The 72,089-nt window shown below is 47.1% G+C and overlaps 2 protein-coding genes across 10 annotated transcripts; both read right to left on the reverse strand.

Annotated features, from left to right (window-relative positions):
• Positions 1-24,089: 24,089 nt before the first annotated feature.
• Positions 24,090-46,946, reverse strand: LOC127568683 (interferon-inducible GTPase 5-like). 9 transcript variants are annotated; one of them, XM_052012719.1, is made up of 3 exons: positions 46,822-46,946; positions 44,121-44,233; positions 24,097-27,377 (listed from the first exon to the last, which is right to left on the reverse strand). In XM_052012719.1, exon 3 carries the CDS (start codon positions 27,369-27,371, stop codon positions 26,136-26,138), a length of 1,236 nt encoding a protein of 411 aa, XP_051868679.1. In that variant the 5' UTR covers positions 27,372-27,377; positions 44,121-44,233; positions 46,822-46,946; the 3' UTR covers positions 24,097-26,135. The 9 variants fall into 9 exon arrangements, 8 of the variants coding, with proteins under 8 accessions (XP_051868673.1, XP_051868679.1, XP_051868674.1 ...); XM_052012714.1 differs by lacking the exon at positions 46,822-46,946 and adding an exon at positions 46,206-46,789; XM_052012715.1 differs by lacking the exon at positions 46,822-46,946 and adding an exon at positions 44,512-46,120.
• An 18,763-nt stretch (positions 46,947-65,709) lies between these two features.
• Positions 65,710-66,954, reverse strand: LOC127568035 (T-cell-specific guanine nucleotide triphosphate-binding protein 2-like). Its single transcript, XM_052011284.1, has one exon. The coding sequence runs from the start codon at positions 66,952-66,954 to the stop codon at positions 65,710-65,712; it is 1,245 nt and encodes a 414-aa protein (XP_051867244.1).
• Between the last annotated feature and the right edge of the window lie 5,135 nt (positions 66,955-72,089).

Below are 72,089 nucleotides of genomic sequence, written 5' to 3' on the forward strand. Positions count from 1 at the left end.
GGATGTGTTGGAGTTGTAAGAAAATATTAGGACAGATAAGTCCCCGGGGTCTGACGGAATATTCCCCAGGCTGCTTCGTGAGGCGAGGGAGGAGATGGCTGAACCGTTGGATAGGATCTTTGAGTCCTCGTTGTCAACTGGAAAATACCGGATGATGGAAAGGTGGCGAATTTTGTTCCCTTGTTCAAAAAAGGTAGTAGGGATAGTCCAGGGAATTACAGACCGTTGAGCCTTACCTCTGTGGTGTTAGATGTTAGAAAGGATTCTATGAGATAGGATCTATGAGCATTTGGAGAATCATGCACTGATTAGGGACAGCCAGCATGGCTTTGTGAGGGGAAGATCTTGCCTCACAAGGCTGATAGGGTTCTTTGAGGAGGTGACCAGGAAGATTAATGAAGTTAATGCAGTGGAGGTGGTCTACATGGATTTTAGTAAGGCATTTGACAATGTTCCACATGGTAAGCTTCTTCAGAAGTTCAGAGGTCAAGGGAACCGTGGAAGCCTGACCGCGTGGTTTCAGAATTGGCTTGCCTGTAGAAAGCAGAGGGTTATGGTGGAGGGAGTGCATTCAGATTGGAGGGCCGTGACTGGTGGTGTCCAACAGAGATCGGTTCTGGGACCTCTACTTTTTTGTGGTATTTATTAATGACTTAGATGAGGGGGTGGAAGGCTGGGTTAGCAAGTTTGCAGATGACACAAATATCGGTGGTGTTGAGGGTAGTGTGGAGGGCTGTCGAAGCTTACAAAAGGATATTGATAGGATGCAGAGCTGGGCTGACAAGTGGCAGATGGAGTTCAATCCCGAGAAGTGTGAGGTGGTACATTTTGGAAGGACAAACTCCTAGGCAGAGTACAAGGTAAATAGCAGGATTCTGGGCAGTGTGGATGAGCAGAGGGATCTGGGGGTCATATCATAAGTTGTCCTGTCACACTCATTCCAGAATGAAACTAACGCTGGTCCATCCCCGAATAAGTGGAAAAGTATCCCAGGATACGCCTGCTCTTTGATGGGGGCTGTCACACTCCAATTGACTCAATCCCACCTCCCTCAAATTCAATAGCCCCGACCAATCACCTACCGTGTGTCGTGGGAGGACTCCAGGAAACCCCAAGAATTTCATGCTAGATCAGCAGCCCACACCGGACAAGATTCCACCCATTAAACAGATATAAATTTATCTAAGCTCGGGGCACCGACCAGCAGAGAGAGGGATGTCTACAAGAGAGGAACGAGCACAGTTGGGTTTCTGGTCAATGTTCCTCTCCCACGATGTTGACGATGGGCGTTCCTGGAGCGATGAAGAAGAATTTGTCTATTGGAGATGGTTACTATTTCTCCCTTGTGTGGCGCGACTGGTTGGAAAAATGTGAGATATCCTACGGAAACTTCGAAAATTCATACTGTCTTGACAGAGTAGGCACATGTTGATTTGCTACCTGCCTGTGTAGTTCAGATCGAGGGGTTACCATCTCAAAATACCGAGTTACACATTCAGGGTACAGAGAAGAAGATAATTCTTCATCAAGTGAACAGGGCAAGAGGGCTGTGAAGACTCAGTCACTGAGTGTATTCAGGGCGGAGATCAATGGCTGAAGTCACATCTCACACAATGGAAATGGAAATCCACAATGGCAGTCGATGTGGGATGACGACCATTGATTCACTGGCTGATCATGGCTGGGCTGAGGATTCTGCCCTGAAGAACATTGGAGTTCTGTCCCTGGGATCTATGGTGCTACACCGGGTCCACCCCCATTGACAACCAGGTGGGTCAGGACTGAATAGTTTTCATCTGATTGGTTGGGAACTTTTCTCTGTCTGTTGCATATTATTATTGTTTTGTGCACATGTAATCCAGTGTTGCATCTTTGTGAGGTTGGTGCTTCATGTATATTCGTTGCTGTTGTAAACCTGGCACATACTCCTCACTGACCCAGGGTTGATCACTTGACCTGACAGTGATGGAGAGTGAGGGATACACCGAGCTGTGAGTTTACAGGTTGTGGAGGGAAAGATTTCTGCTGATGCTGATGCTGCACAGTGTCTTGTGCAGGCTGAGGTTTCCCTCTCTGATTCTGCTCGATAACAACACGGTCGTGGTCAGACCCATACACAGCAGATAGATTGGTCAGGATGAGGTTCTTCACCCCTGTTGTGCACATAGTCCTTCCGGACACCCAGAGTCACTCCTGACGCTGAAGTCATGCTTCTAGAGTGTGTATTCTTTGTTTACAGATGTTTAATAGAGTGAGGGATTTCAAATGGAATGAAAGGCTCTGTCCGGTAACGATAGAATTCAGAATATCCAGTTCGCAGTGGGTCGATGATTATGTTACGCGCTACTTGCCTGTATTCCTTCTGTACAGGAAAACCCCTGTATTATTGACCTGGTTGTTCTCCCCCAAGCTCTTATACACAGAGTTGTCTTTTTACGCTGGAGAGGTGGATTCATGCGCTTTAATAGAATTTATCCCTATTCACAAATAATCAGTATTGACAGGGAGGAAGATGTTTTTTGTCTAAACTTTAATCTTGATTCAAAATGCATCAACGTTTCACAGAAAAAAGTCATTAAATTGGACGATGATGAGAAGTTGTGTGTACAATCGTCTGCAGGTTTGGTCACTGTATCGTGAGTTGGACTAAATAATCCAAGAGGATGAATTCAAATCTCAGCAAGGCTGAGGAACAAATTCAGTGATATGAATGCACAGAGATTGAAGACATGATCTGTGTGGGTGATCACTAACATCCGGGGTTGTCAGTAAAACATCTGGGGTTCTCTTCAGCACTGTGTAGATTAGTTCACTGCGTGGTTGATAAATATTCACTTGGATCAGTACAGTTACTCCCGTATGGAGCCCGTCCCAGTTCCGAGAGACCTGCTGTGGATCGCTCCCGGTTCTGGGAGCTCCGCTGAAACCTCGTCTCTGCTGACACGCTGCAAGGAGCCGATTTCTTCCCAGGTACGCAGTTCATGTTGGAGATATAGAGCACCACAACACGGAAACAGGGAGATATAGAACACCACAACACGGAAACAGTCCCTTCGGCCAATCTAGTCCATCATGGCATGGATTTCTGCCCAGTCCCATCTACCTGCACCCTGACCATAACCTTCCATACCTTTCCCATCCATTTACCTCCAGAAACTTCTCTTAATCTTACAACTGAATCCACTACTTCTGCTGGCAGGTCTTTCCACTCTCGCACCACCCTCTGAGTGGAATAGATCCCCCTCAGACTCCCCTTAAATATTTCCCCTTTAACCCTAAACCTATGACCTCCAGTTCTAGTCTCGCCCAACCTGCGGAGAAAAAGCCTGCATGCCTTCACCCTGTCTATACTCTTCATAATTTTGTATACCTCTGTAAGATCTCCCCACATTCTCCAATGGTCCAGGAGATAAAGTCCGACTCCACCACTTGAAGCTATTCAACTTTTCCCTATCACTCAGGTGCTCAAGTGCCGGCAACATCCGTGTCAGTTTTCTCTGCACTCTTTCAAGCTTATTGATATTTCTCCTGTAGGTTAGATGACAGGAACTGCACACAATGCTCTCAGTTTGGCCTCACCAACGTCTCATACAACTCCACCTAACATCCAACTCCTGTACACAATACCATGATTTATGAAGGCCAAAATGCCAAAACCTCTCTTTATGACCCTATCTACCTGCGATGCCACTTTCAAGGAATTATGAATGTATTCCCAGGTGCATTTATTCTACTGCATACCTCAGTGCCCTGCCATTCACTGTGTAAGTCTTACCCCAGCTTGTCCTATTAAAGTGCAACACATCACACTTGTCTGCGTTAAATACCATCTGCCATTTTTCAGCCCATATTCCCAGCTGCTCCAGATCATTTGCAAGCTTTGATAGCCATCCACGCCGTCCACTATGCCCCCAAACTTGGCGCCATCCACATTTTTGCTGATTCAGTTTACCACATTATAATCTAAACCGTTAATATAGATGATTAACAATGGACCCAACACCGATCTCTGTGGCAAACCACTAGTCACAGGTCTACAATCAAAGAGGCAACCATCTACTATGATTCTCTGACTTCTCATGCTAAGCCAACGTTGAATCAAATTGACAACTTCATCCTGAAGGCCAAGCGACTTCACCTTCTGGAGCAGCCTCCCATGCGGGACTTATCAAGACCTTGCTAAAGTCCATGTAGACAGCGTCCACCGCCTTCCCTTCATCAACCTTCCTGGTAACCTCCTCGAAAAACTCTGTAAGATTGGTTAAACATTACCCGCCACGCTCAAAGCCATACTGACTGTCCCTAATCAGGCCCTGTTTATACAAATACGTATCGGTCATATCTCTCAGAATACCTTCCAACAATTTACCCATAACTGACGTCAGGCTCACCAGCCTATATTTTCCCGGGTTTTTCTTAGAACCTTTCTTGAACAACGGAACAATATGAGCTATCCTCCAGTCCTCTAGCACCTCACCCTTTGCCAAGGATATTCTAAATATCCCAGGAGGGCCCGTGCAATTTCTGCAGTCGCCTCCCACAAGGTCCGAGGGGATATTTGGTCAGGCCCTGAGGGTTCGCAAGACAGCAAGCACTCCTCTTCCGTAATCCAGATACGGCCCATGACCTCACTACTCAGTTCTATAGATTCTGTGTGTCTCTTGAGAAAATACAGAGCAAAAAAAAATTAAGATCTCCCCCATCTCTTTTAGCTCTACGAATAGATGACCACGCTGATCTTCAAGAGGACCAATTTTGTCCCTTACTATCCTTTTCATATACCTGTAAAAACGCTTGTGATTCTCTATCGCCTTGTCTGCCAGAGCAGACTCATGTCCTCCTTTCGTGCTCTTGATTTCTCTCTTAAGTATTCCCTTGGTTTTCTGCATCTCCTCAACCGCCTCATTTGATCCCAAGTGCCGATGCCTGATATGCGCCTCCTTCTTTTACTTTGCCAAAGAGATTTTACTTTGAGCCTTCCCTGAGCAACTGTCGTTTACCTGTATTCTAAAAACAGCCGAATATCAGTGAACTCCCTGTAAAGCCCTCCCTCTCTCTCTTTCTGCTTGGCCATATCCTGCAGACCCTGTCCCTGTGTTGGATCTTCCCTGAACACATCTTCCTCTTTGCTGGGACCTCTCCTGCGGAAGACCATTTCTGTGCTGCGATCTCCCCACTAGACCCTTGCTCTGTCTGGGCATTGAGCTTAGATATATATCCCTCTCGTAACCCACTCCATGTGTTGGACCTCCACTGTTGATCTCTCCCTCTTTGCTGGGACCTCTGCTGTAGACCACGCTCTGTGCTGGGCTATTTAATGCAGAAGAATCTCCCTGTGCTAAGATCACTCGCAGTAGCCCTGCTCTGTGCTGGGTTCACCGCTGTAGAACATATGCCTCGGCTGAGACCTCCACAGTAGCTTTCCCTTTGTGCTGCGATATCCTCAGTATTCCACCCTCCATGTGTGCGGGGATCTGCCGTGCAGACCCCTTCGCTGCTGCGACCTGTCCAGTAGCAGAACCGCTCTGTGCTGCCTTCAGTTTCTGTTGACCCCTCTCTCCTCTGGGAGTCTATGACTGTTCTCTCTCTCTCTCTGTCTGTCTCTGTCTGTCTCTGTCTGTCTCTGTCTCTCTCTGTCTCTCTCTGTCTCTCTCTGTCTCTCTGCCTCTCTCTCTCTGTCTCTCTGTGCTGGGACCTTCCCTGCAGATCTCCATCTCTCTGCCGGTCAGTGGCCAAGCTTAGATATATATTAATTTATATCTGGGCAGTGAGTGAAATCTCGTTGACTGGTGCGGGCGCCTGCTGTATTATGAAAGTCTTGGGGTTTCCTGAAATCCTCCAAGGACACACTGTAAGGTGATTGGTCGGGGATATTGAATTTGAGGGCATCGGTGTTCAGAATGTGACAACCCCCATCAAAGACGAGGCCTATCCTTGGATAATTTCCCTCTTATTCGGGGGGGGGGGGGGGGGGGTGCTCATTCCGAGTTAGTTTCATTCCGGATTGAGAGTGACAGGGCAACACTTCTGGACATCTCTATAAACTGCGGTGACACTCTCCAGGAAAATGAACTCTTAGGTAAATTGTTTATATTAACACTGGTTTCGGGGAACTTTACTGAGTAATCCCAAACGTGAAACTGCCGGAATACCTGTGACAACTGGACCTCTCACTGTGTACAGGGTGTACAGGGGTCCCGTCTCCCTATGCTCGGTAACCCAACTGTGGACCATAGAGCAGTGACAGAAGCTTCCTTGACTTTATTGTTCTTATTCCCCGTGCTTGTGCCCGCTGATCTAGTTTCACGTCCCTCAGAGCACCCGCTCTCTGCCACTCAACAGACTGAACTCCTCCAAGGAAAAAAAGATGACTGCAGGAGGAACCCAACTGATGCTCTCTAATTCACGCAACATCCTTGTGAAACACTTCTGCACCCTTTCCACAGCCTCCACGTCCTGCCTGTAATGTGCACTCAGAGCTCAAAATGTGGTCTAAACAAAGTTTTGTACCGCTGTACCATGTCTTCACGGCGTGGGTAAGTAGATGGAACTATGACGTGGTGGCCATTACAGAGACCTGGCTATCACAAAGGCAGGAATGGCTGCTGGATATTCCGGGGTTTATATTTTTCAGAAGGGACAGAAATGGAGGTAAAAGAGGTGGGGGAGTGGCTTTGCTGATCAGGGACATTGTTACAGCTGGAGAAAGGGAGGATGTCCTGGAGGGATCGTCTACTGAGTCAGTGTGGGTCGAAGTCAGAAACAGGAAGACAGCGATCACTCTATTGGAAGTATTCTACAGATCCCAGCTAACAGTACTATAGACACTGAAGAGCAGATAACAATGGCAAGACCACACTTATTGTGTTCTGTTCTGGTGGCCTCACTAGAGGAAGGATGTAGAAGTTTTAACGAGGATACAGAGGAGATTTACCAGGATGTTGCCTGGATTGGCGAGTATGTCTTAAGAGGATAGATTGAGCGAGCTGGGACTTTTCTCTTTGGAGAGAAGGAGAGTGAGAGGTGTACAAGATGATGAAGCATAGATCAAGTGGACAGTCAGACATATTCTCAGGGCAAAAATAGCTAACACAAGGGAGCATAATTTTAAGGTGACTGGAGGAATCTACGGGGAGATCACAGAGGTACGTTGTTTTCCAGAAATTGGTGGGTGCGTGGAACGCACTGCAGGCAGAGGTTGAGGGGGCAGATACATTGGGGACATTAAAGAGACTCTTAGATAGGCACATGGAGATAGAGTAATGGAGGGCTATGTGGGAGTGAAATGTTAGATATATCTTAGAGCAGGATAAACCGTCGGCACAACATCGAAGGCGGAAGGGCCTGTACTGTGCTGTCACGTATGTTCTTAAATCCCGGAACTATCTCCCTCACATCACAGCAGGAACAAGTTTACCAGACGGACTGCAGTGGTTCCAGAAGACAGATCACACCCGACGGAGCACCCGAGGCCGGGTCCGACGCCGAGGCCCACCTTGACTAACCCACATACCTTCTGGGGCAGCTCACTGATCTTCAAGACACTTAAACCTGTGTCGAAGCAACAATGACCTCACAGGACAGCAGAATCCACTCCAGGTCTTCCAAGCTTACCTCCCAGTCCATGTGGATCCACTCCAGGTCTTCCAAGTCTGTTCCCCGGCAATCACTTACCTACCATTCCAGGTGAATCCGCTCCAGGTCTTCAAAGTCCACCAAGGAGGAGATACTTACCATCCAGTCCAGAGCAATCCACTCCAGGTCTTACAGGTCTGACCCAAAACAATAACTCCCCTGGCGGCTCCACTTCAGGACCGAACAGTCGCCGCCGCGTATCTCGGAAACGTGGCAAGAGGGCTGGGCTGCAGGTGAGGCTGAAACAACGTGGTTACAAGACCCCCTCCCCAGCTTACTTCCAGCTAACGTCCAGTCCATTGAGAACAAAGTTGATAAACCAAGGGGAAGACTACCTACCAAAGAGAATTGAGGGACTGTTGTGTACTATGTCTGACTGAAACGTGGCTCACACCTGCCTCACCTGACTCTGCTATTCAACCTGAGGGCTTCTCGGTTCATCGAATGGACTGTACAGCATCCTCAGGCAAAGTTAAAGGTAGAGGGATCTGCTTCTTAATCAATAACCTGTGGTGCTCGGATGTGACGATCCTGGCGAGCTCCTGCTCACCCAGCCTGGAATATCTAACGATGAAGTGTCTACCATTCTATCTGCCAAGGGAATTCGCTTCAGCTCTCCTGATGGCAGTCTACATCCCACCACAGACGGACATGAAGCCTGCACTCAATGAGCTAAACTCCGTGGTCAACAATCTTGAGACAGGATACCCCGAGGCCCTCTTCATCATCGCAGGGGACTTAAAACAGGCCAAGCTCAGGAGTGTGTTACTAAAATACTATCAACACATCTCCTGCTCCACCAAGGGCGCTAACACCCTTGACCATTGCTATACAACCATCAAAGATACCTTCCGAGCCACCCCTCGTCCTCACTTTGGGAAATCAGACCACCAGGCTCTGCTCCTTCTCCCTGCACACAAACAGAAACTGAAACGGGAGGATCCGGTACGGAGAGTCTTGCAGTGCTGGTCTGAGGAAGCAGATGAGCTTCTACGTGACTGCTTTGAGACAGTGGACTGGACCACTTTCTAAGACTCAGCTGCCAGCCTTGATGAGTATGCCACCACCATGACAGACTTTATCAGCAAGTGTGTGGAGCACTGTGTTCCAAAGAGGACAATACAGGTGTTCCCAAACAGAAAGCCATGGATGAACCGGGAGATCCACTCCCTACTGAAGGAGATGACTGCTGGACACAAATCTGGTAGTCCTGATCTGTACAAGAAAGCGAGGTATGAACTTTGTAAAGCTATCAGGGATGCCAAGAGGCAATACCAACTCAAAATAGCATCCCTGACCAGCCGCCAGTGGAAGATGAATTCAGGCTACATAGCTAACAACAGCGCGTCCCTTCCTGATGAACTTAACGCATTCTATGCACGTTTTGAACAAAAAGGAAGTGGATTGTCACCATCCACTCTGACAGCCACCAACGCAGCTGAACGTGTGATCACAGTGGAGGACATAAGATCAGTCTTACGAGGAGTGAACACAAGGAAAGCACCTGGCCCAGATACCCTGGCCGGGTGCTCAAATCTTGTGCTGATCAGCTGGCAGAAGTATTTTCGGACGTATTCAACCTCCCCTTGCTTCAATCTCAAGTTCCCTCCTGTTTTAAGAAGACCACTGCCATCCAAGTACCAAAGAAAAGCAAGGTAACATGCCTCAGTGACTACCAACAAGTGGCTCTGGCATCCAACATCACAAAGTGCTTTGAGAGGTTGGTCATGGCACACATCAACTCCAGCCTACCAGACAACCGGGACCCATTGCAATTCACCTATTGCCGAAACAGGTCTACAGCGGATGCCATCTCCCTGGACCTTCACTCAGCTCTGGAGCATCTGGACAGTAAAGACACTTACGTTGGACTATTGTTTATTGACTACAGCTCTGCCTTCAATACAATAATCCCAAGCAAGCTTGCCACCAAACTCCGACACCAAGAACTCAACATCTCCCTCTGTAACTGGATCCTTGACTTTCTAACAAACAGATCGCAATCAGTGAGGATAGGCTGCAATTCTTACAGCATGATTATTCTCAACACTGGTGCACCTCAAGGCTGCGTCCTCAGCCCTCCCCTCTACTCCCTATACACTCATGACTGTGTGGCCAGATTCTGCTCTAACTGCATCTACAAGTTTGCAGATGATACCACCGTTGTGGGCTGTATCTAAATACCGATGAGTCGGAGTACAGGAAGGAGATAGAGAGCTTAGTTGAATGGTGTCATGACAACAAAATTTCCCTCAAAGTCAACAAAACAAAAGAGCTGGTCATTGACTTCAGGAAAGGGGGCGGTGTACATGCACCTGTCTACATCAATGGTGCTGAGGTCGAGAGGGTTGACAGCTTCAAGTTCCTAGGAGTGAACATCACCAGCAATCTGTCCAGGACAAACCACATAGATGCCATGGCCAAAAAAGCTCACCAGCGGCTCTACTTCCTGAGGAGGCTAAAGAAATTTGGTTTGACCGCTTTGACTCTCACCACCTTTTACTGGTGCACCATAGAAAGCATCTTATCAGGAAGTATCACGGCTTGGTATAGCAACTGCTCTGCCCAAGACTGCAAGAAGATGCAGAGAGTTGTGGACACAGCCCAGCACATCACGGACACCAGCCTCCCCTCCTGGAATCTGTCTTTACCTCTCGTTGTCTTGGTGTAGCAGTCAGCAGAATCAAAGACCCCACCCGCCCGGGACATTCTCTCTTCTCTCCTCTCCCATCGGGTAGGAGCCTGAGGGCAAGTAACACCAGACATAAGGACAGCTTCTATCCCACTGTGATAAGACTATTGAACGGTTCCCTTATACAATGAGATGGACTATGACCTCACGATCTACCTTGTTGTGACCTTGCACCTTATTGCACTGCACTTTCTCTGTAGCTGTGACACTTTACTCTGTACTGTTATTGCTTTTACCTGTACTACATCAATGCACTCTCTACTAACTCAATGTAACTGCACTGTGTAATGAAATGACCTGCACGATCGGTTTGTAAGACAAGCTTTTCACTGTACCGCGGTACAAGTGACAATAATAAACCAATACCAATACCCCACCTCGAACTATTGGAGATGGATAATAAGTGCTGATCGTGCATCCCATTATTATAATATTTTAAAGTATCGTACACACCAACGACTGGGCCGGGAGATATCCGTTTCTCTTTCAGGCTGGGAATCTGGAATCAGGCAGCATAATCTCAGGATAAGGGGCCTGAGATTACACCCTATCCCCACCCCACCTTTCCTAACTTGCACTACTGTGACTCCGCCGGGATGAACCCGCACAGGTTCCCATTGCAAAAGTTGATGAAAAAGACCATTTTTGCCAAGTATGATTTGGGCATTATTGTGACCGGCTGTCAGGTCACGGAGAACGAGGCCAAGGCCTGGCTCAGGCTCTGAAGAAAGTGGGTAAACCCTCTACCTGGTGCGCTCCAAGGTCGACCACGCTGTCATGTCGGCGAGTCGCAGGAAGGGTTACAACCAGGAGGAGACGTTCCAGTGTGTGAGGGAAAACTGCATCTCCTCACTGAAGGCGGCAGGGATATAGGAACCTCGCGTTTTCCTCTGTTCTGCCTTTGACCTGGATCAGTACAACTTCCACAAGTTAAAGGGAACAGTGTGTCCCATCTCTCGGAGACACTGAAGAATCTGTTATTGCTGGCTCTCTCCAACACATCCGAAGCTTCGATAGAGAGTAAACCCAATGCTCTACGGCGGTTCATCCTGTTCGTGGACGTCGGCTCGGGGGTTACTGGTGTAGTCGCTGTGCCGGGTTTGTCCCTGGTCTGTGACCTGGCCCTCACTGGCTCTGGTATGCTGACCATACGGAAGGACCCGGGTCTGGTCGATAGGTCTCTGGGCAAACTGGCTCAGAGAGTGGGGCCAAGTGTGGCGGAGCTGCGGAGAGGTACCGAGCACGTATGGGTGTTCGGCGAGATACCCGGGAGAAGGTGATGTTGTTTCTGCAGAGAAGCAACGTGGCGGTAGCTCTGACAATAGGCAAGCCCGTCCTCGGCATTATCCTTATTCTGGGCTCTGTCTTTGAGGCGACAGCGTACTCTGGGTTGACTCTCCAGATACTGAACAATTTACTGGAAGTAATGATGGAAACAGCTCAAATCATCCTGAAAAATGCCAAGGCACTGCTGGAAAATGCGCAGGTTATTAAGGGCTGTTTATATTCTCATAGAACATAGAAACGTAGAACACTATAGCATAGTGCAGGCCCTTCAGCCCACAATGTTGTGACAACATTTTATCCTGCTCTGAGATCGATCTAACCCTTCCCTCCCACATAACCCCATGTCTCTATCATTCACGTCGCTATTTAAGTGTCTCTCAAATATCCCTAATGTATCTGCCCCCACCACCTCTGCCGGCAGTGCATTCCACGCACCCACCACTCTCTGTGTGGGGGAAAAAAAGTACCTCTGACTTCGCCCCCTGCACATTCCTGCAATCACCTTGAAATTATGCCCCCTGGTGTTAGGCATTTTCGCCCTGGAAAAGCGTTTCTGACTGCCCACTCGTTAACTCTTTATCCCAAGGATTAGCCTTGTACCAAAGTGCATTCTTGTTTCCCTACACTGGAAAGTATTGAGGTCAATCCCTCGCCAGAAATGTTCGTGAATCACTGTTCCAGAGAATATCCTTGTTACACCATCCTGATATTTATTCGTCGGTCTCAAGGACTTTCTGCTTCCCGGCCCAAGCTGAATTCCTTTCTTTCTTTTTCAATCTTTTTATTAGTTTTCAAATTAATACAGATTAATATATCAATATTTATACGTGTAATACAAAGAGATCAGGAGAACAATCATGACTTGGATAATAATAAAGAAAAAGAATTTATGCTTTAAAAAAATCTGTAGATCCAACGATCTGCTAGTGAATGAATATAATAAAAAGGAAAAAAATTATCATAAAATATAAAAGAAAGAAAAAAAATCCCCCCCAAAATAAGAAAAATTATAAACAATATATCAAACCAAACTAAGCTAAAAAAAATTCAAAAACAAACAAAAACAAAACTGGACTAAAATTTCTCAGTAGAAACAGAGCAATATTATGTCGTCAACTCCGTTCCTCCACATTGAGAGGTTATTATAAGGGAATCTATATCATGTGAAAATATTGAATAAATGGATTCCAATCTTCCTCAAATTTAAGCGAAGGATCAACAGCACCACTCCTATTTTTTTCCAAGTTTAAACATGATATAGTTTGAAAGAACCATTGAAAAGTAGTAGGGGGTATTGGATCCTTCCAGTTAAGCCATTAATGTAACAAAGGCAATCATACAGTTAGCGGAGGCAGATAGATGGCCTGAATTCCTGTTAGCCTCCAAGCCGCTAGGTGTTAAGGAATACCCCTGTTAACCCCACCCCATGTCGACGAGTATCCCTGTTATACCCCCGTGTCCGGATGTGTTTGTCCACAGTTGCTGCCTGACTGACTGAACAGTCCCACCACTTCCAGATTTATCTCATATTTCCAGCATCTGCAGCACTTTATTTCAGAATCCCTCACAATTTAATTTTGATTCAGTAATCCTGATGTCGATCTTTAATGCCCTCCTTTCGGAATGTTGGCTTCTGTCTGACAATGCTCTCCTCTGAACTGCTATGTATTTCCATCATTTGATGGTTTCATTTCTGATTTCCAGCACTCGCAACATTGCACTTTTGCAGTTTCAATATTGTGGTCCTGAAATTAGGCTAAAGTGTTGGAATGTTGGTCATTCCCGATCGATCAGTGGGAAATGTTGTCACGGGGTGCAGTGGAGATGTGTTCACTCTGAAACACAAGAAATGGATCTATAATCTCTCAGACAATGAGCACCTCGACCTGACTCTCCTTCCCCTGACCAGGTCTGTCGCTGTCTTTCAAGTGGGACACATGATCTGACACCCCACAATCAGACCATCCACATCCAACCCGCTGTTGACCACCTCTGGTCTGGTGGACCCCGTCCCCTGGCCAGGGTAATCTACAGCAATTGGGCAGCCGTTACATCCTGCCCTCTATTCAGTGCCGGCTACCACAGTAGACAAGCACTTCTTGAAGCTAGGGAGCAGCAGGGTGCCCTCGTATTTTAACGTGTGCCCAAGAGCTCTTCAGGAGAAGGAAGTGACTGTGAGAAATACCCTGTTTGTTGTTAATCACGGTTCCTTCAGGTTGTCAAAGCAAGCTTTATTTGGAGCTTGACTTGTTGGATGGAGCCTAGCACAGGGTAGTTGGGCTGAATGTCCTGTCTACTCCTGATATGTTTGGATATCCCAGCCATACGGTAGTTCTGTGTCTTGCTGCTGGGTGCATTCGTTTATTCATTTCCCGCATGTGTGTACCATTGACAGTGCCAGCATTTATTGCCTTGGACTGAAGGCTCGCTCGGATCAGAGGCCAAAAGATTCCTTCCCAACGGGCAGCCATATGGGTTTTACTAACAAACCAGGATGTTCTTGATCACCCACACCTATCCCGTATTCAATCTCGATACGTTCACAGCACTGAATTTAAGGTCCATATCTCTGATGCGATTTGAATTCATCCTCCTCGATTAGATCATCTAAGTATCGATCCAGTAACCAAACCTGCAGACAATTGTGCACACAACTTTTCATCATAGTCCAATTTAATTATTTTTTCTGTCGCAATTTGATGTACTTTCGAGTCAAGATTAAAGTTCAGACATAATCCAACAGCAGCCTCTCTTTCAATGCTGATTCTTTGTGAATTGTGATGAATTCCATTAATTTACACGCATCCACCTCTTTAGTGTAACGAGACGTCCCTGTGTACAAGGACTTGGGAGGCAAGAGTCACGTCAACAACACAGAGCATTTACTGCGCAATATACGGTAGGAATACAGGCAAGTAACGCATTGCATAGTCATCTGCTAACTGGGAGCTAAGTGTTCCTAATGATATCATTACCATACAGGGTTTTTCATTCCATGGTGAGATACCTCACTGATCGACATCTCTATCCACAGAATACACACTCTGGGAGGTAGGCTTCAGTGTCAGTAGTAACTCAGTCATTTTCCTGAAGGGTTGGGTCCACAGCAGGAGCGATAAACCTCATTCTGACCAATCCATCTGCTGTGGATCGGTCTGTCCATGACAGTGTTGTTATCAGGCTGATATAGAGACTGAAACCAGAGTATCCCCGAGGCGCTGTGGACCAGAAGCAGTAGGAGAAATGTTTCCCTCCACAATCTGTAACCTCACAGCCCAGTGTATCCCTCACTTACTGCGATGCTGTTTTGACTTCCTTTTATCGTCATATGTAGCATGGACACCCGACCACAACTGACGGCTGGTCTAGCGCTATATTTTGCGTTGGTATTGTCTCTTGGCATTCCTGAGAGTCTTTCGAAGTTCGTATCTCGATTTCTTCAACAAGTCAGTGTCATGCGATCTGAACTCCGCTCATTTCCCGGATCATCCATGGTTTTCGATTTAAAAACACCCAGCTTGAACTTATTGGTACACAGTCCTCTGCACACGCTGATAAAGTCCGTGACGGTGGTGACATACTCATCGAGGTGGGCTGCTGATTCGTTGAATATGCACCAATCTACTGACTCAAAGCAGTCGTGTAGAAGCTCATCTATTTTCTCAGACCAGCACTGTATGTTTTTTTTGTGCAGGATCCTCGCGTTTTCATGTAACCATCTTCTAAAAGTTCTTCATTTTCTCACCCGCTACCCCAAAGTACCTACCAATCCCTTCGCCTTGTCTATTGTACTCGGTGCTCTTAAATTTTAGATCTACCTTGTGAAACAGACACTGGCTCTCCACCCGTCCAGTGCCTCCCGCCATTGTACATACTTCTCTCATTTCACCACTCAGCCTCCTTTGCCCCAGGGAAGATAACAGTAACTGCGGTGTTTTTTGAAGATGGCGTACTGTGCAACCACTGTGTGCTGCTGGTGGAGAGAGTGAATGTTTAGGTTGTTGCATGGGGTGCGGATGAACGGGGCTTCTTCATCCTGGATGGTACTAAGCTTCTGAAGAGTCGCTGGAGTCTGACTTGTATCTTGTAAATGGTGGGAAAGCCTTTGGGTATCAGCAGGTGAGTCACTCACCACAGGATACCCAGTCCATGATCTGCTCTTGTAACCATGCTGGTTAAATGGTAGGTCCAGTTGTGTTTCTGGTCAATGTTGCCCGATATTGATGATTGGGCAATTTCCTATGGCAATGAAGAAGAATTTGCCGTTGGAAATGGCTATTATTTCTCCCTTGTGTGGCGCGACTGTTTGGAAAAATGTTTGATGTCCACACGGTAACTTACAACGTTCATGCGGGCTGGACATTGTTGATGCAGGTTGATGAGTTACCTGCCGGTGTAGTTCAGATATAGAGGTCACAATGTCAGAATAAGGAAAAGGCCATTCAGGGTACACAGAAGAAGACAATCCTTCGTCCATTGAAAAGTGAAAATTTGCAATTCCCTGCCCAAGAGAGCTGAGAAGACTCAGTCACTCCTGCTGTGCACACAATCCTTCAGGGCAGCTGCAGCATCTCCTGACACTGAGATCACTGTGCATTGCGATATCGAGCATAGTCAGGTATCTCATTGTGGAATGAAAGACTCTATAAGGTAACGGTAGCATTCGGAACACCCAGCCCAAATGAGTCGATGATTATGTAATGTGTTACTTGCCTGTATTCCTCCTGTGTCCTGTGCAGTAAATCCCCTGTGTTGTTGACCTGGCTCTTGCCTCCAAATCCCTTATACTTTGAGTGCTTTGAGAGGTTGGACATGGCACGCATCAACTCTAGCCTAGCAGACAACCTGGACCCATTGCAATACGCCTATCACCGAAACCAGTCTACAGCTGATGCCATCACCGTGACCCTACACTCAGCTCTGGAGCATCTGGACAGTAAAGGCACCTACGTTGGACTATTGTTTATTGACTACGTATCTGCCTTCAATACAATAATCCCAAGCAAGCTTGTTATCAACCTACGAGACTAGGACTCAACACCTCCCTCTGTAACTGGATCCTTGAGTTTCTAACAAACAGACCGCAGTGAGGATAGGCAGCAATACCTCCGGCACGATTATTTTCAACACTGGTGCCCCACAAGACTGCGTCCTCAGCTCTCTACTCTGCTTCCTATACATTCATGACTGTGTGGCCAGATGCTGCTCTAACTCCATCTACAAGTTTTCGGATGATCCCACCGTTAGGCCGTATCTCAAACAGCGATGAGTTGGAATACAGGAAGGAGATAGAGAGCTTAGTTGAATGGTGTCATGACAAAAACCTTTCCCTCAATGTCAACAAAACAAAAGAGCTGGTCAATAACTTCAGGAAAGGGGGCGGTGTACCTGCACCTGTCTACATCAAAGGTGCTGAGGTCGAGAGGGTTGAGAGCTTCAAGTTCTTGGGAATGAACATCACCAACAGTCTGTCCTGGTCAAATCACGGAGAAGCCACGGCCAATAAAGCTCACCAGCGCCTCAGGAGGCTAAAGAAATTTGGTTTATTCCCTTTGACTCTCACCAACTTTTACAGATGCACCATAGAAAGCATCCTATCTGGATGATTCACGGCTTGGTACCGCAACTGCTCTGCCCAGGACCACAAGAAACTGCAGAGAGTTGTGGACACAACCCAGTCAATTACGGACACCAGCCTCCCCTGCTTGGACTCTTATTTTCAGCTCTCACTGTCTTAGTGAAACAGCCAGCATAATCAAAGACCCCGCCCACCCGGGACATTCTGACTTCTCTGCTCTTCCATCGGGTAGAAGTTACAGAAGCCTGAAGACACATACCACCAGACTTAAGGATGGCTTCTACCCCACTGCGATAAGACTATTGAACAGTTCCCTTTTACATTGAGATGGACTATGATATTACGATCTACCTTGTTGTTACCTCGCACCTTATTGCACTGCACTTTCTCTGTAGCTGTGACACTTTACTCTATACTGTTATTGTTTTTACCTGTACTAAATCAATGCACTCTGTACTGACTCAATGTAACTGCACTGTGTAATGAATTGACCTGTACGATCAGTTTGTAAGACAAGTTTTTCATTTTAGCTCGGTACGTGACAATAATAAACCAATATCAATACCAATCTACAAGTTTCCATCTTGTATACTGGAGAAGAGGATTCTGTAGGTTAAAATAATTCATCCCAGTTCACAAAGAATCAGCACTGACAGGAAGGCAGATGGTGGCTTCTGTCTGAACATTAATCTCGATTCAAAAATGCATCAAAGGTTAACAGAACCATAGAGCCATAGAACCATACAGCACAAAACAGGCCCTTCGGCCCACCATGTTGTGCCGTCCATCAGACCACCCTCACACTACCTAACCCCTTCCTCCCGCATATCCCTCTATCTCACATTCCCCCATATGCCGATCCAACAAGCTCTTGAACCTGTTCAATGTATCTGCCTCCACCACCACCCCATGCAGTGCATTCCATGCACCAACCACTCTCTGGGTGAAACACCTCCCTCTGACATCTCCCCTGAATCTCCCAACCATAACCTTAAAGCCATGACCTCTCGTCTTGAGCATTGGTGCCCTGGAAAGGAGGCGCTGACTGTCTACTCTCAATATTTCATGTACCTCTATCATGTATCCAGTCATCCTCCTCCTTTCCAGTGAATAAAGCCCTAGCACCTTAAGCCTCTCCTCATATTCAATACTCTCCAATCCAGGCAGCATCCTGGTAAATCTCCTCTGCACCCTCTCCAATGCCTCCACATCCTTCCTATAATGAGGCGCCCAGAACTGAACACAATACTCCAAGTGTGGCCTAACTAGAGTTGGCCTAAGCTGCATCATCACCTCGCGGCTCTTAAACTCAATCCCGCGATTTATGAAAGCTAACATCCCATTGGCCTTCTTAACTGCTCTTTCCACCTGTGAGGCAACTTTCAATGAACTGTGAATATGAACCCCCAGATCCCTCTGCTCCTCCACACTGCCAAATACCTTGCCTTTCACGCAGTACTCTGCACTGGAGTTTGTCCTTCCAAAGTGTACCACCTCACACTTCTCCGGATTGAACTTCATCTGCCACTTGTCAGCCCAGCTCTGCATCCTATCAATATCCCTCTGTAAGATCCGACAGCCCTCCACACAATCCACAACACCGCCTATCTTAGTGTCGTCCGCAAACTTACTAACCCAGCCCTCCACCCCCTCATCTAAGTCATCTATAAATATCACAAAAAGTAGAGATCCCAGAACCGATCGCTGTGGGACACCACTAGTCACTGCCTTCCAATCCGAGGGCACTCCTTCCACCACAACCCTCTGCTTTCTACATGCAAGCCAAATCCTAATTCACACAGCCAAGCTTCCTTGGATCTCTTGGCCTCTGACCTTCTGAAGAAGCCTACCATGAGGAACCTTATCAAATGCCTTACTAAAATCCATGTAAACCACATCCACCACACTGCCCTCATCAATCTTCCTGGTCACCTCCTCAAAGAACTCTATCAGGTTTGTGAGGCAAGATCTTCCCTTCACAAAGCCATGCTGGCTGTCCTTAATCAGTCCATGATTCTCAAGGTGTTCATAAATCCTATCCCTTAGAATCCTTTCTAACAGCTTACCCACCACAGCCGTGAGACTCACCGGTCTATAATTCCCTGGCCTATCCCTATTACCTTTTTTGAACAAAAGGACAACATTCCTAACCCTCCAATCCTCCGGCACCACCCCCATAGACAACGAGGACTCAAAGATCCTTACCAGCGGTTCAGCAATCTCCTCCCTAGCCTCTCGAAGCAGCCTGGGGAAAATCCCATCAGGCCCCGGAGATTTATCTGTCTTGATATTATTTAACAACTTCAACACATCCTCTCTCTTGATATCAACAACCTCGAGAACATTACCCCTAACAGCACTCCCCTCCGCTTCATCAAGACCCCTCTCCCTGGTGAATACCGAAGAGAAGTACTCATTGAGAACTTCTCCCACTTCCGCCGCCTCCAGGCAAATTCTCCCACCTTTGTCCTTAATTGGACCTACCTTCACCCTAGCCATCCTCCTGCCCTTCACGTACTTGAAAAAGGCCTTGGGATTTTCCTTAACCCTACTAACCAAAGCCTTTTCATGTCCCCTTCTAGCTCTCCTTAGCCCTTTCTTAAGTTCCTTCCCTGCTACCCTATATTCCTCACGGGCCCTGTCTGAACCTTGCTGCTTATGCCTCACGTATGTTACCTTCTTCTCCCTAACAAGTCGTTCCACTTCTCTCGTCACCCACGGTTCCTTCACCCTGCCATTCCTTCTCTGCCTTACCGGGACATATTTATCCCTAACTTCCTGCATAAGATCCCTGAACATCAACCACATCTCCATGGTACATTTTCCTTCAAAAAGGACATCCTAATTTACACTCCCAAGTTCTCTCCTTAAAGCCTCATAGTTAGCCCTTCCCCAATTGAAAAACCTCTTGTCCTCTCTGCATCTGTCCCTGTCCATGACAGTTTTAAAGGTTATGGAGCAATGGTCACTGTCCCCCAAATGCTCACCCACCAATAGATCCTTCACCTGTCCCGGTTCATTTCCTAAAACTAGATCTAACATGGCATTCCCTCTAGTCGGCCTGTCAACATACTGCGTCATAGTGATAAATTGGACTACTATGAAAATTGGTGCGTACAGTAGTCTGCAAGTTTGGTTACTGCATCGATACTTGGACTATATCAGTCAGGAGGATGAATACAAATCCCAGAAGTGCTGAGGAACTTAATTTCGGTGATCTGAATGCATCGACATTGAAGGCAGGAACGGTGTGGGTGAATATGAACATCTTGGATTGTCAGTCAAACACCTCTGTCTGCCAATTAGGAAGGATACTTTTGGCCTTCTGCATTCTGAACCGAGTGATCCATCGGTCCAAAGAAATAAATGCTGACACAGTCAATGGTCAGACATCCTGGAAATGAATCAAAGAATACACACAGCAGGAGGACACAGAACTACCATATGGCTGGGATATCCAAACACATCATGAATTAACAGGACATTCAGCCCAACTACCCTGTTCTGCTCTCCATTCAACCCGCTCCTAGCTGGAAGTTCATAAATTATGGCGATACGCAGATAGGGTGATGGTCAGAGACTTTTTCACGAAGGTAGAAGTGTCAAAAACTGGAGGGGAAGGCTTTAAGGTGGGTGGAGGAAAGGTTAACCGAGATTTACAAGGCAAGCCTTTTTACACGTGAATCGTTTTTTTTTGCCTGGAAAGAGCTACCAAGTGTGGCAGTGGAAACAGATGCGATAGTGCTCTCTTGGAAAAGCAATTCATCCTCATCTCTGTCATAAATCTCTTCCCCAAATCATGAGGCTATGTCCCCAAGTTCTAGTCTCACCTACCAGTTGAAACAACCTTCCTGCCTCTATCTTATCCATCCCTTTCATAATTGTGTATGTTTCCATAAGATCGCCGCTCATACTTTTGAATTTCAGCGAATATCGTCCTAGACGAATCAATCTCTCCTCAGAGGCTAACCCCTCATCTCCGGAATCAACCTGGTGATCCTCCTCTGCACCACCTCCAAAACCAGTATATCCTTCATCAAGTGAGGAGACCAGATCTGCACACAGTACTCCAGATGCGGCCTCACCAGTACCCTGTCCAGTTGCAGTACAACCTCCCTGCTTTTAAATTCAATCCCTCTAGCAATGAAGATCAAAATTCCATTTGCCTTCTTGATAACATGTTACACCTGCAAACGAACCTTTAAAGATTCATGCACAAACACTCCCAAGTCCCTCTGCACAACAGCATGCTGCAATCTTTCACCATTTAAATAATAATCTGATCTGTTATTTTTCCTTCCAAAGTGGTTAACCTTCCATTTACCAGCATTGTCCCCCATCTGCCAGACCCTTGCCCACTCACTTAAACTATCTATATCTCTCTGCAGACTCTGTGCAATTTGTTTTTCCGCTCAATGTAGTGTCATCAGCAAACTTAGATATGCGGCACTTCATCCCTCTACCAGATCGTTGATGTGTATCGTGAACAGTTGAGAGCCCAGCACAGACCCCTGCGGCAGCCCACTCACCACTGATTGCCAACTTGAAAAACATTCATTTATCCCAACTCTCTGCCTTCCATTGGTTAAACAATCCTCTATCCATGCTAATACATGACCCCCCACTGCATGCATCCTTATCTTACGGATGTCTTTTATGTGGCACCTATTTGAACGTCGTCTGGAAATCCAAGTATACAACATCCACCTGTCCCCTTCTATCTACTGTGTTCATTATATCTTCAAAGAACTCCTGTAAGTTTGTCAAACAGGACCTGCCCTTCCTGGATCCATGCTGTGTCTGACTGATGGAACCATTTCTATCCAGATGTGTCACTATTTCTTCCTTAATGATGGCTTCAAGCATTTTTCCAAGCACTGGCATTAAGCTAACAGGCCTATAGTTACCTGCCTTTTGCCTACATCGTATCTTAAACAGTGGTGTGATATTCGCTGTCCTTCCAATCCACCGGGACCTGACCAGGGAATATTAGTAAATTATCGCAAACGCCTCTAATATAACTTCCAATATTTCTTTCAGTGCCGTGGGATGCATCCCATCAGGACAAGGGGATTGTCTACCTTTATGTCCACTAATTTGCTCGTCACTACCTCTTTAGTGACTGCGATTGTATCGAGGTCCTCATCTCCCATCGCATCCATAACATCTCTCTTTGGCATGTTAGACGTGTCCTCCACCGTGAAGAGCGACACAAAATAGTCATTCAAGGCCTCGGCCATTTCCACATCACCCAATATTGTCCCCCTTCTCATCTTCCAAGGGACCTACGTTCACTTTAGCCACCTGTTTCCACTTTATATAATGTTAAAAAAAACTTTTATTATCTGTTTATATATTTTGTGGTAGTTTACTTTCATAATCTGTCTTCCCTTTGCCTGCTTCCATGACCTGCCCTGTCTGCCAACTCCACCCTCGCTCACCTCCACTGCTTGGCATCACAATCGCCTCAGAACCCTTTCTCTCTTTACAATGGACACCTCAGTCCTGATGCAGGGATTCGACCCTAAACGTCGACAGTTTCTTTCCTCCCACTGATGCTGATCGACCCGCTGAGTTCTTCCAGCAGATTGTTTGTGGCTCATCATCAAATGAAGCAGCCCATGCCTCATGCAGCAAGATGGGGATAACCTTAGGACACGTAACGCACATGGAACAAAGGTGTCAGGAAATGACCTTTTCCAGCAAGCCAGAGTCTAACGCCCGCCTGTAACAGTTCGAGGCATCACCACCACTGCGTGCTGCAGCATCAATATCCCAAGGGTCACCACTGACTAAAGGCATCAAGGGAGAAGGTGTCAGTGCAGGAAGCTGGCAATGAGACTAGCGATCAATCTGGATCTTTCTGAATGGTGGTGTAGAGACAAGAGACTGAGGGATGTCATCCTACTTCTGGTTCTTTTGTCCTTATGCAGCGCATGGCTGGATGTTGACAAGGGCTCGTCCCTCGCAGGCATGGGCTACTTCGTTTTTTGAGGAGTTGTGAATGGAAATAAGTGTCAGCCAACATCCCCACTTCTGACCTTCTGATGGAAGGTAAGTCATTGCTGAAGCAGCTGATGTTGGTTGGGCTGAGGACACTGCCCTGAGGACCAATGGAATGTTGTTCCTAGATCCATGGTGTTACATTTGGTCCAAAGCCATTGACAATCAGGTGTGTCAGGACTGAATAGCTTTCATCTGATTTGTCCTTGCTCTGTCTGTTGCATGTTACTATTGGTTAGTGCAGATGTAATCCTGTCTTGCATCTTTATGAGGTTGGTGCTTCATGTATGTGTATGGCTGTTGCGAACCTGGCACATACACCTCACTGAACCAGTGTTGATCACTTGATCTGACGGTTATGGTCAGTGAGGGAGACACCGGGCTGTGTGGTTACAGATTGTAGAGGGAAACATTTCTGCTGCTGCAGTCTCGTGGAGGATCAGGTTTCAGTCTCTGGATATGCCAGATACCAACACTGTCAAGGACAGAACCATCTACGGCCAATGGATCTGTCAGGATGAGGTTAATCACTCCTGCTGTGGACACAGTCCTTCAGCAGAGCTCTTCTATTACTCCTGACACTGAAGTCCCCCACCAGGAGTGTGTATTCGGTGCACAGAGATATCGAGCAGTGTGAGGTATCTCATCATGTAATGATAGACCCTGTATGGTAAAGATGTATTCAGAGCATCAGCTCCAATTCAGTCGATGACTTTGTAATGTGTTACTTGCCTGTATTCTCCCTATATCCTGTGCAGTAGAGCCTCTGTGTTGTTGACCTGACTCTTGCCTCCCAAGCACAACTTATGTTCAGAGTTGTGGAGATGTGGATTCCTGCAGGCTGAAAGAATTCATCCCTATTCACAAAGAAGCAGAACGGACAAAGGTAGATGTTGGCTTATGGCTGAATTTTATTCTTGATTCAAAAGTGCATCAAAGTCTAACAGAAAAAAAACATTAAATTAAGCTATGATGAAAGATGGTGTGTACAGTGACCTCCAGGTCTGCATACTGGATCGAGACTTGGACAAAATAATCCAGGAGGTTGTTTTCAAATCACAGTAGATAATATATCTTTATTAGTCACATGTACATCGAAAAGCACAGTGAAATACATCTTTTGCGTAGAGTGTTCTGGGAGCAGACCACCGGTGTCGCCAAGTTTCCGGCGCTAACATAGCATGCCCACAACTTCCTAATTCGTGCATCTTTGGAATGTGGGAGGAAACCCACAGAGACACGGGGAAAACGTACAAATGCCTCACAGACAGTGACCGGAATTGAACCTGTGTCGCTGGTGTTCTGATAGTGTTATGCTAACCGCTATACGACCGTGCCTGCACATTTTAGCCCAGTAGGGCTGAGGAATTTAAATTCAGTGAACTGAATGCATTGAGATTGAAGGCAGGTTCAGTGTGGGTGATCATGAACATTCTTGGTTGTCAGTAAAACCCAATTGGCTACCCGTAAGGAAGGAATCTTTTGGCCTTCTGCACTCTGAACGGAGGAGCCAATAGTCCAAGGCAGAAAATGCTGGCACTGTCAGCGGTACACATGCTGGAAATGAGTAAAAGAATGCACACAGCAGTGGGACATGGAACTACCATAGGGCTGGGATATCCACACACATCATGAGTAGACAGGATATTTAACCATACTGCCCTGAGCTGGGCTCCATCCAGCATGTTCCGTTCCAACTAAAGCTTGTTTTGATAACAATTGTGATGAAAAATAAACTGGGTGTTTCCCTCAGTCGCTTCCTTCTCTGGAAGAATTTTGGGCACCACTAAAACACCAGGGCACCCTACTGTTCCTCAGCTTCGATCAATGCTGGTCCACTGTGGTAGCTGACACTGAATGGAGGGCAGGATTTAAGCGTTGCCCAACTGCAGTAATTTGCACCGGACAGGGGTGGCCAACAACGGGTAGGATATGGATGGTCTGAATGTGGGGTTTCAGGTAATGGCGTCACCCTCCAGTGACCCTGTCCTACATGAAAGGCAGTGACAGAGAAACAAAGGTCTGCAGATGCTGGAATCTAGACTAAAAACAAGATGATGCTGGAGGAACTCAGCAGGCCAGGCAGCATCTGTGGAGAAAAGCAGGCGGTCAACGTTTCGGGTCAGGACCCTTCTTCAAGGCAGTGACAGTCCTGGCCAGGGGAAAGACAGTCAGCCCGAGGGTGGCCATTGCTGAGAAATTACAGCTCCATCCAATTGTGTTTCAGAGTGAACACACCCCCACTGCACCCAGTGACATTTCCCACAGATCGATGGGGAATGACCAACATTCCAACACTTTATCCGGACATCAGGATCACAATATTGAAACTACAAAAACGCAATGTTGCAGGTGTTGGAAATCAAAACTGAAATCATCAAACGCTAGAAATACACAACAGTTCAGAGGAGAGGATTATAAGACAGGTGACAATCCGTACAAAAGGAGGGCATTAAACATCCACATCAGGATTACTGAATGAAAATTAAACTGTGAGGCATTTTGAAATAAAGTGCTGCAGATGCTGGAAATCTGAGATAAATCTGGAAGTGGTGGGACTGTTCAGCGGGTCAGGCAGCAAATGTGTATAAATGACTCTTGGGATAACAGGGAATATCCCGGCAGGCGGAAGGGTAACAGGAATTCAACTAGGGACAGGGTATGAGAAAGACTTTGAGATCGTGTAATGGATATCAGGACGGTATAACAAGGACATGCTTTGGAACAGAGGTTCAGGAATATTCCTTGGGAGGGGTTAACAGAGATACTTCCAAGGGTATTGGAACAAGAATGACCTTTTGTACAGGGGGAGGTAACAGGGATAATCCTTGGACAAATGGTTAACGAGAATTTTTCTCGGGACGGGGCACCGGGGATATTCCTTGGGACAAAGGGTGAACAGGAATGTCCCAGGGGGACAGGGTATCGGGGCCACCCTGTCTACGGCCCTCGGTAACCTGCGACATTACCAGGAGCTTCAGAAGCTGCTGCCTTGGCATTTTTCAGGACGATTTTAGCTGTTTCCATCATTACATCCAGTGAATTGGTCAGCATCACGAGAGTCACCCCAAAGGACGTTGTCGCCCCAAAGAAAGAGCCCAGAATGGGTACAAAGTCGAGGAAAGGCTCGGCAGCTGTCAGAGCCAGCGCCGCGGTGCTTCTCTGCAGCAACAGTATCACCTGCTCCCGGGTGATCTCCCCGAACACCCATTCCTGCTTGGTATCTTTCCGCAGCACCGTCACACTTGTCCCCACTGTCTGGGCCAGTTTGTCCAGAGACCTATCGTCCAGACCCAGTTCCTTCCGTATGAACAGGATACCCGAGCCAATCAGGGCCAGGTCACAGGCCAGGGACAAGCCCGGCACGGGAACTGCACCGATAACCCCCGAGGCGATGGCCACACTCTGGATGAAATGCCGCAGAGCATCGCGTTTACTGTCTATCGCAGCTTCGGATGTGTTGGGGAGAGACACCAGGAATAAATTCCTTTGTACCTCCGAGAGATTGGACACCATGGTTTCCTTTAACTTGGGGAAGTCGTACTTATCCAGGTCAAAGGCGGAATAGAAGAAAACGCGTGGTTCTTGTATTCCTGCCGCCTTCAGTGAGGAGATGCACTGTTCCCTCATACGCAGGAACATCTCCTCCTGGTTGTAACCCTTCTTGCGGCTCTCCGCCCTGACAGTGTCGTCGATCTTAGAGCGCACCAGGTAGAAGGGTTTACCCGCCTTCTCCAGCGCCTTGGCCAGTAACTGGTCGTTCTCCGTGAACCGAGAGCCGGTCACAATGATGGCCAAATCACACTGGGAAAAGTTGGTCTCCTTCATGAACTTTTTCACTGGGAATCTGGGCGTGTTCAGTCCGGGGAAGTCATAATAGCGAACGTTACGGAGGGTGGGGTGGGAGTAAGGTGTTATTACTGTGCTGGTCTCCTGATAGCCCGTTGTGGCAGCCCCTCCTTCAGCCTCATCCAACCCGAGCAGGGCGTTGATCAGGGTCGATTTCCCCGCCCCGGATTCACCCATCACCGCAATCCGAAACTGCACGTTGGCGAACTGCTTGGATTTGCTCTGGATGACAGATTGAAGACCCTTCTCACCTTCACGGCGATAAGCATCCGCCAGATCCTTCGCATCTTGTGCGCTGTAGTACAGGTTGGATAGAACACCAGCCATCGTTCACTGAAATAGGAAAATGAGTTTATTGGTTTGGGGAAGTGATTAATCGAGATATCACAAGGAACCGAGGGTGAACTCGTAAATTGGATTTAAAATCGTTTCCGAATCAAAGGATGGCTGTGGAGGGTTGGTTTTCTGATAGGAGGCCTGTAACATGAGAATGGAGGGACCATGCTCAGTGTGTCTGTGGATGACGGCAACATTGGCGGTGTAGTTGACAGTGATAAAGGCTGTCTCAGATTACAGCAGGATCCACATCAGCTGGGAGAGTGGACCAAGGGAGGGGCAGCTGGAATTTCTGTCGGATACGTGCAAAGGAAATCAGTGATGGGCAGGTCCCTGGAGGTGGCGCCACAGGTAGACAGGGCAGTGAAGTAAGCGCTTGGCGCACTTGCCTCAGTCATGGCATTGAGTACAAGAGCTGGGATGTCATATTACAGCTGCACAAGACGTTATTGAGACCACACCGGGAGTACTATGTGGATTTCTGGCTACCCAGCTGTAGGAAGATGTGATAAGATTTGGATGAAAATGTGAATGGATGGGTTAGTAAATTCACAGACAATACAAATATTGGTGGATTTGTGGATCGTGCAGAAGATTGCCAAAGGATACAGGTCAGTTGCCGATCAGTTGCAGATAGGGGCAGAGAAATGGCAGATGGAGTTTAATCTGACAAAGTGTGAGCTGCTGCACTTTGGGAGATAAAGTGTAAAGAGACAGTGGCAGGATCCTTAACAGTTCTGATGTACAGAGGGATCTTGGTGTCCAAGTCCATATCTCCCTGAAAGTAGCTGCACAGGTTGAAAAGGTGGTAAAGAAGATGCATGTCATGCTTGCCTTTATTAGTCGAGGCACTGAGTTCAAGAGTCAGGAGGTTATGCTGCAGATATACAAAACTTTGTTTCGGCTGCATCTGGAGCATTGCGTTCAGTTCTGGTCACCCCATTATAGAAGGATGTGGAGAGTTTGACGAGGGTACAAAGGAGGTCCACCAGGATGCTTTCTGGATCAGAGGTCATGTGCAACGAGGAGGGGTTGGTACTGGTATTGGTTTATTATTGTCACTTGTACCGAGGTACAGTGAAAACTTGTCTTGCATACCGATCGTACATTGCAACACAATGTCGCAAGTTCTACACTCAATATCCTGACAATGTTAGCATGACAAATGCCTTCTTTACTCCCCTGTTAACTTGCGACACGACTTTTAGCAAACTGTGCACATGCACTCCTAGGTCCCAAAGTTTCACAACACTCCCCAAGGCCTGACCATTCATTATAAAAGTCCTACTCTGTTTGGACTTCCCCAAACGCAACACTTTGCACTTATCCAAATTGAACACCACTTGCCAATCCTCAACCCACTTACCTGCCTGACCAAGATCCCCCTGTATTTTTGACAACATTCTTCACTATCTACGATACTGCTTATTGCAGTATCATACATAAACTTACTAACCATGCTTTGTACATTAACATCCAAATCGTTTATATAATTAACGAACAGAAAAGGTCCCGGCAGGACCCCTGTGGCACATCACTAATCACAGGACTCCAGTCGAGAAACAACCATCGACAATCACTATCTGCTTCCTACCAGCGAGCCAACTGCAAATCAAATTAGCTCTCTCTCCCTGCATCTCATACGATCCAACCCTACAGATCAGCCTGCTACGAGGTACCTTCTCAAAGGCCTTGCTGAATTCCATATAGACAACTCCCACTGCCCGACCCTTATCTTTCCTCTTGGTTACCTCTTCGAAAAAAACTTAAAACATTTGTCAGATACGATTTCCCATGCACAAAGCTCTGCTGACTATCCCTAATTAGACCTTGCTTATCCAAAGGTTGGCAGACAGTGTCCCTCAGAATTCCCACCGGTAACTTACCCACCAACGTCAGACTCACCGGCATGTAGTTCCCTAGTTCCCTTAGATAACGGTACAACATCAACCACCCTCCAGTATTACGAAACCTCACCTGTGGCTAAAGGTGAAGCAACTATCTCTGCAAGGGCCTCCACAATTATATCCCTAGCTTCCCACAAGGTCTGTTGTACTCTGTGAGGACCTGGGGATCTATCCACCTCATACATTTTAGACGTCGATTACCGCCCCCACCACCCCCCCCACCCCCACGGTAATTTATATGTGGTCCAAGATATCACTCGGTTCCCTCACTTCTTTTGCATCCATCATTTCTCCACAGTAAAAATTGAGGAGAAATATTCATTTGAATCGCACCCACCTCCTGTGGCTCCACACATAGATGGCCATGCTGATCTTTAAGGGGGATCTACTCTCTCCCTAACCACCCATTTGCATTTACTAAATTCATAGAATATCTTGGGATTTTATTTAACCCTGCCTGCCAGATCCATCTCATAACCTCTTTTTGCCATCCTGATTTCCCTCTTAAGTTTTCTCCTACACATCTTATAGTCATCGAAGGATTCACCTATTTCCAATTGCCTAAACCCAATGCATGCTTCCTGTTTCCTGACCAAACCCCCGATATCTCTTGTCAGCCAGGGTTTCCTAAACCTGTCAGCCTTGCCCTTCACCCAAGCAAGAACATGCTGGTCCTTGATATCACACTTTGAAAAGTCTCCCACTTGCCATTGTCACCTTACCAGTCAACAGTCTCACCCAATCGACCTCTGCAAGATCCCGCTTAATGCCCACATAATTGGCCCTGCCCCAATTTAATACCTAACCGTGTAGACCATAAATATATTTTGCCATACATATTTTAAAATAAATGGAAGTATGGTCACTGGACACAAAGTGCTCCTCAACTGACACATCAGTCACTTGTCCTATCTTGTTCTCCAGGTGGAGGTCCAGTTTTGTGCCCACTCTGTTCGGACCTTCTATATATTGATTTAGGAAACTTTCTTGTGCACATTTAACAAACTCCACCCCGTCCAAGCCCTTTGTTCTAACCGTGTCCCAGTTAATGTTGGGGAAGTAACACCCACTAATGTTTCCCTACATATCTGCTCCTCTAATTCAGGCTGACTACTGGTGGCCTCTGAGACAGTCCCACTAAAGTGACCATGTTCTCCTTGTTTCCAAGGTCTTACAATATGGACTCATCGGATGATCCCACCGGAATATCCTCTCTAAGCACTGTTATTATGTCCTCTGTCAACAAAAGGCAACTATCTCTCTTCTCTTACCTGCACCTCTGTCATGCCTGTAGCCTCTGTACCTTGCCCAAGTGGCACTGGTAAAGCTTCCTGCCAGGATATTGCCCCCCCCCCCAGTTCAGGTGCAACCCATATGCCTAATACAGGTAACCTCTGCTCCAGAAAAGATCCCAACGATGCAAGAACCCGAATCTCTGCCACCTGCACCAGGCCCTCAGCTACTCATTCATTTGTCCTATATTTCTATTCCTGTCCTCACTGGTACGTGGTACTGGGATTAGCTAGAGATCATTACCCTTCATCCTGAGTTTTATTTTATTTCTTAAATTCCTATGCTCACTCTGCAGGACCTCATCCCATTTCCTACCCATGTCGTTTGTACCAATGTGTACAACAACCTCTGGTTGTTTGCCTTCCCCCTGCAGAATGTTCTACAACTGCTCAGAGACATCCATGACCCTGGCACCCAGGAGGAAACACCCAACCTGTTATCTGTTCTGCAGCCATAGAATCTCCTGTCTGCACCCAGCTAGCAAACTCTCCTATTACTATCGCTCTGTCTGACTGCACCAATTCCCGCTCAGCCTCGTAGCTGGGCACAGAGCCACAGACCTGACTGTAGCTGCTACCCCCTCTGAGATCATCGTCCCAACAGTTTCCAAGGAGGTATACCTGTTAGTGAGGGGAATGGTCACGGGAAACCCTGAACTGTCTGCTTAATTCCCTTTCCTCTCCTGGTGGTCACCCAGCTTCCAGCAGCTCAGGTGTGACCAACTCGCCAAACCTCTTATGACTGATGCTCTCAGTGTCCCAACTGATTCTGAGTGCATCCTACTCCAGTTCCTTAAGCCAGGAACTGCAGCCAATTGCACTTCCCCACAGCTATAGGCACCAGGAGCACTGGATGCTCCCTCATCATGCAGAAGGAACATACCAGCCTACCACTGCTCTAACTGCCACCTCAACTGCACTAAGTGTGAAAAATAGATTTAGAGAGACCTTACCTCTGCCTCTGCTCTGCCTCCTCTGGCAGGATCCTCACAAGCCAAAACCTCAGCACTTACACTCAGACACTGACAGCTCCAAAATGGGCACTCTGCTGTACTTTACCGTCTTGTAATTGGCTGATGTGCCTCAGTATTTTCAATGCTCCAGTTTTAATCTCCGGGTTGTCCTTCTCGTGAACCTTGCTCAAAGAAACTGCTGACCTGCTGTTCCCGTGCTGCACTGCTCCACGTTCTATCTTCTCAATCTAACACAGATACCAACAGCTTACTTGGGAGGACTTGGACAGTGTCACCACAGAGGGGACTACGGGGAGCTCCCACAACTGGCAATAGTGACCCGAGTGGGGTTCTCGGAACCAAGACTGGCGGCCCGAATCGAAGGGGAACTAGGTCATGATTTCGCACATGGAGTCCGCGACCCCGGGCTGCAGACAACGGACGACAAAGACAGAAAGGCAAGGGAGCTCCAGAAGCGGCAAGAGGGGTCTACAGGAGAGGCCCCAGAACTGGCAGAGAGTACCACAGGGGAGCAGCCAGCACAGAGAGAGGGTCTTCATGGTTGGTCACATGTATCCCGTCAATTTTTATATCTCTGACAACGTTTGGGAATACTCAGTATATTTCTCCGAAACTAATACAAATATTAACAACTTCCCCGTGAGGAGTTCGATTTCCCGGAGTGTGTCCCGGCTGTTTAGAAAGCGGTGTAGATGTGTTACTGAGCGCTCTCAATCCGGAATGAAACTAACTCTGGGCACTCCCTGAATAAGAGAGAAATTATCCCTGGACACGCCCCGTGTTTGATGGGGGCTGTCACACGCCAACTGACTCAACCGAACTTTCTTCAAATTCAATCACCCCGACCAATCAACTCACCGTGTGTCCCTGGAGGGCCCAATGAAACCCCAACACTGCACAGCAGGAGCCCACACACGAGGAGATTCACCCACTGCTCACACCAGCAGAGGGAGGCACAGAGCGGCTGTACTGAGAGAAGTGAAACGAGCTCAGCGGGCAGAACAGCGGGGAACAGCAACAGAACGGGCAAGGAGCTTCCGTCACTGGGAGAAGGTCCACAGTGGGCGACCCAGTACAGGACAGATCTCGGCACAGAGGGAGGATTATACAGAAGAGGTCCCTGTCTACAGGTAGAGGGGCGGATCCCAGTTCTCTGAGGGTAGTATGTAGGGGAGATGCGGTTATTTTTTCAGCTCGGGCAAACGACAATCATTTTAGGAATGCACAAACACTTCTCCAGAACCAGTACAGGAATCAACAGCTTCCTTTGACATATCAACACAGTGGGGTCTACAAAAGGAGCTCACAACTGGGACAGGTGATCTCAGCTGCGTTTCCGGAACAGGAGCGGCCGCCCTGATCGAAGTGAATCTAGATCATACGTTTGCAGATTCAAAGGAATTCTGGCCACTAGTTGCGTAGAACGACGGGGGACAAAGACAGAACCCACTGAAAAGCTCCCAGAAGAGGAGCAGAAATTGGCAGAGGAGTCTGTAAGGGAGGTCCGAGCACAAGGAGAGTGTCTCCAGGGTTGGTCGCAGATAACACGTTAGTTTCAAACCTGGGACAAACGTTGGGAAAACTCAGTAAATGTCTTCAAAACTGGTGCAAAAACAACCTTATCTTGGAGTTCAATTGCCTGGTGAGTGGCGCCGCTGTTTAGAGAACGGTCCAGAAGTGTTGCTCAGCGCTCTCAATCCGGAATGAAACATTCCCTGTATATCCAGGTGTCTGTCATAAAGTCTCTGAAACGCCACGATCGCTTCTGCTTGCATCACCACCCCTGGCAGCCTGTTCCAGGCACCCACCACTCTAAAACAACACTTGCACCATACATCTCCTTTAAACTTCCCCCCCTCTCACTTTTAGTGCATGTCCTCCGGTACTAAACAACTTTGCAGATATAAGCAACTTACCCAGGGTTTAATTTCCTGGAGATTTTCACCGCTGTTTGCAGAAAGGCCCAGATCATAGAACATAGAACACTAGAGCACAGTACAGGCCTTTCGGCCCACAATGTTATGCCGACATTTTATCCTGCTCTAAGATCTGTCTAGCCCTTCACCCCCACACAAAACAGCCCCCTAGTTTTCCATCAATCATGTGTCTAAGAGTCTCTTAAATGTCCCTAATGTATCTGCCCCCACAAGCACAGGAGGCAACGCTTTCCACGCAACCAGCACTGTGGAAATAAAACTTACCCCTGACAGCCCCCTTATACCTTCCTCCAGTCACATTAAAATTATGCCCCCTCGTGTTAGCCATTGTCGCACAAGAAAAAAGTCTGACTATCCACTCGATCTATGCCTCTTATCATCTTGTACATTTCTATCTAGTCACCTCTCATCCTCCTCTCCAAAGAGAAAAGCCCTAGCTCGCTCAACCATCATCATAAGACATGCTCTCCAATACGGGCATCATCCTGGTAAATCTCCTCTGCAACCTCTCTAAAGCTTCCACCTCCTTCCTACAATGAGGCGACCAGAACTGAACACAACACTCCAAGTGTGGTCTGACCAGATTTCTATTAAGCTGCAACATCACCTCGCGGCTCTTGAACTCAATAGAACCACAGAACAGTACAGCACAATACAGGCCCTTCGGCCCACCATGTTGTGCCTCCCTTTAAACCATGCCTATCTAACCACTTCCTCCCATATATTGCCTAATTTAAATACCTCCATATGCTTATCTAACAATCTCTTGAAATTGATCAGTGTACCTGCATCCACCACCACCCCAGGCAGCACATTCCACGCCCCAACCACTCTCTGGGTGAAAAACCTCCCTCTGATATCTCCCTTGAACTTCCCACCCATTACTTTAAAGCCATGTCCTCTTGTATTGAGCATTGCTGCCCTGGGAAAGAGGCGCTGGCTGTCCACTCTATCTATTCCTCATAATAATTTGTATACCTCTATCATGTCCCCCTCATCCTCCTTCCCTCCAATGAGTAAAGCCCTAGCTCCCTTAGTCTCTCCTCATAATCCATACTCTCTAATCCAGGCAGTATCCTGGTAAATCTCCTCTGCACCCTTTCCAACGCTTCCATATCTTTCCTATAATGAGGAGACCAGAACTGTACACAGTACTCCAAGTGTGGTCGAACCAAAGTTTTGTACAGCCGCATCACTACCTCGCGGCTTTTAAACACGATCCCATGATTTATGAAAGATAGCATCCCATAAGCTTTCTTAACTACCCTATCCACCTGCGAGGCAACTTTCAGTGACCTGTGGATATTGTTATGGACTCAGTGAAAGTCCCTTTAAGATAGAGAGTGTGTGTGTATGTGTGTGTGGGGCGTGCTTACGTCAATAGAAGATAAAGGACGTAATGACGTTGTTGAAGAAGTCAGAAGAAGAAGAAGGAGAGAGAGAGAGAAGGGAGAGAGACACCAGCCTGCTTGTTTTCTCTATCGATGGATGAGAAACAATAACTGTGTTTGCCACTGAAATCCATGTATGGAAGTTGGAAGTAATCCGGTGGAGTTCACTTTGTTGCTGACCTGTAGAAGGAAACAGGTATTTGTGTGTGGACGACCACGGTTCGGATGCTTTTCGGGGTGAGGAAGTCACTACCGAGTAAACACTGGAGTGTCATTTGGGTCCCATCGTGGAACATTTGGATTTCGTATGTACTCTCTCTATGTTTTTCTACATCTACATCTTATCTTCAGACAACGGTGGTTGTTGAAGAAGCCCTTGCTCATGTTTCACCTTATGGCTTGCGGAACTGAACTTTAAGAACCATTCCGGAACTGGGAGTTTTGGACTTTGTCACACACACACACGACGAGTTTAGTTTTGGGGTTAACGTTCGAGGTTTAACATTTTTGAATTCTAACATACTAACATTTTTACTTTTATTTTACGTATTATCATAAGTAGTGATTAATAAAATAATTTTTAACACTGAATCATGCTCAGTGTGTTTCTTTTGTTGCTGGTTTGTGACAAAATGAACCCCCAGATCCCTCTGTTCCTCCACATGACCCAGAATCTTACCATTAACCTTGTACTCCGCCTTGGAGCTTGTCCTTCCAAAGTGTACCACCTCACATTTCTCAGGATTGAACTCCATCTGCTACTTCTCAGCTCAGCTCTGCTTCCTTTCAATATACCTCTGCAAGCTTCGACAGCCCTTCACACTGCAGAACACCACCGACCTTTGTGTCGTCTGCAAACGTGTTAACCCACCCTTCCACCCCCTCATCCAAGTCATTAATAAATATCACGAAAAGTAGAGGTCCCTGAACCGATCCTTGTGGGACACCACTAGTCACAGCCCTCCAATCCGAATGCACTCCCTTCACCACAACCCTCTGCTTTCTGCAAGCAAGCCAATTCTGAATCCACACGGCCAAGCCTCCCCGGATCCCATGCCCTCTGACCTTCTGAAGATGCCTACCATGCAGAACCTTGTCAAACGCCTCACTAAAATCCATGTAGATCACATCTACTACACTACGCTCATCAATCTTCCTGGTCACTTCCTCAGTATCCTAGCAAGCTTGTGAGACATGATCTTCCCTTCATGAAGCCATTCTGGCTGTCCCTAATCAGTCCATGATTTTTGAAATGCTGATAGATCCAATCTCTTAGAATCCTTTCCAACAGCTTGCCCACCACAGACGTAAGGCTCACTGGTCTGTAATTCCCTGGACTATCCCTACTACCTTTCTTGAATAAGGGTACATTTGCCACCCTCCAATCCTCCAGTACCATTCCCGTGGACATTGAGGACTCAAAGATCCTAGCCAACAGTTCAGCAATCTCCTCCCTCACCTCGCGAAGCAGCCTGGGGAATATTCCATCAGACCCCGGGGACTTATCTGTCTTAATATTTTCTGGCAGCTCCAGCACATCCTCTCTCTTGATAGCTACATGCTCTAGAACATTAACCTTACCAACACCGTCCTCAGTGTCATCAAGTCCCCTCTCCTTGGTGAACACTGAAGAGAAGTATTCATTGAGAACCTCACCCACTTCCACAGCTTCCAGGCACATTTTCCCACCTTTGTCTCTAATCGGACCTACCTTTTGCTCTGGTCATCCTTCTGCTCTTCACGTACGAGAAAAAAAGCCTTGGGATTCTCCTTAACCCTACTCGCCAAAGCCTTTTCATATCTTCTTGCTCTCCTCAGCCTTTTCTTAAGTTCCTTCCTTGCTACTCTATATTCTTCATGAGCCCTATCTGATCCTTGCTGTTTTTACCTTATGTATGCTGCCTTCTTCTTCAATACCCCCACTAATGAAGGCCAACACTCCATTCGCCTTCTTAACAACCCTATCGAACTACGTGGCAACCTTGTGGGATCTATGGATGTGGACCCCAATATCCCTCTGGTCTTCCACACTGCGAAGAGTCCTGCTCTTAACCTTGTATTCTGCCTTCAAATCTGATCTCCCGAAGTGTGTCACTTCACACTTATCCGGGTTGAATGCCATCTGCCACTTCTCAGCCCAGATCAGCATTCTATCAATATCCTGTTTTAAACCACAGCATCAGCAAACTTAATAACCCACCCTTCCACATCCTCATCCAAGTCATTTATAAAAATCACAAAGAGCAGTGGTCCCAGAACAGATCCCTGCGGAATACCACTGGTCACCGACCTCCAGGCAGAATATGTTCCATTTTTAAAAAAAAATAAGATAAGATATTTCTATTTATTAGTCTCGTCTACATTGAAACCTGCAGTAAATTAACGTCTTTCTGCGTTACAGAGAATGTGTTGGGAGCAGCCTGCAAAGTGTCGCCACTCTTCCCGCGACAACATAGCATGCCCACAGCTCCTAACCCGTACGTCTTTGGAATGTGAGGGGAAACCGGAGCACCCGTAGGAAACCCACGCAGACACGGGGAGAACGTACAAACTCCTTACAGGCAGCGGCAGGAATTGAACCCGGGTCGCTGGCGCTGTAATAGCGTTACTCTAACCGCTACAATACCGTACGGCCCTATCACCACCTTATGTCTTCTATGTTATTAAGCACCTTTCATCTAGATGGTAATTTTGCTGATCCAAGGGAATCCTGGTCACTGGTGGTGCAGAACGACGGGGGACAAAGGCAGAACCCACAAAAGAGCTCCCAGAAGGGGAGCAGACACTGGCAGAGGAGTCTTTCGGGGAGGTCCGAGCAAAATGAGAGTGTCTACAGCGTTGGTCGCAGATAACACATTAGTTTCAAACCTGGGACAAACTTTGGGAAGGCTTTTGCACGCTGGCCTTCAGTCAGGACATTGAGCATAAAATTTGTCGGTCATGTTGCAGTTGTACATGCTGCTGGTGAGGGCGCACATGGAGTATTGTGTTCAGGTTTGGTCACCCTGCTATCGGAAAGGTGTTAGTACACTGGAAAGAGTGCAGAAAGGATTTACAATGATATTGCCGAAAATTGAGGGACTGAGTTATAGGGAGAGGTCTAATGGACCCGGACTTTATTCCCGACACTGAGTGATTAGATAGAGGTGTTTAAAATCATGAGGGGCATAGATAGGGTAAATGCACTCAGTCTTTCCCAACGTTGGGGATTCAAGAACCGGAGGGCAAAGGTTTAAACTGAGAGGGAAAGATTTAAGAGGAAATTGAGGAGCAAGCTTTTTTTCCATACAAAGGATGGTGTCTGCATGCAATCAGCTGCCAGAGGATGTAGCTTAGCAGATACAATAACAACTTTTAAAAGACAGTTTGACAGGTATGTGGATTGGAAAGTTTTGAAAGGCGAAACGTTGGCAAATGGAAATAGCTTGGATTGGGCATATTGGTCGGCATGGACTAGTTGGGCCGAAGGACCTCTTTCCGTGCTGCTTTATGATCATTTGGTCTACTTGTTGGAGATTGGAACAGCCACAGGAGACTCCTGCAGAAGCTGCCTGACCTGACTGCTGTCAACCATTCATCTGACTGAACCTGCTGTGTGACCACCTCCCTGAGACTCCCATCTGTATCACTCTCTGTCTCCTGTATCTCCTCAGTGAGTCCTACTACCGTTACCACCTCTTCACTTTTTCTGACTAAACCCTCAAAATCTCTTGACATTCAGGTTTCCCTAAACCTGCAGCCTTGCCGTTCACCTTTTTTAAAACGAATGGAAGTATGGTCACTGGATACAAAGTGCTCCTCAACTGACACTTCAGTCATTTCTCTTATCTTGTTCCCTATGAAGAGGTCCAGTATTGTTCCCACTCTAATATGGCCCTCTGTATATTGATGTTGGAAACTTTCCTGGACACATTTAACAAACTCCACCCCGTCCAAGCCCTTTGCACTATCGGTGTCCCTGTCAATGTTGGGGAAGTCAAAGTCTCCCACTAATGTTTCCTTATTTTTCTTATAACTATCTGCAATCTCCCTATACATCTGCTCCTCTAATTCAGGCTGACTACTGGTGGCCTCTGAGACAGTCCCATCAAAGTAACCGTGCTCTCCTTGTTTCCAAAGTCTTACAATATGGACTCATCGGATGATCCCACTGGAATATCCTCTTTCAGCACTGTTATTATGTTCTCTGTCATCAAAAGGCAACTCTCTCTCTTCTCTTACCCATACCTCTGTCCCTGCCCAAGTGGCACTGGCAAAGCTTCCTGCCAGGATGTTGGTCCCCCTCTAGTTCAGGTGCAACTCATATTCCTTATACGGGTCAACTCTGCTGCAGAAGAGATCCCACCGATGCAAGAACCCGAATCTCTGCCACCTGTACCAAATCCTCAACAACTCATTCTTCTGGCCAATATTTCTATTCCTGCCCTCACTGGTACATGGCACTGGGAGTAATCCAAAGATCATTACCCTGAACATCCTGATCTTTATCTTCTTTCTTCAAATCCTATGCTCACTCTGCAGGACCTCATCCCATTTCCTACCCATGTCGTTTGTACCAATGTGCACAACAACCTCTGGTTGTTTGCCTTCCCCATTGAGAATGTTCTACAACTGCTCAGAGACATCCTTGACCCGGCCACCAAGGAGGAAACACACCAGCCTGTTGTCTCTTCTGCAGCCACAGAATCTCCTGTCTGCACCCAGCTGGCAAACTCTCCTGTCACTATCGCTCAGTCTGACCGCACCCAATACCACTCAGCCTCGGAGCCAGGCACAGTGCCACAGACTTCACCTGACTGCTACCCCCTGTGAGATCATCGCCCCAACAGGTTCCAGGCAGGTATACCTGTTAGTGAAGGGAATGGTCACGGGTAACCATGAACTGTCCGCTTAATCCCCTTGCCTTTCCACATTGTCACCCAGCTTCCTGCTGCCTGCACCTCAGGTGTGACCAACTCGTTAAACCTCCTATGACTGATGCTCTCAGTGTCCCAGATGATCCTGAGTGCATCCTACTGCAGTACCTTAAGCCAGGAACTGCAGCCGGTTGCACTTCCCCACAGCTCTAGGCACCAGGAACATTGGATGCTCCCTCATCATGCAGAGGGAACATACTAGCCTACCACTGCTCTAACTACCACCTCAACTACACTAAGTATGAAAAATAGATTTAGAGAGACCTTACCTCTACCTCTGAACAGCCTCCTCTCGCAGGAGCCTCACAAGCCAAAGCCTCAGCACTTATACTCAGACACTGGCCGCTCTCACAATGGCCGCTCCGAAATGGGCGCTCTGCTGTACTTTACCGTTTTGTAATTGGCTGATGTGTCTCAGTGTTTTCAATGCTCTTGTTTTAATCTCCCGATTGTCCTTCTCGTTCACCATGCGCAAAGGGGACTGCTGACCTGCTGTTCCTGTGCTGCACTGCTCCACGTTCCATTTTCTCAATCTAACGCAGATGCCAACAGCTTACTTGGGAGGACTTGGAAAGTGTCACCACAGAGGGGACCACGGGGAGCTCCCACAACTGGCAATGGTGGCCCGAGTGCGGTTCCCGGAACCGGCAGCGGCGGCTCGAAGCGAAGTTGAACTAGGTCATGATTTCGCGCACATGAGGGAGTCCGGGCCCCCGGGCTGCAGACAAAGGGAGACAAAGACAGAAAGGCAAGGGGGCTCCAGAAGCGGCAGAGCGGTCTCCAGGGGTGGCCCCAGAACTGGCAGAGAGTACCACAGGGGAGCAACCAGCACAGAGAGAGGGTCTACATGGTTGGTCACATATGTCCCGTCAAACTTAAATCTCGTACAAAGTTTAGGAATACTTAGTATATGTCTCCGAAACTAATAGAAATATTAACGACTTCTTCTGAGAGTTCGATTTTTCGGAGTGTGTCACGGCTGTTTAGAGAGCTGTCCAGAGGTGTCGTTCAGCGCTCGCTATCCGGAATGAAATTGATTCTGGGCACTCCCTGAATTAGAGTGTAATTACCCCAGGACACGCCCAGTGTTTGATGGGGGATGTCACACTCCAACTGACTCAACCCCACTTCCCTCAAATTCAATCACCCCGACCAATCAGCTCCTTGTGTACCGGGTGGGATCCATGAAACCTGAACCACTTCACTGTACAACAGGAGTCCACACTGGACAACGAGATTCACCAACGGCCCAAACATAAAATAAGCTCGGGGCCCAGACCAGCAGAAGGAGGCAGAGATCGGCTCCACTGAGAAAAGTGAAATGAGCTCAGCGGGCAGAACAACGGGGAACAGCAACAGAAGCAACTAGAGAGCTTCCGTCACTGGGAGAGGGTCCACAGTGGGCGACACAGTACAGGAGAGATCTCAGCACAGAGGGAGGAGTCTACGGAGGAGGTACCGGCACGGAGTTAGGGGTCTACAGGCAGAGGGGCGGATCCCAGCACACTGAAGGTGGTCTATCTGGGATACTCGGTCATTTTCTGAACTTCGGTGAACGACAGTCGTTTTGGGAATAGTCACAAACGTCTCCAGAACCAGTGCAGGGATCAACAGCTTTTTTGACAGTCAACACTGTGGGGTCTACACAAGCGCTCACAGCTGGAAGGGGGGTCCACAGCAGGGTTTCCGGAACTGGGAGCGGAGGCACTGATCGAGGTGAATCTAGATTATATGTGTTTTGGTCCAGGAGATCAGAGGCTGAGAGTCCAAAGTCAGTGGAAAGGAATTTATTGGGAATAATTCCGATGGCAGAAGTAACCTTCATTTGGAGAGGCAAGGATTGATAAGCGAGAGTCAGCATGGCCTTGGTAGTGGGAAGTCATATCTGACTAATTAGAGTGAATTTTACAAGGAGGTGATTGTGTCGATGAGGGTGGTGCAGTAAACGAGACTTTAATTTGGCCTTTGACAAGGTCCTACATGGGAGCCTGGTCGAAAAGCTTAGAGTCATTGGGATTCGGTGCAACTTAGGATAAGATTTCTTTATCAGTCACATGTACATCGAAACGCACAGTGAAATGCATCTTTTGCGTAGAGTGTTCTGGGGGCAGCCCGCAAGTGTTGCCACGATTCTGGCGCCAACATAGTATGCCCACAACTTCCTAACCCGGACGTCTTTGGAATGTGGGAGGAAACCGGAGCACCCGGAGGAAACCCACGCAGACACGGGGAGAACGTACAAACTACTTACAGACAGCGGCGGAAATGGAGCCCGGGTCGCTGGCGCTGTAATAGCGTTACGCTAACTGCTACATTACCATGCCGTGGCTAATTGGATTCAAAGTTGGCGCAGTCAAAGGAGGTAGAGTGTGAGATTTAAAGTCATACCTTTACAGTAAGCTATGAACGGCAGGGTACCGGGGACTGTTCTAGGAAAGAGGGCCCTTGGAGTGCAAGTACATAGTTCCCTGAAAGTGGAGTCACAGTAATACAGGGTGGTGAAGAAGGCGTTTGGCACGCTGGCCTTCATCAGTGTTGTGAACCAGATTCAGGGTCTCAAAAGCTGAGGAATCTGAACACAGTCTTAGAGATAAATGATTTATTTGCAAAAGACAAAGGCAGGGAAAGGGTAATGGGGAATAGAACACATGCTCACAATTGATAGTGAGCATGGGAAAATCGCAACGGGGCTAAAATGCACGCGCGCGCGCACACACACACACAACGAACTGGGTACAGACAAGCAAGGAAAAACACTCGTCACCACTTGACTCAGTGCAGACAGGTCGCTATGCTACCAGGGATATTAACTAAGATGCTCCCAACCCTTTACGATGCACACTTCACCAATGATTTCTCCAGCGCCGTTTCACAGTACTCGGCCTGGAGCAAAGCAGGGTGAATCCCTCGGAGACAACGAGAGAGAGCCGAGCACATGTGGCACTCTTTATACTGCTGCAGCGCTTGGGGGTCCAGCCCAGGTAATTTATACAGGCCAATGGTCAGGGGTGTACTGATGTGTGGGGCGGGGCCAAACCTTGATTGGCAGAGGTGTGTCTTCCGACCAGGGAGGTGCAGTGCTGTCACGTGACAGCCACGACCCTCCAAAATACAATCAGTCAGGACACTGAGCAAAAAATTGGTCGGGCATGTTGCAGTTGTACAGGACGCTGGTGAGGCCACAATCAGTGTATTGTGTTCAGGTTTGGTCACCCTGCAATCGGAAAGGTGTTAGTAAACTGGAAAGAGTGCAGAAAGGATTTACATGATGTTGCCGCCACTTGAGGGACTGAGTAATAGGGAGAGGTTGGGCAGACTAGGACTTTATTCCTTAGACTGAGAGGTGATATTATGCAGGTGTATAAAATCATGAGGGGCATAGATAGGGTGAATGCACAAAGCCGATTCCCAAAGTTGGGGATTAAAGTACCGAGGGCAAAGCTTTAAGCTGAGAGGGAAAGATTTAAGAGGACATTGCGAGGCAAGTTTTTTTTTACACAAAGGGTGGTGTCTGCATGCAGTCATCTGCCAGAGGATGTAGTTCAGCAGGTACAATAATAACTTGTAAATGACAGTTGGACAGGTACGTGGATTGGACAGCTTTAAAAGGCCAAATGCTGGCAAATGGAACTAGCTTTGATTGGGCATATTGGTCGGCTTGTACTAGTTGGGCCGAAGGACCTCTTTCCGTGCCCCATTATGACCATTCGGTCTACTTGTTGGAGAGCGGAACAGCCCCAGGAGACTCCTGCATAACCTGCCTGCCCCGACTGCCGTCACCCACTTATCTGACTGAACCTGCCTGAGCGGTGTCCCGAATGCGCTTCCCAGAACCGGGATCGGCGGCCCGAAGCGAAGTGGAGCTAGGTCATGGTTTCGCAGAAATGAGGGAGTCCGGGCCCCCGGGCTGCAGACAACGGATGACAAAGACAGAAAGGCAAGGGAGCTCCAGAAGCTGCAGAGTGGTCTACAGCAGAGGCTCCATAACGGGCAGAGAGTACCACAGGGGAGCAGCCAGCACAGAGAGAGGGTCTACATGGTTGGTCACATATAACCCGTCAATTTCAAATCTCGGACAAAGTTTGGGAATACTCAGTATATTTCTCCGAAGCTAATACAAATATTAACAACTTTCCCGCGAGGTCTTCGATTTTCCGGAGAGTGCGCGGCTGTTTAGAGACCGGTCCAGAGGTGTTGCTTCGTGCTCTCAATCCGGAATGAAACGAATTCTAGGCACCCCCTGAATAAGAATGTGGGATGTCACACTCCAGCTGACTCAACCCCACTGCCTTCAAATTCAATCACCCCGACCAATCACCTCACCGTGTCCCGGCAGGGCTCCATGACACCCCAACCCCTTCACTGCACAGCAGGAGCCCACACTGGACAACGAGATTCACCCACTGCCAAGACCGCCAGAGGGAGACAGACAGCGGCTGTAACAGAGAAAAGTGAAACGAGCTCAGCGGGCAGAACAACGGGGAAGAGCACAGAAGCGGCAAGAGAGCTTCCGTCACTGGGAGAGGGTCCACAGTGGGCGACCCAGTACAGGGGAGATCTCGGCACAGAGGGAGGTATCTACAGAGGTGGCCCCGGCACGAATTCAGCGGTCTACAGGCAGAGGGGCGGATCCCAGCACACTGAGATGGTCTATAATGGATATTCGGTCATTTTCCGAACTCGGGCAAACGACAGTCATTTGGGGAATACTCACAAACTTCTCCAAAAACCAGTGCGGGAATCAACAGCTTCCTTTGACATTGTCAACACAGTGGTGTCTGCAGAGAAGCTCACAACTGGGACTGGGTCCACAGCAGGGTTTCCGGAACTGGAGTGGAGGCGCTGAGCGAAGTTCATCTGGATCACATGTTTGTTGATCCAAGAGATCAGAGGCTGAGAGTCCACAGTCAGTGGAAAACAATTTTTTGGAAAATATTCCGATGTCAGCAGTAAGCCGCATTTGGAACGGCAAGGATTGATAAGGGAGAGTCAGCAAGCCTTTAGTAGTCGGAGGTCATGTCTGACTAGTTTGAGTGAATTTACAAGCAGGTGGCTGTGTGTCGATGAGGGTGGTGCAGTTAAATTAGACTTTAATTTGGACTTTGACCAGTTCCTACATGGGAGCCTCGTCCAAAAGCTTAGAGCCATTGGGATTCAGAGCAATTTGGCTAATTGTATCCAAGTTGGCGTAGTCAAAGGAGGCAGAGGGTGAGAGTGAAAGTCCTACCTTTGCAATCTGCTGTGAACAGCAGGGCACTGGGGACTGTTGTAAAACAGAGGGACCTTGGTGTGCAAGTATAAGGTTCACTGAAAGTGGAGTCACAGGTTGACAGCGTGGTGAAGAAGGCTTTTGGCATACGGGCCTTCATCAGTCAGAACAGTGAGCATAAAAAATGGTTGGTCATGTTGCAGTTGTACAGGACGCTGGTGAGGCCACACTTGGAGAACTGTATTCAGGTTTGGTCACCCTGCAATCGGAAATGCGTCAGTAAACTGTAAAGAGTGCAGAAAGGATTTACAATGATGTTGCCGGTACTTGAGGGACTGAGTAATAGGGAGAGGTTGGGCAGACTAGGACTTTATTCCTTAGACTGAGAGGTGATATTACGCAGGTGTATAAAATCATGAGGGGCATAGATAGGGTGAATGCACACAGCCGGTTTCCCAAAGTTGGGGATTAAAGTGTCAGAGGGCAAAGCTTTAAGCTGAGAGGGAAAGATTTAAGAGGACATTGAGGGGCAAGTTTTTTTTTACACAAAGGGTGGTGTCTGTATGCAATCAGCTGCCGGAGGATGCAGTTCAGCAGGTACAATAATAACTTTTAAATGACAGTTGGACAGGTAGGTGGCTTGGAAAGTTTTAAAAGGCCAAATGCTGGCAAATGGAACTAGCTTGGATTGGGAATCTTGGTTGGCATGGACTAGTTGTGCCGAAGGACCTCTTTCCGTGCCCCCATTACGACCATTCGGTCTACTTGTTGGAGAGCGGAACAGCCCCAGGAGACTCCTGCATAACCTGCCTGCCCCGACTGCCGTCACCCACGTATCTGACTGAACCTGCCGTGTGACCACCTCCCTGAGCGGTGTCCCGAATGCGGTTCCCAGAACTTGGATCGGCGGCACGAAGCGAAGTGGAGCTAGGTCATGGTTTCGCAGAAATGAGGGAGTCCGGGCCCCCGGGCTGCAGACAACGGGTGACAAAGACAGAAAGGCAAGGGAGCTCCAGAAGCTGCAGAGTGGTCTACAGGAGAGGCTCCAGAACTGGCAGAGAGTACCACAGGGGAGCAGCCAGCACAGAGAGAGGGTCTACATGGTTGGTCACATATAACCCGTCAATTTCAAATCTCGGACAAAGTTTGGGAATACTCAGTATATTTCTCCGAAACGAATACAAATATTAACAACTTACCCGTGAGGAGTTCGATTTCCTGGAGAGTGCGCGGCTGTTTGGAGAGCGGTCCAGAGGTGTTGCTCAGCGCTCTCAATCCGGAATGAAACTAATTCTGGCCACTCCCTGAATAAGAGTGACATTTTCCGAGGACGCGCCCCGCGTTTGATGGGGGCTGTCACACTTTAACTGACTCAACCCCACTTCCTTCAAATTCAATCGCCCCGGCCAATCACCTCACCGTGTGTCCCGGGAAGGCTCCATGAAACCCCAACCGCTTCACTGCACAGCAGGAGCCCACACTGGACAACGAGATTCACCCACTGCCAAGACCGGCAGAGGGAGGCATAGAGCGGCTGTAACCGGGAAATGTGAAAAGAGCTTAGCGGGCAGAACAACGGGGAACAGCAGCAGAACGGGCAAAGGAGCTTCCGTCACTGGGAGAGGGTCCACAGTGGGTGACCCAGTACAGGGGAGATCTCAGCACAAAGGGAGGAGTCTTCAGAGGTGGTCCCAATACGGAGTCAGTGGTCTACAGGCAGAGGGGCAGATCCCGGCACACTGAAGATGGTCTATGGGGGAATATTCGGTCATCTTCTGAACTCGGGCAAACGACAGTGATTTTAGGAATACTCACAAACGTCTCCAGAGCCAGTGCAGGAATCAACAGCTTCCTTTTACAGTGTCAACACAGTGGGGTCTACAGAGGAGCTCACAAATGGGACGTGGGTCCACAGCAGGGTTTTCTGAACTGGAGCGGCGGCGCTGAGCGAAGTTCATGTCGATCATATGTTTGTTGATCCAAGAGATCAGAGGCTGAGAGTCCACAGTCAGTGGAAAGGAATTTATTGGGAAATATTCCATTGGCAGCGGTGACCTGCATTTGGAGAGGCAAGGATTGATAAGGGAGAGTCAGCATGGCCTTGGTAGTGGGAATTCAGGTCTGACTAATTTGTGTAAATTTTACAAGCAGGTGACTGTGTGTCGATGAGGGTGGTGCAGTTAAACTAGACTTTAATTTGGCCCTTGACAAGGTTCTAAATGGGACCATGCTCCAAAAGGTTAGAGCCATTGGGATTCAGCGCAATTTGGCTAATTGGATACAAATTGGTGTAGTCAAAGGAGGCAGAGGGTGAGATTAAAAGTCATACCTTTACAGTGTGCTGTGAACAGCAGGGTACTGGGGTGTGTTGCAGAGCAGAGAGAACTTCGAGTGCAAGTACATGGTTCAATGAAAGTGGAGTCACAGGTAGACAGGGTGGTGAAGAAGGCGTTTGACACGCTGGCCTTCATCAGTCAGGGCACAGAACACAAAAATTGGTCGGTCATGTTGCAGTTGTACAGGACGCTGGTGAGGCCACATGTGGCGTATTGTGTTCAGGTTTGGTTGCCCTGCTTTCGGAAATGTGTTCGTAAACTAGAAAGAGTGCAGAAACCATTTTCAATGATGTTGCCGGCACTTGAGGGACTGAGTTATAGGGAGAGGTTGGTCAGAGTAGAACTTCATACCTTCGACTGAGAGGTGATCTTATAGAGGTGTATAAAATCATGAGGGGCATAGGTAGGCCGAATGCACTCAGTCTTTTCCCAAAGTTGGGGATTCAAGAACCAGAGGGGGAAGGTTTAAGCTGAGAGGGAAAGATTTAAGAGAAGACTGAGGGGCTTCTTTTACACAAAGGGCGGTGTCTGCATGCAATCAGCTGCCAGAGGATGTAGTTCAGCAGGTACAATAACAACTTTTAAAAGACAGTTGAACAAGTACGTGGATTGTAAAGTTTTAAAAGGCCAAATGCTGGCAAATGGAACTAGCTTGGTTTGGGCATATTAGTCGGCATGGACAAGTTGGGCGGAAGGACCACTTTCCCTGCTCCATTATGACCATTCGGTCTACTTGTTAGAGAGTGGAACAGCCACTGAAAATTCCTGCAAAACCTGCCTGCCCCAACTACCGTCACCCATTTATCTGACTGAACCTGCCGTGTGACCACCTCCCTGAGACTCCTATCTATAACACTCTCTGCCTCCTGGATATCTTCAGTGAGTCCAACTACCACTACAACCTCTTCAATGAAGCCTCACTCATCAAAACCTCTGCGCTTGTAACGCAAAACAGCCGCTCTCAAATAGCCAGAACATTATTGGTCTGTGTACGATGGCGGGGAAATGGCAGGTGGAGTTTAATCCTGAACATTTTCAAGTGATGCACTTTGGGAAGTCTCATTGAAGATAGCCTCTCCTCCAGCTAGTTATTTGTTCCTGATGTGGGTCTGAAATCGTTGAGTGGGAATAATCAGATAGGTTCACAGAGCAGCACAATTCAGAACTCTTTTAAACACTTTATGAAACCCGACCAAACATCACAAATAAAATAGTATAAACACAAGAACTCCAAATTAAGTTGGATAACATGTTCCCTGAAATGATGTCACTTTAACAATTACTTGCAGCTATCTCTCTCTCTCATTTAGCACAACAAAGAGGCTTGGCTGAGAATTTACTCTGTTTGAGCTGATCAGCTGTCTAGAAAATATTAACCAAAACTTTTCATTGATTTTCACATCTGCAAATGCGATTGACCTACTGAGACGCCACAGTCATCCTATTATTCATGTAGGAGATGTTAATTCAATGACATTGTGAGAAATAGAGGGAAGGTTCCCGGAGTGGGAGCGAGATGGGTGGGGAAGGAGGAGTTACATAGAGAGTCATTCAGAGCTCGGTCTATGCAAAAAGCAGTAAGGGGAGGGGAGGGGAAGATATTCTTGGTGGTGGGGTCCCATTGGAGATGGCAGAAGTGGCGGAGAATGACATACTGGATACGTGGGCTGGTGGGATGAAATGTGACGACAAGGGGGACCCGATCCCTGTTGGGTCTGGGAGCGGTGGGGGTGAGAGCAGAGGTAGGGAAATGGCAGGTGTGTGGGTGCCAGCTTTCTCAACCACAGTAGAGGGAAGCCACTGTTAGTAAAGAAATTGGACATCACGGATTTTCTGAAGTTGAAAGCCTCATCATGGGAGCAGATGCAGTGGAGGCGGAGAATTGAGAGCAACGGATAACGCCCTTGCAAGAGACAAGGTTGGAGGCGCTGTAATCAAGGTAGCTGTGGACGTCACTGAGTTTGTAGGAGATGTCAGTGGATAAGGAATCTCCTTAGATGGAGATGGAGAGATCAAGAAAGGAGAGAGAGGTATTAGAGATGGGACAAGTGAACTGGAGAGCAAATAAATGACAAGATTTATGAAACTGTGGAGTTCCGCACGGGTGCAAGAGGTATCACTGGGTCCAAGTTTCACCTTGCAGGTGAGTTTCACCTGGCAGAGTCAGGAGTTGGAGAGAGATTTGGAGCGGGAGCTTTGAAAAGAGGTGAGTCTCTGTGGCTGTGCTTGTGAGTTTCACCTTGCAAGAGTCTAAAAGAGGCACATTTGCAAATTGTTAGAAGCTGATTGGCTAATTAACAGCAGTGAATAAAAGTAAGGCAGAACTAAGCGGAGCGACTATTACGGGAGTGGTTCACGGTTAGAGTGGAGCACTTGATTCTTAGGCTCAGAAGGTTCAGGCGAGAGGAGGCGGAGGCTGAGGTAAGTCTCTGGTAAGTTTCTTTCTTTCTTTCTTTGATTATTTCTTCAGTGCCAGGACAGTGTAGTGGGGTTCTGGGAGGCATCCAGTCTCCCTGATAACTCCATCTGCACGAGGTGCATCCAGCTGTACGTCCTGACAAACCGTGTTAGGGAACTGGACCTGCAGCTGGATGACCTCCTGCTCCTGCGGAAGAATGAGGAGTTCATAGATAAGAGCTCAGGGAGGCAGTCACGCCTAAGCTGCAGGAGGCAGGTAGCTGGGTGTCTGTCAGGAAAAGGAAGTAGAATAGGCAGGCAGTGCAGAGTACCCCGTGGCTGTTCCCTGAATAACATGTATATATCTTTGGATACTGTTGGTGGGGAGGACCTACCGGGGAAAGCTGCAGTGACCAGGCCTCTGGCACTGAGCCTGGTTGTGTGGCGCAGAAGGGAAAGGGGAGAAGAGGATAGTGGTAATGATTGGGGATTCAATAGTATGGGGGGAAGACAGAGGCTCCTCTGGTGTGAAAGAGTCTCCCGGATGGTATGTTGCCTTCAGGGTGCCAGGGTTAGGGACATCTCCGATCGGGTCCAGAGAATTCTGAAGGTTGGGGGTTGGGTGGTGAACAGCCAAGAGGTCGTGGTACAAGTTGATATCAATGACATAGATAGGCAAAGAGATGACGTCCTGAAGAGGGAAAATAGGGAGCAAGGTAGGAAGTTGAAAAGCAGGACCACAAGCGTAGTAATCTCTGGATTACTGCCTGTGTCATGCACCAGTGAGGGTAAGAATAGGATGATTTGGCAGATGAATGCGTGGCTGAGGAGTTGGTGCAGGGGGCAGGGTTTTAGATTTGTGGATCATTGGGAATTATTCTGGGGAATGTACAACCTGTAAAAAAGGGATGGGTTACACCTGAACTGGAGGGGGACCAATATTCTTGTGGGTAGGTTTGCCGGAGCTGTTGGGGAGGGTTTAAACAAGTTTGTGGGGGGATGGGAACCAGAGTGACAGGTCAGAGTTTGGTGCATTTAGTGTACAAGTAAATGCAAAGTGTAGAAAGACTGAGGAAGGATAGGCAGTTGAAAAGGCAAAATTACAGTCCGTTGGATGGGCTGAAGTGTCTCTATTTTAATGTGAGAGGTATCAGGAACAAGGGTGATGAACTTAGGGCGTGGGTAAGTACATGGAACTATAACGTAGTGTCCATTACAGAGACTTGGCTGCCACAAGGGCAGGAATGGCTGCTGGATATTCCGGGGTTTAGATTTTTCAAAAAGGACAGGGATGGAGGTAAAAGAGGTGGGTGAGTGGCTTTGCTGATCAGGGACAGTGTCAAAGCTGCAGAAAGGGAGGATGTCCTGGAGGGATCGTCTCCTGAGTCAGTGCGGGTGGAAGTCAGAAATGGCAAGGGAGCCATCACTCTATTGGAAGTATTCTACATACCCGCCCCAATGGTAGCAGAGACACTGAGGAGCAGATAACAATGGTAAGACCACACTTGGAGTATTGTGTTCAGTTCTGGTGGCCTCACTATAGGAAGGATGTAGCAAATTTAGAGAGGATGCAGAGGAGATTTACCAGGATGCTGCCTGGATGGGAGAGCATGTCTTATGAGGATAGGTTGAGCGAGCTGGGGCTTTTCTCTTTGGAGCGAAGGAGTATGAGAGTTGACTTTATCGAGGTGTACAACATGATAAGAGGCATAGATCAAGTGGATAGTCAGATTTTTTTCGCAGGGCGAAAGTGGCAAACACGAGGGGGCATAATTTTAAGGTTATTGGAGGAAGGTATAACGGGGATCTCAGAGGTACGTTTTTCTTTTACAGAGATTGGTGTGCGCATGGAACGCAGTGCCGGCAGAGGTTGGGGGGGCAGATATATTGGAGACATTTAAGAGACTCTTAGATGGGCACATGGATGATAGAGAAATTGAGGGCTATGTGAGAGTGAAATGTTAGATGGATCTTATAGCAGCATAAAATGTCGGCACAACATCGAAGGCCGAAGGGCCTGTACTGTGCTGTCATTTTCTATGTTCTTAAATCCCGGAACTATCTGCCTCACATCACAGCAGGAACAAATTCACCAGAAAGACTGCAGTGGTTCCAGAGAACAGCTTACAACCCATCTCGAACAATTGGAGATGGGAAATAAATGCTGGTCCTGCATTCCATTATTTGTTGTATTTTACAGTATCAGACACACTGACGACTGGGCAGGGAGACGCCCGTTTCTGCTTCAGGCTGGGACTCTAGAATCAGGCAGCGTAACCTCAGGATAAATGGCTGGCAGATTAGGTCTGAGATGAGGGAGAATGTCTTCACCCTCTGCAATTCTCCTCTCCTGAGGGTCGTGTGTGTCCCGCGCCCCGGGTTCCGGTGCCAAGGACATGAGATTTGGTAGGTAAACGGGCCACTGTAAATTGTCCCTAGTCTGCCGGTGATAAGTAGAATGAAAGTGGGGGGAGGGGTGGAGTTGATGGTATGTGGGAAGAATAAAATTGAGTTACTGCTGTCACGAACCAGCAACAAAAGAAACACACTGAGCATGATTCAGTGTTAAAAACTATTTTATTAGTCACTACTTATGATAATACGTAAAATAAAAGTAAAAATGTTAGTATGTTAGAATTCAAAAATGTTAAACCTCGAACGTTAACCCCAAAACTAAACTCATCGTGTGTGTGTGTGACAAAGTCCAAAACTCCCAGTTCCTGAATGGTTCTTAAAGTTCAGTTCCGCAAGCCATAAGGTGAAACATGAGCAAGGGCTTCTTCAACAACCACCGTTGTCTGAAGATAAGATGTAGATGTAGAAAAACATAGAGAGAGTACATACGAAATCCAAATGTTCCACGATGGAACCCAAACGACACTTCAGTGTTTACTCGGTAGTGACTTCCTCACCCCGAAAAGCATCCAAACCGTGGTCGTCCACACACAAATACCTGTTTCCTTCTACAGGTCAGCAACAAAGTGAACTCCACCGGATTACTTCCAACTTCCATACATGGATTTCAGTGGCAAACACAGTTATTGTTTCTCATCCATCGATAGAGAAAACAAGCAGGCTGGTGTCTCTCTCCCTTCTCTCTCTCTCCTTCTTCTTCTTACTTCTTCAACAACGTCATTACGTCCTTTATCTTCTATTGACGTAAGCACGCCCCACACACACATACACACACTCTCTATCTTAAAGGGACTTTCACTGAGTCCGTAACACTGCAAATCGGTGATTGACAGAACACTCTCGCTGGGCCGAAAGGCCTCTTTCTGTGCTGCATGGATCTGTGGCACTGGGAATTTCATGTCCGAGCATATTATTCAATGAAGGTGCTGAGGTGCAGGGTCAGCCGGAGTTTCACTGGATAGTGAGGGCCGCATTGATAGTTAGTCCTTCGTGCTGGCACTCCCCATGGTGGAGTGGGAAACCATTTACTGTGCCCCTACACCAGCTGATGTTGCACTGGGCTGTTGTGGAGCCGACCGTATGAGGAAATTGTCAAGGGGACGGTTTTAAATCCACAGCCCCACTCCACTGTTCAATAAGTTCTCCGCATTTTACATGGATTCCGGCCCCCGTGGACGCTGTAACACTGCCCGTTACACAACTGATCAGTCCACGTTGTTTGACCATTCACTTCCCCGATGACTACAATGCCGGTACAACCAGGTGGCGCCGATACATTCACATGGTGAACGCATGTTTCGGGTCGGGGTTCATTCACCGTCTGACCACCCAGACACAGTGAAATTCCATAATTCTCCTTATCCCATAACAAACAAATTTTCTCTTTCAGTGAGCGATGGCTGGCGTTCTATCCAAGATGGGACGGATCTGCCAGTTGCTTATCGCCGAGAAAGTGAGAAGGGTCTTCAATTGGCGCAATCCAAACATTTCACCAAAGTGAAGCTTCGGATTGCGGTGATGGGTGAGTCCGTGTTGGGAAAATCAACGCTGATCAACGCTCTGCTCTGGTTGAACCAGGATGAAGACGGGGCTGCCCAAGCCGGCTGTAGGGAGGCCACCAATGAAATAACACTTTACCCCCACCCCACCTTTCCTAACGTGCAATACTGTGACTTCCTAACGTGCATTACTGTGAGCTGCGCTGAGAAGTGGCAGATGGAATTCAACCCAGATAAGTGTGAAGTGATACACATCGGGAGATCGAATTCGAAAGCAGAATACAAGATTAATGACAGGACTCTTAGCAGTGTGGAGGAACAGAGGGGTCTTAGGGTCCACGTCCATAGATCCCTCAAGGTTGCCACGCCGGTCGATACGGTTGTTAAGAAGGCGTATGGAGTGTTGGCCTTCATTAGTCGGGGTATTGAGTTCAAGAGCCGCGAGGTGATATTGCAGCTCTGTGGAACTCTGGTTAGACCACACTTGGAGGATTGTGTTCAGTTCTGGTCGCCTCATTATAAAAAGGATGTGGAAGCTTTAGTGAGGGTACAGAGGAGATTTACCAGGATGTTGCCTGGATTGGAGAGTATGTCTTATGAGGATAGGTTGAGCGAGCTAGGGCTTTCCTCTTTGGAGAGAAGGTTGATGCGATGTGACTTGATAGAGGTGTACAAGATGATAACAGGCATAGATCAAGTGGACAGTCAGAGACTTTTTGCCAGGGTGACAATGGCTAACAGGAGGGGACATAATTTTAAGATGATTGGAGGAAGGTATAAGGGGGATGTCAGGGGTAAGTTTTTTACACAGAGAGTGGTGGGTGTGTGGAACGCACTGCCGGCAGAGGTTGTGGGGGCAGATAAATTAGGGACATCTAAGAGATTCTTAGATAGACACATGAATTCCTTCCTCTATCTTATCCATCCCTTTCATAATTATATATGTTACCATAACATCCCCACTCATTCTTCTGAATTCCAGCGAGTATATTCCCAGGCAACTTAATCTCTCCTCATAGGCTAACCCCCTCGTCTCCGGAATCAACCTGGTGAACCTCTCTCTGCACCACCTCCAAAGCCAGTATATTCTTCCTCAAGTGAGGAGACCAGAACTGCACTCAGTACTCCAGGTACGGCCTCACCAGTACCTTGTACAGTTGCAGCATTACTTCCCTGCTTTTGAATTCAATCCCTCCAGCAATGAAGGCCAACGTTCCATTTGCCTTCTTGATAACCTGTTGCACCTGCAAACCAACCTTTTGAGATACATGCACAAGCCCTCCCATGTCCCTCTGCACAGCAGCATGCCACAATCTTTCACCATTTAAAGAATAATCTGATCTTCTATTTTTCCTTCCAAAGTGGATGAACTTCCATTTACCACATCGTACTCCATCTGCCAGACCCTTGCCCACTCACTTAACCTATCTATATTTCTCTGCACACTCTCTGCATCCTCTGCACAATTTGCTATTCCGCTCAATGTAGTGTCATCAGCAAACTTAAATACACTACACTTCACCCCTCTACCAAATCGTTCATGTGTATCGTGAACAGTTGCGAGCCCAGCACCGACCCCTGCGGCAGCCCACTCACCACTGATTGCCAACTTGAAAAACATTCATTTATCCCAACTCTCTGCCTTCCATTGGTTAAACAATCCTCTATCCGTGCTAATATATAACCCCCAACTCCATGCATCCTTATCTTTGGATGTCTTGTATGCAGCACCTATTTGAATGCCTTCTGGAAATCCAAGTATACAACATCCACCTGTTCTCCTGTATCTACTGAGTTCATTTTCTCTTCAAAGAACTCCTGTAAGTTTATCAACCAGGACCTGCCCTTCCTGAATGCATGCTGTGTCTGCCTGATGGAACCACTTCTATCCGGATATCTTGCTATTTCTTCCTTAATGATAGCTTCAAGCATTATCCCAAAAGCTGGCATTAAGCTAACGGGCCAATAGTTACCTGCCTTTTGCCTACATCCTTTGTAAACAGTGGTGTGACATTCGCTGTCTTCCAATCCATCGGGACCTGACCAAAGAATTTTGGTAAATTATCACAAATGCCTCTAATATAACTTCCAATATTTCTTTCAGTGCCCTGGGATGCATCCCGTCAGGACCAGCGGGCTTGTCTGCCTTTAGGCCCAATGATTTGCTCATCACTACCTCTTTAGTGACTGCAGTTGTGTCGAGGTCTTCCCATCGCATCCATAACATCTCTCTGTGGCACGTTAGACATGTCCTCCACCCATTTACAATTCATCTGATGATTTTAAAAACTTTTATTAACTGTTTATATATTTTGTAGTTTCATTTTGTCACGAACCAGCAACAAAAGAAACACACTGAGCATGATTCAGTGTTAAAAACTATTTTATTAATCACTACTTATGATAATACGTAAAATAAAAGTTAAAAATGTTAGTATGTTAGAATTCAAAAATGTTAAACTTCGAACGTTAACCCCAAAACTAAACTCTTCGTGTGTGTGTGTGTGTGACAAAGTCCAAAACTCCCAGTTCCTGAATGGTTCTTAAAGTTCAGTTCCGCAAGCCATAAGGTGAAACATGAGCAAGGGCTCCTTCAACAACTACCGTTGTCTGAAGATAAGACGTAGATGTAGAAAAACATAGAGAGAGTACATACGAAATCCAAATGTTCCACAATGGAACCCAAACGACACTTCAGTGTTTACTCAGTAGTGACTTCCTCACCCCGAAAAGCATCCGAATCGTGGTCGTCCACACACAAATACCTGTTTCCTTCTACAGGTCAGCAACAAAGTGAACTCCACCAGATTACTTCCAACTTCCATACATGGATTTCAGTGGCAAACACAGTTATTGTTTCTCATCCATCGATAGAGAAAAACAAGCAGGCTGGTGTCTCTCTCCCTTCTCTCTCTCTCTTTCTTCTTCTAACTTCTTCAACCACGTCATTACGTCCTTTATCTTCTATTGACGTAAGCACGCCCCACACACACATACACACACACTCTCTATCTTAAAGGGACTTTCACTGAGTCCGTAACACCTCCCACCTAAAAAAAAAATTTTCCCAAGAAAATTCAACCGCGCATTCAGTTAGTAATGTTAATAATTATCATGCTACACAACTACAGACTATCAGATTAGTACAGATACATGTTTCCCATTTAACATCGGGAAAGACAATCAGCAATCACATTATCTTTGCCTTTAATGTGAGTTATCATGAGATCAAACTCTTGCAAAATTAAACTCCAGTTTAACAGCCTTCTGTTCTTGTTTTTGACTCGGCTCAGAAACACCAATGGGTTATGATCTGTATACACAGTCAATGGTTTCTGAGCAGTGCAAACATATACACTGAAATGTTGCAAGGCTAAAACAAGCGACAGTAATTCTTTCTCTATGGTGGAATAATTCTTTTGATGCTCATTAAATTTCTTTGAAAAGTAAGCTACAGGATGGTCAATATCATCAAGGTCACCCTTCTGCAACAACACAGCTCCTGCAGCTTCATCACTGGCATCTACTGCTAATGAAAATGGCTTTTCAAAGTCAGGTGTTTTGAGCACAGGATGGTAGCATAAAATGGCTTTCAGTTTCTCAAATGCTCCTTGACAAGAATCTGTCCAAACAAACTTTACTCCCTTCTTCAGAAGATTAGTTAGGGGAAGAGCAATATCAGCAAAATTTTTACAAAATTTTCGATAATATCCAACCATTCCCAAAAATCTTCTAACAGTCCTCGTACCTGTGGGAATAGGGAACTCAGATATTGCTTGAACTTTTGCCTGAACAGGAGCTTGCTTGCCTTGACCTACAACATAACCAAGATACATCACAGTGGCATGGCCAAATTCACTTTTAGCCAAGTTAACTGTAAGGTTAGCCTTGGAAAGGCTTTCAAACAAACTTTCTAACGCAGAGATGTGATCTTCCCAAGTATCATTCCCAGTCACTAAGTCGTCAATGTAGGCATCTGTATGTTTTAACCCATGAATCACTGAATTAATCATTCTTTGAAATGTTGCCGGAGCATTTTTCATTCCAAACGGTAAAACATTGTATTCATACAATCCAGAAGGGGTTACAAAGGCTGAAATTTCCCTTCCTCTATCTGTTAATGGAACACACCAGTACCCTTTTAATAGGTCAATCTTTGTAAGAAATTTTGCCTTTCCCACTCTATCTATGCAATCATCCACCCTAGGAATAGGGTAAGCATCTGACTTTGTTACAGCATTCACTTTCCTGTAATCTGTGCAAAATCTAACAGTTCCATCAGGTTTAGGTACAATAACACAGGGCGAACTCCAATTTGAAGTAGAATGTCTAATAATATCATTTTCCAACATGTACTTTATTTCCTGATCAACAAGTTTACTTTTTTCTACATTCATTCGATATGGGTGTTGTTTGATTGGTTTTGCATCCCCAACATCAACATCATGGGTAATTATCGATGTTCTGTTTGGAACATCTGGGAACAGATTTTTAAATTTTAAAATTAATTCTCTCATCTGTTGTTTTTGTGAAACTTGTAAATGGTCCAACTTCGTTTCAAGGTTCTCCATGATATTTTGGTTTTTTAGTTTTGATGGAACAATATTTGGTCTAAATTGGCCTTCCTCAACATCAACATCAGGCATTCTAGAAACAACCTTTACACCATCCACCAAGGCCACAACTGAATCCCCCTCATAATAAGGTTTTAGCATGTTTACATGACAGAGTTGTGTTTTCTTGCGTCTATCTGGTGTTTTGATTATATATGTTAGATCAGTCACTCGAGATTCAATAACATAGGGTCCAGAAAAACGAGATTGCAAGGGATTATTTTGGCTAGGGAAAAATACCAACACCTTTTGCCCCACTGCGAATGTCCTAGGCCGAGCACGTCTATCAAAATATGTCTTCATTCTTATCTGGCTTGTTTTCAGATTCTCTCTCGCTAGCTGGCAGACTCTTTCCAACCGAGTTTTAAATTTTTTTGGGCATGGGGAGGTCTCCATTTCCTCATTAACACTCCATTTTTGACATAGTATCCAGTTGGCACTTTTTCAATCTCCTCACATGAGAGAGCTTTTTCTTTCAATTCTGTCAACTCAGGGTCCTTTGTTTGTTCCACCATAAAATCCTTCCTTGACAAAGACAAATCTTTAAATTCAGGCTCACTATAAGGATGTTGATCCTCCAGTGAAGACAGAAAAGTCTCAGATAAGGCATCATAATTTTCTTCCTGTTTAGGACTGTCACAAGGAACCACATCAGACTGCACCGGACTGTCTGTCTTGGCTAATTCTTTAGCTCTAGCTCGAGTCACCGCACATGATGGGTAAACATCTGAATCATCCTCAGACTCATCAATCCTTGGTTTGGTTGTTAACCGTACCACAGGATCACTTTCTCCATTTGCAAGGTCATTTCCCAATAACAAAGAAACTCCTTCCACTGGCAAACTAGGTCTTATCCCTATCTCGACTGGTCCTTCTACGAACTTTGACTTTAAAATCACCCTGTGAAAAGGGACAGACATGGTCTCACCTGTAACGCCTCGTACTAGATTTACTTCACCAGTGTCACTTTCTTCACCAAAATTTAAAACACTGTCCAGCAAGAGAGATTGACTAGCCCCAGTATCTCTAACAATTTTCACTGGCACCTGGGGTGACTCATCATTCAGTGAAACAAAACCCTCTGATACATACGAACGGAATTCTTTTCTCACCTCCTCCAACTTTTCCGCTTTTCCCTCTTGCAAGGACTGATCTTTAACAGCATCTCCTAAACCTTTTTGATTTTTAATTGCCTGAAAGCAAGCATTGGGCACAGCTTCCTTCTTAAACACCTTCTTTTCCACATAATGGCCAGCTATCAATCTCTGAATATCTGCCTTTCTCATAGACTGCTTTACTTCTGTAAGGTTTAGCCTTGTAGCAATCTTTATCAAATCATCCTTTTTCGCCACCTCCAATCCCTTTTGGGTTGGTGACTCCAAAAATGCCTTAATATCCATTGCTGCTGGTTTCCACACACACAAGCCAATTAAAAAGAATTTATCAGACCTCCCTCAAAAATCTTTGGATTGAATCTCGAACAAATCTCGTCAATCTGGGGTACAATCCCAGACGACACTCGTTAACCTTGGGAACTATCCCGGACGAGCCCCCAATTTTGTCACGAACCAGCAACAAAAGAAACACACTGAGCATGATTCAGTGTTAAAGACTATTTTATTAATCACTACTTATGATAATACGTAAAATAAAAGTTAAAAATGCTAGTATGTTAGAATTCAAAAATGTTAAACCTCGAACGTTAACCCCAAAACTAAACTCTTCGTGTGTGTGTGTGTGTGACAAAGTCCAAAACTCCCAGTTCCTGAATGGTTCTTAAAGTTCAGTTCCGCAAGCCATAAGGTGAAACATGAGCAAGGGCTTCTTCAACAACCACCGTTGTCTGAAGATAAGACGTAGATGTAGAAAAACATAGAGAGAGTACATACGAAATCCAAATGTTCCACGATGGAACCCAAACGACACTTCAGTGTTTACTCGGTAGTGACTTCCTCACCCCGAAAAGCATCCGAACCGTGGTCGTCCACACACAAATACCTGGTTCCTTCTACAGGTCAGCAACAAAGTGAACTCCACCGGATTACTTCCAACTTCCATACATGGATTTCAGTGGCAAACACAGTTATTGTTTCTCATCCATCGATAGAGAAAAACAAGCAGGCTGGTGTCTCTCTCCCTTCTCTCTCTCTCTTTCTTCTTCTAACTTCTTCAACCACGTCATTACCTCCTTTATCTTCTATTGACGTAAGCACACCCCACACACACATACACACACACTCTCTATCTTAAAGGGACTTTCACTGAGTCCGTAACAATTATCTATCTTCCCTTTGTCTGCTTCCATCTATCATTCACCGGCCAACTCCACCCCCGCTCAGCTCCACTGCCTGGCATCACCTTCCTGTCATCTTATACCCCTCTTCAGTCCACCAATCGCCTCAGAATCCTTTCTCTCTTTACACTGGACACCTTGCCTCTCCACTCTCTGCCCTGATGCGGGGATTCGACCTGAAACATAGAAAAACTACAGCACAATTCAGTCCTTTCTGCACACAAAGCTGTGCCAAACGTGTCCCTACACTAGAAATTACTAGGCTTACCCATAGCCCTCTATTTTACTCAGCTCCATGTACCTATCTAACAGTCTCTTGAAAGACCCTATCGTATCAGCCTCCACCACCTTCTCCGGCAGCCCATTCCACGCACTCACCACTCTCTGAGTAAAAAAACTTACCCTTGACATCTCCTCTATATCAACTCCCCAGCACCTTAAACCTATGTCCTCTTGTGGCCATCATTTCAGCCCTAGGGAAAAGCCTCTGACTATCTACCCGATCAATACCTCTCATCATCTTATGCACCTCTATCAGGTCCCCCCTCATCCTCCGTCTCTCCAAGGAGAACAGTCTGAGTTTCCTCAACCTGCTTTCGTATGGCATGCTCCGCATTCCAGGCAGCATCCTTGTAAGTCTCCTCTGCACCCTCTCTAAGGCTTCCACACCTTTCGTGTAGTGAGGCGACCAGAACTGAGCACAATACTCCAAGTGGGGTCTCACCAGGGACCTATATAGCTGCAACAATACCTCACGGCTCCTAAATTCAATTCCCCGAGTGATGAAGGGCAATACACCATATGCCTTCTTAACCACTGTGGACTCGGACCCCAAGATCCCTCTGATCCTCCACACTGCCAAGAGTCCTACCATTAATACTATATTCCGCCAACATATTTGACCTACCAAAATTAACCACTTCACACTCATCTGGGTTGAACTGCATCTGTCACTTCTCAGCCCAACTCTGCATCCTATCTATGTCCCTCTGTAACCTCTGACAGCCCTCCAAACTATCCACAACACCCCCAACCTTCGTGTCATCCACAAACTTACTAACCCACCCCTCCACTTCCTCATCCAGGTCGTTTATAAAAATCACAAAGAGTAAGGGTCCCAGTACAGATCCCTGAGGTACACCACTGGTCACCGACCTCCACGCAGAATACGACCCCTCAACAACCACTCTTTGCCTTCTGTGGGCCAGCCAGTTCTGGATCCACACTGCAATGTCCTCTTGGATCCCATGTCTCCTCACCTTCTCCATAAGCCTCGCATGGGGTACCTTATCAAATGCCTTGCTGAAATCCATATACACTACATCTACTGCTCTCCCTTCATCGATGTGCTTAGTCACATCCTCAAAAAAAATTCAATCAGGCTCGTAAGACAGGACCTGCTCTTGACAAAGCCATGCTGACTATTCCTAATCATATTATACCTCTCCAAATGTTCATAAATCCTGCCTCTCATGATCTTCTCCATCAGCTTTTCAACCACAGAGGTAAAACTCACCGGTCTATAATTTCCTGGGCTATCCCTACTCCCCTTCTTGAATAACGGAACAACATCCGCAACCCTCCAATCTTCTGGAACCTCTCCCGTCTCCATGGACGACAGAAAGATCATTTTCAGAGGCTCCGCAATCTCCTCCCTCGCCTCCCACAGCAACCTGGGTTACATCTCACTTGGTCCGGGTGAATTATTTAACTTGATGCTTTCCAAAAGTTTCAGCACCACCTCTTTTCTAAAATCTACATGCTCAAGCTTTTCAGGCAGCTGCAAGTCCCCACTACAATCCCTCAGATCCTTTGCCGTGGTGAATACTGACGTAAAGTGTTCATGAAGTACTTCTGCTATTTCTTCCGGATTCATACACACTTTCCCACTGTTGCACTTGATAGGCCCTATCCTTTCGCATCTCATCCTCTTACTCTTCACATACTTGTAGAATGCCTTGGGGTTTTCCTTAATCCTGCCTGCTAAGGCTGCCTCATGTCCCCTTCTGGCTCTCCTAATCTCTTTCTTAAGTTCCTTCCTTTCAGCCTTGTACTCTTCCAGATCTCATATATTACCTAGCTCTCTGTACCGTTTGTATGCTTTTCTTTTCCTTTTGACTAGATTTATTATAGCCTTCGTACACCATGGTTCCTGTATCCTCTCGTAACTCCCGTCTCATCGGAACATGTCTATGCAGAACTCCACACAAATAGCCCCTGAATATTTGCCACATATCTTCCATATTTTTACCAGGGAACATCTGTTCCCAATTTAATCTTCCAATTTCCTGCCTGAGAGCCTCATAATTCCCTTTACTCCAAGTAAACGCCTTTTTAGTCTGTCTGTTCCTATCTGTCTCCAGTGCTAACGTAAAGGAGATGGAATTATGATCACTATCACCAAAATGCTCACCCACTGAGAGGTCTGACACCTGACCAATCCAGTTGAAGCCCTCCCTAACAGTCCTAGCAAACCTGCCCGCAAGATTATTGGTCCCCCTTCAGTTCTCACTGCTCCCCTTCTTCACTTTACACTGGACACCTCGCCTCTCCACTCTCAGTCCTGATGCAGTGATTCAGCCCTAAACATTGACAATTCCTTTCCTCCCACTGATGCTGATCGACCCACTGAGTTCCTCCAGCAGATTGTTTCTTGCTCATCATCAAATGAAGCAGCCCATGCCTCATGCAGCAAGACACGGATAACATTAGGGCACGTAACGTACAGGGCACAAAAGTGCCAGGAATTGACCATTTCCAGCAAGCCAGAGGCTAACGACTGGCCTGTAACAGTTCGAGGCATCACCACCACTGAATCCTACTTCTGGTTCTTGTGTCCTCATGCAGCGCATGGCTGGATGTTGACAAGGGCTCGTCCCCTGCAGGCATGGGCTGCTTCATTTTCTGAGGAGTTGTGAATGGAAATAAGTGTCAGCCAACATCCCCACCTGACCTTCTGATAGAAGGAAAGTCATTGCTGAAGCAGCTGATGTTGGTTGAGCTGAGGACACTGCCCTGAGGACCACTGGAGTGTTGTCCCCAGATCCATGGTGCTACACTTAGTCCACCCCCATTGACAACCAGGTGTGTCAGGACTGAATAGCTTTCATCTGATTTGTCCTTGCTCTGTCTGTTGCATGTTATCATTGGTTAGTGCACATGTAATCCTGTCTTGCATCTTTGTGAGGTTGGTGCTTCATGTATGTGTATGTATGTGCTTCATGTATGTGCTGGAAATGAATTAAAGAATCCACACAGCAGTGGGACAGACAACTACCGTTGGTCTGGAATATGCACACACATCATGAGTGGACAGGACATACAGCCCAACTGTCCTGAGCTGGGCTCCATCCAACATGTCCAGTTCCAACTAAAGCTTGTTTTGATAACAATTGCAATGAACAATAAACTGGGCATTTCCCTCAGTCGCTCCTTCTCCTGAACAATTCTGGGCATGATTAAAACACCAGGGCACCCTACTGTTCCTCAGCTTCGATCAGTGCTGGTCCACTGCAGTAGCCGACACTGAACAGAGGGCAGGATGTAAGCGTTGCCCAACTGCTGTACTTTGCACCAGTCAGGTGTCAGGGGGTCCTCTGTGGCCAACAACAGGTAGGATATGGATGGTCTGACTGTGGGATTTTTGATAATGGCATCACCCTCCAGTGACCCTGTCTCACATGAAAGACAGTGACAGAGAAACAAAGGACTGCAGATGCTGGAATCTAGATGAAAAACAAGATGCTGCTGGAGGAACTCAGCAGGTCAGGCAGCATCCGCGGAGAAAAGCAGGCAGTCAACTTTTTGGGTCAGGACCCTTCTTAAAGACAGTGCCAGTCCTGGTCAGGGGAAAGACAGTCAGCCCGAGGGTGGCCATTGCTGAGAGGTTACAGCTCCATCCAATTGTGTTTCAGAGTGAACACACCCCCACTGCACCCAGTGACAACATTTCCCACAGATCGATGGGGAATGACCAACATTCCAACACTTTATCCAGACGTCAGGATCACAATATTGAAACTACAAAAGCGCAATGTTGCAAGTGTTGGGAATCAGAAATGAAATCATCAAATGCTGGAAATACACAACAGTTCAGAGGAGAGGATTGTCAGACAGGTAACAATCCATGTGAAAGGAAGGCCTTAAACATCTACATCAGGATTACTGAATGAAAATTAAACTGTGAGGCATTTTGAAATAAAGTGCTGCAGATGCTGGAAATCTGAGATAAATCTGGAAGTGCTGGGACTGTTCAGTGGGTCAGGCAGCAACTGTGGGGAAACACCTCCCGGACACGGGGTAACAGGGATACATCCTGACAGGGCGAGGGGTAACAGGAATTCACCTGGGGACAGGGTATGGGAAAGACGGTGTAATAGATATCAGGACGGTATAACAAGGACATGCCTTGGGACAGAGGTTCAGGAATATTCCTTGGGAGGGGTTAACAGAGATACTTCCAAGGATATGGGAACAGGAATGCCCTTTTGTACAGGGCCTAACAGGGATAATCCTTGGACAAAGGGTTAATGAGAATTTTTCCTCGGGACAGGGCACTGCAGATATTCCTTGGGACAAAGGGTGAACAGGAATGTCCCAGGGGGACAGGGTAACAGAGGCCGCCCTCAGTTGTCATCCTGAAATTAATTTTCCCCTTCTGTCCGCTGTAAGTAACACAGTGCACGAGGTCGATTCGAACAAATACCTTCATTAGCAGTGCACCACTAGGAGAGTTCTCTTCAGCACTCACTAAGAGTCGCTTCCCGAGTTCTCCCCGCACAAAGGGCAGACAGACATTTATACAGGAATTGTCACGCACATCCCATGCAAACGGCGCCACGAGTTTCGGTCAAGCTATAGAGATCCCGAGACAGCTATCACACCTCTTGTCTTAGTATAATTGAGTTATAATCAAGGCTTTCAAAGGCAGGTATCACCCTTCATTGTTTAGACCAAGCCTTCACCTCGATGTTAATTACACCCAGTATCGCCACCGTCTGACATATCGGAATGGTCCGTTACCCGAAACAAAGGCAGTTAACATACTTAACATTCCAACTTAACTTGTGGGTCAGCAGCTTGCTAGTCCTTGCTAGAGAAATATAAATGCATATATATTTGTTTACCAGTTATAGGTATGGTTGCAATTCTTAACCCTTCACTTCCTCACAGTAACCTGCGCCTTTACCAGGAGCTGCAGAAGCTGCTGCCTTGGCATTTCTCAGGACGATTTTAGCTGTTTCCACTATGACATTCAGTGAATTGTTCAGCATCAGAAGAGTCAACCCAAAGGACGATGTCGCCCCAAAGACAGAGCCGACAATGGGGACAAAGTCGAGGAAGACCTCGGCAGTTGTCAGCGCTGCCGCCACGATGCTTTTCTGCAGCAACACCATAACCTTCTCCCGGGTGATCTCCCCGAACACCCAGTCGTGCTCGGTACCTCTCCGCAGCTCCGCCACACTTGTCTCCACTCTCTGGGCCAGTTTGCCCAGAGACCTATCGTCCAGACCCAGCTCGTTTCGTATGAAACAGATACCCGTGCCAATGATGGCCAGGTCACAGGCAACGGACAAACCCGGCACGGGATTTGCACCGATACCCCCCGAGCCGACGGCCACAAACAGGATGAAATGCCGCAAAGCATCGCGTTTACTGTCTATCGCAGCTTCGGATGTGTTGGGGAGAGACACCAGGAATAGATTCTTCAGCGTCTCCGAGAGATGGGACACCACGATCTCCTTTAACTTGGGGAAGTCGTACTGATCCAGTTCAAAGGCAGAACAGAGGAAAACGCGAGGTTCCTGTATCTCTGCCGCCTCCAGTGAGGAGATGCAATATTCCCTCACACGCTGGAACATCTCCTCCTGGTTGTAACCCTTCCTGCGGCTCTCCGACCTGACAGTGTCGTCGATCTTAGAGCGCACCAGGAAGAAGGGTTTATCCGCCTTCTCCAGCGCCTTGGCCAGTAACTGGTCGTTCTCCGTGAACCGACTGCCGGTCGCAATGATGCCCAAATCATAGTGGGAAAAGTTGGTCTCCTTCATAAACTTTTTCATTGGGAATTTGGCCGTGTTCAGTCCGGGGAAGTCATAGTAGTGAACGTTAGGGAGGGTGGGGTGGGGGTAAGGTGTTATTACTGTGGTGGTCTCCGTACAGCCGGTTGGGGCAGCCCCTTCTTCATCCTCATCCAACCCGAGCAAAGCGTTGATCAGGGTCGATTTTCCCGACCCAGCTTCACCCATCACCGCAATCCGAAGCTGTACGTTGGCGAACTGCTTGGATTTTCTCTCGATGACCGATTGAAGACCCCTCTGACCTCCAGAGAGATAAGCAGCCGCCAGTTCCAGCCCATCTTTGGCGCTGTAGCACAGGTTGGATAGAACGCCAGCCATCGATCTCTGAAAGAGGAAAGTGTGTTTATTAGTTTGGGGAGGTGATTCATCGAGATATCACAAGGGACCCAGGGTGAGCTCGTAAATTGCCTTTAACATCGGTTCCGAATCAAAGGACGGCTGTGGAGGGTCGGGTTTCTGATAGGAGGCCTGTAACTAGTGACATTCTGCAGGTCCCCTGCGTTTTCTCATCTACATTAACGATTTGCATGAGAATGGAGGGACCATGCTCAGTGTGTCTGTGGATGACGGCAACATTGGCGGTGTAGTTGACAGTGATAAAGGCTGTCTCAGATTACAGCAGGATCCACATCAGCTGGGAGAGTGGACCAAGGGAGGGGCAGCTGGAATTTCTGTCGGATACGTGCAAAGGAAATCAGTGATGGGCAGGTCCCTGGAGGTGGCGCCACAGGTAGACAGGGCGGTGAAGTAAGCGCTTGGGGCACTTGCCTCAGTCATGGCATTGAGTACAAGAGCTGGGATGTCATATTACAGCTGCACAAGACGTTATTGAGACCACACCTGGAGTACTATGTGAAGTTCTGGCCACCTAGCTGTAGGAAGGATGTGATAATATTTGGATGAAAATTTGAATAGGTGGGTTAGTAAATTTGCCGACAATACAAATATTGGTGGATTTGTGGATTATGCAGAAGATTGCCAAAGGATACAGCTCAGTTATTGATCAGTTGCAGATATGGGCAGAGAAATGGCAGATGGAGTTCAATGCTACACAGGTTGATAAGGTGGTAAAGAAGATGCATGTCATGCTTGCTTTTATTGGTCGAGGCATTGAGTTCAAGAGTCAGGAGATATATAAAGCTCTGGTTAGGCTGCTGCATGTGCAGTATTGTGTTCAGTTCTGGTCGCCCCATTATAGGAAGGATGTGGAGGCTTTGGCGAGGGTACAGAAGAGGTTCACCAGGGTGCTGCCTGGATCAGAGGGCACGTGCTATGAGGAGAGGTTGGACAAACTTGAGTTGTTTTCTCTGCAGTGGCAGAGGCTGAGGGAGGTCGGATGAAAATTATGAGATGCAGAGAGAGACAGCCGGTATCTCTTTTCCCTAGGGTCTAAATGTCTCATAATATAGGGCATAAATTTAAAAAGTAAGAAGGGGCAAGTTCAAATGAGATGTGCGGGAAGCTTCACCGAGCCCCCCCCCCAAACACACAGAGTGGTGGGTGCTTGGAATGCGCTACCAGGGCTGGTGGTGGAAGCAATTACAACAGAGGGATTTAAAAGGCTCATAGGTAGGCAGATTAATGTGAAGACAATGAAGGGATATGGACATTGTGTAGTCAGAAGGGATTAGTTTAGTTAGGCATTTAATTACTAATTTAATTAGTTCCACACAACATCTGGAGCCGAAGGGCCTGTTCCTGTGCTGTACTGTTCTATATTCTATGTTCCACCCTGGAAAACGTGCAGAACATATTCACCAAGATGTTGCTGGAACTGCAGGGCTTGAGTTATGAAGATAGATTGGATAGGATGGGGCTTTTATTTCCACTGGAGTGTAGGAGGATTAGGGGTGACCTTAGCGAGGTTTATAAAATCATGAGGGACACAGATAAGTGAATGATCAGTCTTTTTCCCAGGATAGGGGAGTCTATAACTAGACGGCATTAGTTTAAAGTGAGAGGGTAAAGAGGACCTAAGGGATGGTGGGTACATAGAATGAGCTCATATAGGAAGTGGAAGTGACAGCTGCAAACACAATGATTAAAAGACATTTAGACAGGTAAATGGGTAGGAAAAGGTGTGGAGGGATATGGCAAACGGGACGAGCGCAGGTGGGCAACTTGGTCAGCATTGACAAGTTCTGCAGACGAGCCAGTTTCTGTGCTGTACAATCCTCTGACTGGAACTTCACAAGATGCATCATTATGCACTTGTCTGAGTTAAATTCCACCAACCGCTCCCTTTGCCCATTTCCCCAGAGGATCCTGATCCTGTTGTAACCTTGGAAAACGTTCTTCACGATCAGCCACAACACCAATTTTGGTGTCATCTGCAAACTGCTTAATCATGCCCCCTACATTCTGTGACCCTGGCACAGAGAGAGGGGTCTGTAAGGAAGGCCACAGATATCCGGTCAGGCCACGGATATCCCTCAGGAAAACTGCAGTCACTTTCAGAATACTCAAAAACATCTTCAAAAGATTTGCAGGTTAAATTGGCATCACAGTCGACAGCAACAGACTGGGTCAGGGACCTGTTACAGAATCATGGAGTCCAAGGGTGATAAAGCACAGAAACAGGTCCTTTGGCCCAGCTCATCCACACCGACCATGGTCATAGTCAGAGACGTACAGCACTGAAAAATGCACTTCAGCCTATACGTGTCCTTGCCGACCAAGATGTATATTCAAGCTAATCCCATTCCCCAGCACTTTGCCCACATCCCTCTGAATTTTTGTCATTTATATTCCTGTCCAAATACTCCTTAAATGTATCTAATGTACTTGCCTCAACCACTTCCTCTGGCAGCTCGTTCCATACATCTACCACCTGCTTTTTAAAAGTTTGCCCCCCAGGTTCTTACCTCAGATTCACCTCGAACCATAAAACCTTGTCCTCTAGTTTTCAATTCCCCAGCCCTGGAAAAAAGACCATTCACCCTATCTATGTCCTTCATGATCTTAAATTCCTCTGTGAGATCACCCCTCAGTCTCATACGCTTCAAGGAGTTAAGGCCCAGCCTGTCTAACCTCTCCCTATAACAGGCCCTCGAGACCCTGGAGGTTTTCTTTTCACTCTTTCCAGTTTAGGGCCGTATCTCAAACAGAGATGAGTCGGGGTACAGGAAGGAGATAGGGAGCTTAGTGGCATGGTGTCATGACAACAACCTTTCCCTCAATGTCAACAAAACTAAAGAGCTGGTCATTGACTTCAGGAAAGGGGGCGGTGTACATGCACCTGTCTACATCAATGGTGCTGAGGTCAAGAGGGTTGACAGCTTCAAGTTCCTGGGAGTGAACATCACCAACCTGTCCTGGACAAACCACATGGATGCCACGGCCAAGAAAGCTCACCAATGCCTCTACTTCTTCAGGAGGCTAAAGAAATTTGGTTTGTCCCCTTTGACTCTCACCAACTTTTACCGATGCACCATAGAAAGCATCCTATCTGGATGTGTCACGGCTTGGTATGGCAACTGCTCTCCCCAAGACTGCAGAGAGTTGTGGACACAGCCCAGCACATTCCAGACACCAGCCTCCCCTCCTTGGACTTTGTCTTTACCTCTCGTTGTCTTGGTGTAGCAGCCGGCATAATCAAAGACCCCACCCACCTGGGACATTCTCTCTTCTCCTCTTCCATCGGGTAGAAGGTACAGGAGCCTGAGGGCACGTACCACCAGACTTAAGGACAGCTTCTACCCCACTGTGATAAGACTATTGAACAGTTCCCTTATACGATGAGATGGACTCTAACCTCACAATCTACCTTGTTGTGACCTTGCACCTTATTGCACTGCACTTTCTCTGTAACTGTGACACTTTACTCTGTCCTGTTATTGCTTTTTTTTTTACGTGTACTACATCAATGCACTGTGTACTAACTTAATGTAACTGCACTGTGTAATGAATTGACCTGTAAGATCGGTTTGTAAGACAAGTTTTTCACTGTACCTCGGTACAAGTGACAATAATAAACCTATACCAATAATCATATGCTTCCTATAACAGGGTGACCAGAACTGAATACAATTCTCCAAGTGCGGCCTCACCAACGTCTTGTACAGCTAGAATACAACCTCCATACATTCAATGCCCTGACTGTGAGGCAAACATGTCAAAAGCCGTCTTCACTGCTCTGTCGACCTATGACTCCACTTTAAGAGAGCTATACAACTGTACTCCAAGTTCCCTCCGTTCTGCAACAGTACCCAGGAACCTTCCATTCAATGTACAGAAAGTCCGACCTTGGTTTGTCCTTCCAAAATGTAACACTTTGCACTTATCTGAATTAAATTCCATTTGCCACTCCTCAGCCCATCTACCCAACCGATCAAGATCCCGCTACATTTCATGACGCATTTGCTACCCTCCAGCCTTCCGGCACCTCGCCAGAGGATCGCGATGTTGCAAATATCTCAGCAAGGTCTCCTGCAATTTCTTCTCCAGCTTCCCACAGTGGTGCTGACCAAACTAGGCCTATTTGCCAACGTTTGGCCCATATCCCTCTCAACCATTCTGATCCATGTAGTTATCCAAATGTCTTTTAAATGTTCTTAAAGTATCTGCCTCAACAACTTCCTCTGGCAGCTCATTCCATAAATGCACCACCCTCTACATGAAGTAGAGCCTCAGGATCCTTTGAACTCTCACCTTTAAAGCTATGCTCTTTTTGTTCCCTTTCCCTGGGAAAAAGACTCTGTGTTCGCCCTATCTACACCACTCATGACTTTATACACCCATATAAGGTCACCCTTCAATCTCCTATGTTTCAAAGCAATAAGTCCTAGCCTGCCCACACTCTCCCTGCAGCTCCAGCTCTTGGGTCCTGGCAGCATTCTCATAAATTGTCTCTGCACCTTTCCAGTTTAACAATGTCTTTCCCATTACAAGGTGACCAAAACTGAACACAATACTCCAAGTGCAGTCTCACCAACGTCTTGTACAACTGCAACATAATGTCTCAAGTTCTACACTCAGTGCCCTGACTGAATGTTAGCAAGCAAAACGCCTTCTTCACTACCCTGTCAACTTGCAACGTTGCTTTTAGCCAACTGTACACTTACACTCCTAGGTCCCTCAGTTTCACAACACTCCCCAGGGCCTGACCATTCATTATACAAGTCCTACCCTGGTTGGACTTCCCCAAATGCAACACTTCGCACTTATCCAAATTGAAAACCATTTGCCAGTCCTCGGCCCACTTATCTGCCTGATCAAGATCCCCCCGTAATTTTTGACAACCCTCTTCACTATCTACAATACTGCCTATTTCAATATCATCCACAAACTTAAGTGACTTGAGGAAAGGAAGGAGTATGAGTGCGGTTTTCTGTGCTTGGTGTCAGATGTGGGAGTTCCTGGAGTCTCCCTGCATCCACGAAGGCAACATCTGCACCTGGTGTGTCGAGCTGCAGCACTTGAGGGACCATGTTACGGAACTGGAGATGCAGCTC

Source organism: Pristis pectinata, chromosome 3, assembly GCF_009764475.1.
Source record: "Pristis pectinata isolate sPriPec2 chromosome 3, sPriPec2.1.pri, whole genome shotgun sequence".
In the NCBI taxonomy this organism is placed as follows: domain Eukaryota; kingdom Metazoa; phylum Chordata; class Chondrichthyes; order Rhinopristiformes; family Pristidae; genus Pristis; species Pristis pectinata.

Coding starts and splice junctions, on each gene's coding strand:
- LOC127568035 (XM_052011284.1), bottom strand. CDS start 66,954: ATGGCTGGCGTTCTATCCAACCTGTGCTACAGCGCCAAAGATGGGCTG.
- LOC127568683 (XM_052012713.1), bottom strand. CDS start 27,371: ATGGCTGGTGTTCTATCCAACCTGTACTACAGCGCACAAGATGCGAAG.